At 30.1% G+C, this 53,833-nt stretch overlaps 2 protein-coding genes and 1 long non-coding RNA gene across 3 annotated transcripts; all 3 read left to right on the forward strand.

Annotated features, from left to right (window-relative positions):
• The first annotated feature begins 5,989 nt into the window (after positions 1-5,989).
• On the forward strand, positions 5,990-6,643 carry LOC119661911. Its single transcript, XM_038071425.1, has 2 exons — positions 5,990-6,099; positions 6,162-6,643. The coding sequence occupies exons 1-2, from the start codon at positions 6,097-6,099 to the stop codon at positions 6,558-6,560; spliced, it is 402 nt and encodes a 133-aa protein (XP_037927353.1). The 5' UTR covers positions 5,990-6,096; the 3' UTR covers positions 6,561-6,643.
• A 7,304-nt stretch (positions 6,644-13,947) lies between these two features.
• LOC119661912 lies at positions 13,948-14,554 on the forward strand. Its single transcript, XM_038071426.1, has 2 exons — positions 13,948-14,021; positions 14,073-14,554. Exons 1-2 carry the CDS (start codon positions 14,019-14,021, stop codon positions 14,442-14,444), a joined length of 375 nt encoding a protein of 124 aa, XP_037927354.1. The 5' UTR covers positions 13,948-14,018; the 3' UTR covers positions 14,445-14,554.
• A 7,196-nt stretch (positions 14,555-21,750) lies between these two features.
• Positions 21,751-51,543, forward strand: LOC119661913. Its single transcript, XR_005250634.1, has 5 exons — positions 21,751-21,915; positions 21,975-22,000; positions 22,085-22,213; positions 51,016-51,110; positions 51,176-51,543. It is a non-coding gene; the product is annotated as an uncharacterized LOC119661913 (long non-coding RNA).
• Positions 51,544-53,833: the final 2,290 nt, after the last annotated feature.

The following is a 53,833-nucleotide window of genomic DNA, read 5'->3' on the forward strand; positions in this document are numbered from 1 at the left end:
GGAGAGAGAGAGGAGAGAGAAAGAGGAGAGAGAGAGAAAGAGGAGAGAGAGAGAAAGAGGAGAGAGAGAGAAAGAGGAGAGAGAGAGAGAGAGAGAGAGGAGAGAGAGCAGAGAGCAAGAGGAGAGAAGAAGAGAGCAAGAGGGCAGAGGAGAGAGAGAAAGAGGAGAGAGAGAAAGAGGAGAGAGAGAGGAGAGAGAGAGGAGAGAGAGAAAGAGGAGAGAGAGAGGAGAGAGAGAAAGAGGAGAGAGAGAGGAGAGAGAGAAAGAGGAGGGAGAGAGGAGAGAGAAAGAGGAGAGAGAGAGAAAGAGGAGAGAGAGTAGAGAAAAAGAGGAGAGAGAGAGAAGAGAGAAAGAGGAGCAGAGAGCAAGAGGAGAGAAGAAGAGAGCAAGAGGGCAGGAGAGAAGAAGAGAGCAAGAGGGCAGAGAGAAGAGAGAAAGAGGAGAGAGAGTAGAGAAAAAGAGGAGAGAGAGAGAAGAGAGAAAGAGGAGAGAGAGAAGAGAGAAAGAGGAGAGAGAAGAGAGAAAGAGGAGAGAGAGAAGAGAGAAAGAGGAGAGAGAGAAGAGAGAAAGAGAAGAGAGAGAGAGAAAGAGGAGAGAGAGAGAAAGAGGAGAGAGAGAGAGAGAGAGAGAGGAGAGAGAGCAGAGAGCAAGAGGAGAGAAGAAGAGAGCAAGAGGGCAGAGGAGAGAGAGAAAGAGGAGAGAGAGAAAGAGGAGAGAGAGAGGAGAGAGAGAGGAGAGAGAGAAAGAGGAGAGAGAGAGGAGAGAGAGAAAGAGGAGAGAGAGAGGAGAGAGAGAAAGAGGAGGGAGAGAGGAGAGAGAAAGAGGAGAGAGAGAGAAAGAGGAGAGAGAGTAGAGAAAAAGAGGAGAGAGAGAGAAGAGAGAAAGAGGAGCAGAGAGCAAGAGGAGAGAAGAAGAGAGCAAGAGGGCAGGAGAGAAGAAGAGAGCAAGAGGGCAGAGAGAAGAGAGAAAGAGGAGAGAGAGTAGAGAAAAAGAGGAGAGAGAGAGAAGAGAGAAAGAGGAGAGAGAGAAGAGAGAAAGAGGAGAGAGAAGAGAGAAAGAGGAGAGAGAGAAGAGAGAAAGAGGAGAGAGAGAAGAGAGAAAGAGAAGAGAGAGAGAGAAAGAGGAGAGAGAGAGAAAGAGGAGAGAGAGAGAGAAAGAGCAGAGAGAAAAGAAAGATAAGTGAAAGTGAAAGAGAGAGAGTGAAAAAAATATTACAAAATAATAATAAATATTCTAAAATGTTACTAGATACTTTAATTCTACCCTTTATTTTATTATTTTTAACCCAATTTAAGTTTTGAGAAATATAGGTAATTTCATTTAAATTTGAAACCATGTTTAATATTAAATATATTTGCTTAAGTAAATGATATCAACGCATATATTCATAAATCAACTACAAATAACTCAAAATTGCTATAAATCAAAGATTTTAGCATAATATGTTCAAAATTTAGTTTCTCAAATGTTGTCAATCAATTTCATTGTCATTAAGTGCACAAATATGCAAAGGAACATTCTTGCATAAATGCACATTGGCTTGCATGTATAAATAAATCAAATACTTTACTTTCCTCCATTTGCAGCCAATTGTGAAATTACCTTAGACTCGGATTGGCAAAAAGGCTTTGCATTGAAAAGTTAAGCTAAAAACTAAAAGTCAAAAGTATGCTCTGCTCGGCTCTGCTCTGCTCTGCGCTGTTTGCCTTCCTTTTCCACAGATTTAAAGTAAACCTAACAAAATCTGTACATAAAATTTCGATGGAAAATATTTTGCCAAAAAGTCAACACCAGTAAAATTTATTGCCAATTCCACAGATTTACATGCCAAATGCCACAAGATGTACCGCTTTAGATAGCTCTAGCTGCGGCGTTAGCTTCTCGGCTTCACTTACAATCTCGGCTGTATAGTGTCTTTTTCAACTTCGAATGGTTCACAGGATTGCTCTATGCTCCTGTGATACGACATATGCCGTGTTGTAAATTTGTTTTGCTTAAATGAAATGAAATGCATCAGAGCGTAGAAATCTCTACTAACTTCAGTTGCTACACCAATATTGCAACAAATACAACAATAAGCAGATCAACAAATATGTATATAGCAGTAGTCAGCCCTCATCACCTCACCTACATCTATCTTACACATGCATCGCAAAAATGTTTTACGGTCTTTGCTGTTGCGATTTAACGTTTCGTATAAAATTGGAAATCAAATATGTCTAAAAGCAATACGTCAAAACCAACAAATCGTACTGCATGCAGCATGCAGCAAGCAGCATGTAACATACAGCATGCTGTATGCTGTATGAAACGTTTAGCATGCAGTTTGTGGTGTAAGGCATTCAGCAAATATGCAAGCATACAGTTTCGGTAAGAAGGCAACAATTTAAAACCAAAGATGTAAATGTATTGGTTGAATAAATAAAAACTTTTTTGGAAATGATTTGCTCTGAGTAAAATTATACAAAAATAATTCAGTAAAATGCTTTAAACATGTTGTGCAGCATGCGTGCATGCATGCCTCGCCTGCTGCCTCACCTGTGGCCTCACCTTCTGCTTCACCTGCTGCCTTTCATGCAATAATTTATTATAAATAAGCTTGAAGTGCAAACGTATTTCAATTTTTAAGCATGTCAAGTATGCATATTCGTGTGGATTTGGCTGTCTGTTCCGGTAGTCTGTTCGTCTACCCGTGGCTTTGACATACAGTAGTCATACAATATTCATTTGTCTGTCTATATGTCGGCTTGGTTGCTTGTTTGAATTGCTGATTGACAAAAACTGACAAAAACTGACAATACAAAATCAAAATGCAATCGTTGTAAATTTGATGAATTTCATGGGTATTTTATGAAATTTTTGTGAAAATTTTGTATATTTCTTCAATTTCACGAAATCCTTGATTTTGAGATTTTAATTGAACGATCAAATTTTTTTAAATTGTTATAATAATAAAGGTTTTTCGTGCTTTCTAAGTTTCCAATTTTATACAGTAAATGATAAATATAAAATAATAAAACTTAACTTTCACAAAAGTCAAGTACTGCTTTGGGACAGTTGGTTAAGGAGCGTTGACTCTGAGGTTCAAATTTGGAAGGGCACAAGTTCGAGTTTTGGTACTTGCAATATTAAAAAAAACACTATTTACGAATAATTAAATAAAAGAAATAATTCAAAGACCATTGATTTGGCAATACTCGTAGCTATTATGGTCAACCAAAAATTCAATTAATTAAAATAATATAAAATGAATTTTTGTTGTTGTAGTTGAAAAGTTTCTTTATAAAATAAATAATATAATATTTATTATTTATAAATTATATTATTTTTTTTATATTTCTGCATTTTTCATACTGATTTACTCCTTCAAGTTCTAATCTGTTTTTCAATTGTTAAACATATCTGCGTTGACACAACCGTGTTGTTGTTATTCTACCATTTTATATAAAAAATCACTTTGCTGGTTTTATTGATTATAAATAAATAAATTATTAACAATAACACAGAAACCCAGAAAACAGATGCATCTCAACCATTGATAGTACGCTTGTAACGTTTTTAGGTGTTATTCACCTTAACATTCACCTTAACGCATGATTCATATTACTTATAACTGACAGTTATTAAATATATAAACAAAAATTCTATTCTTTCTGTCTATATCATACTACATTTTGAATTCCATATAAATATATTCAGCTTCCATTAAAACCATTATGCCTTGAGGTTGTATAATGTCATTACTTGGTTTAGATATTAAGTGAACAAATGTGATATGGAAGTGAAAGTGAAAAACGGGAATTGGTGAAATGCGATCCTATCGCATGGATATAATGTAGTCAGCGATTAATCGTAAGAGACCTGCTTATCTTTCTTTGTCAGGAGAGGCGAACGATACTTCATGGTCTGTATACATGAAAGGCTACGAAGCATAGATCCGACCGTTCCTAGACTTTAGCAAATGCATATAATGTAATGCATTATATACCAGTTTTCATATTGTTAAATATTCAATAATTACATGGGTAATATGTCCTTCTATTTAATTGGGTTAAGAAACTATAATGAAATATAAAATAACACTTTGTAAAATCTAATTTTTCTCAAAATTTTGTAAAATTTTTTGTTCATTTTTCATATGTTCATGTCTTATTATCTGAGGATTATTTTTCATAAAATTTTTTTTTATCAATAAGAGAGAGTTGAGAGTTTTTTAACTGCCTTTTTTTTGACCCTGTTGGTTGACCCTGTATGAGTGTAAATATTAAAAATGGCATTTACTTACTTTGCTCACACATTTTCACGTCAGTCTCTCTCATAATAAAAATGGCTGCCTCGTACAATTTATCTTGTGTGATTGTGTCAAATAACACAGTATCATAAAGACTATGTACGGTACAGTTTTAAGTACCGTACATTATAAAGTATTATAGTGTACCGTAGATATGTATGCAAACCTTTATTAATTATTGAATAAGATCGTGTTTTTAAAAATAAGAAAACATAAGAATAACAAGACTTACTTAAAAATACAAGAAGAGATGATAAGAGAAAGTTAGGAAGAATAAAAAAGGAGAAAGAAAGAAACAGATGGTTGATGTTATGTTAATAAGTGATAAAATTGGAACAGAAGTTACAAGTGACCTTGTTTATATAACACAAGTTCATGTTGCATGTGAAGGCGTTTTTCATGCCTACAGAAATATATAAATAACTTTTTGATTTTGCTAATAATCTATAATATATCATGTAGTTCCGTCTTGTGAAAACAAAAAACGGTTAAATGCATATTAATCCATTTTGTTAAAAAAAATATTTAGTGATGACTTTGTACCGACCATCATTAAACGTGATATTTGGACTTTGTTCATTTTGGAATAACTACATTAGTGCTTCCACGAGTTTCTTTTTATTAAGTTTTATTTGTTTGTATGGGAAGCAAGTATTTAGTTCAAATCTTTGGACTCTGTAATATATAACATGTATGATTCTAATTTATAATTGAGAAACATATAGTACATATCTTACATTATGAAAATTAGATACTTTTCGTTTGCATATGTCCAATAAGTATTTTTTTCTAAGCATATAGGTCTCTAGTACTTTTTCGGAGTAAAATGGTTAGAGGTGACGTTTTCGCTGTGAACTCAAACTCTCTATATTAAAAACTTATTTTAATTTTACATGCATTTATATATTATATTTATTTCTTTCAAATTTTCCTTTAAATCTATTTTATTATATAGTAGAACTGTGGTTAAATATTAAAGTAGTAATTAATTAATAGTTATTTGGGCATGAACAATGCCACTGTGACACATTGTTGGACTATTATATTTCGTAAATAACTTGTTATTACGTATCACTAAATTAATATCATGCAATTTTTATATTGCACGCAAAACATAGAGTATCTTAAAGTCTATTCACACCGCACAAATTATTGTAAACTGGATTGTAATTTTTATCGTTCTGCTTGCCTCACTAAAAACCTTTTCACACAGCAAATCCTGATGTTATTTTAAATCTGCTTCTCGTATTACTTTTGTAGTTGTGCTCGTAAACGTTGTATCAATTGTACTATTGTGAATAATAAATTCAATTTCAACTCCACGCAATTATTTTAAATATGTTACGAGTGATCCAAAACAAAGAAACCCATGCTTTTAATACACCTTTCTCACCAAAACTAATGTACTATTGTATATAATACGATCACAATAGATAGTTCGATCACTATTTTACTATTGTGATTACAATCACAAACGGCCGAATACTCCATCAACAACAGACTTCCATCACTGTTTCAGCAACACTTCTTCTTCAATTGGACTTCAATTGACTTATCTATTGTCATAACATTTAAAACATACCTCTCATGTAAGAGATATATGATTTTTAATAAGCAGATTTTGTTGCGTACTATACATATACAGTTTATTTAAAAATTTATTTGTCATTTGCAGAATCAAAACAATTAATGTGAAGATGTGTTTCATATAGAAAACATCAAACTTTTTTTCACATTGCTTCAAATTGTTCGCTCGGGTTAAAAATAATTTTTATAAGAATATACAAATTGTTAATATTAGCAAAATGGTAAAATATGTTTAATTTATTATTCAACGAATATAAAATATTTCAATTTTTCATGTGTTCAGGATTTTATGGATTCAGAATCAGATATATCTTTTGAGTTTATTTCTGCCGCCACACCAACACTAACTTCTTATGATGCTGATGCATCCAATTCGAGCCTATCAATTATAAGTTATGGTTCCGATGATGTATTAGCAATTTCGGATGATATCTTCGATGGTCCAAATCAAAATTACACGTGGCGACAGCTATATTTAAGTTTTTCATTTAGAATGGATCCTGGAAGTGACGATCCCGATGAAAACAAAAACATTAATTCCACATTCAAATGGGTAAAAGTAATTATGTTGGCGTTTATCCTATATTGGGGATACAAAAAAGTTAAAAAAGGAAGTGTGTCATTCAAATGGGTGAATATATTTGGGTTTGTAAGTCGTTGTAAAAAACTAATAGGTTTATAAATACTTAAATACTTTTTTTGAACACCAACCAGAAAAGAACTAATAAATGTTTGTAGTTCAATAATAAAGATAAATCAATTACTGTTAAGTCAAAATAACTATTCTTTTATAATGATTATAAGTAACTTCTGTATATAAAATATGTCACATAAAATATATTTGAATTTCGTTCATTGTTGACTTTAATTTCGTATGCAGTGTTTTTTATTTATTTTGCAATGATTCCGCATATATTTAAAATCAGAAGATGCGATTGGTTCAAAACCTTTTGCTAAACCTCTATTGCAATTTGATAGATAGAAATCCTTAACGTTTAAAAACATGTTTTATATTTGGTATGGGATGAGTTTCATGTGTATAGTAAAGCGATTAAGAATATATAATTAAATATTTTTTTTCTAAAGAAATTTTAATTACGCTTTGAATTCTTTTTTAATATAATGTGCATTAAAAAATAGTTATTTTCCATTGGAGTATGGCAAACTTCAGTTTGCAATTTTCCTCAATTTTTATAAGTAACTTTAAAATACATATTTTATATATTGTCTTTGAAGAAATGGTTCTGAAGTCTATAGGAGATTATTTGGTAAACTAAAATATCGCATTTTGCCATGTTTTATATAATTAGAAATTGTGCGTTCCTTATCGCCAAGTAAGTGGTTGCTTCTTGCCTCCAACACCAACACAGTTGTATTGAATGTTATATTAATAACACATTCCTGTTTTATTGTGTTATCTTGCTCATGACATCTGTTTGCTTTCATATAGGTTGTGAGACTTGACGTTGAGAATGTGGACCCTCCTGTCTGGTCTGTAAGCAAACAATCAGACTGGAAAGTAGAGAATTGCTATATCTAAAACTAGAAGATATAAAAATATTTATTATGTTGAAGCTGTTTGAGCCAGTGCACTTTAGCACTTTTACTCTTTATTGACTCGAGGTATCTTCAAGACCCCTCTTTACAACAATTTTAAAATCTTTTAAAAAAAATGCTATATAGAATCTATGTTTACTGCAGATGAAGACACTGAGCTTAATGTCGAACACAGAATAAATTTTGTCTTCTTTCAGTATAGTCGCAACATTATGGGGAAAATAATAGTATACATCTCTGTACTATAAGTTGCCACCTATAAAGCAACTTTAGCGATTATGTGACGCCTTCAGACTTTCATCAATAGATGCGATCTTTATGCGAATATTTTGGCCTATTACTTTAACTAGTTCTGCAAGCCAGCTTAATGTTGTTACCGAAATTCGGTGAGCAAAATGAAATTGGATCTGTCATATCCAGAAAAAAAAAACTTGTTGACAACATAGTCAAATAGGCGATCTTCAGGTCGCAGCATTGACAGGCTACACAGCACTTGTTGTTGTTGTTGGGATTTATAAAGCAAATAACTTAAAAAGAATAACAAAAACATATAAATGGGTTAGAATGTCAAAAAGTAATGGCAGTAAAAGAAGGGCCGCCGGAAGCAGTATAGATTTGATCTAAAATGAACAAAAAATGTAACAAAAAATCGAGCAAAGTTGTTGATGAAGCCATGTGTTGACGAAGAGGTGTTGTTGGCGATCTATGTTTCATATAAGAATCAAAAAAAAACATATGTACATTTAACATATTTATTGAATACCGAATGATTAATGTATTTATGATTTGTTTGCTAGAATAATGACTACCAGCTGCTCTTTTATTAAAGTAATAAACAAAGTCATAATTTGATTGTAACGGAGATAAGAATTGCAATTTCAGTTGTATTCTTTTCAGTTAGTAGATGGTAGACTAGTCACCAATGACTACCATATATTCTTTATAAGCATATGTCTGGGAAAAAAATGGTTGGAATTGGTTGGAATGACGAAGCAGTAACTAAAGAGAAACTTGTTCCGAAAATAAATTGTTCTATACATAAAATTATAAAAATGTTCGAAAAATGTTAAAACGAATATATAGTATCGTATCTTAACAAATAGATAATGTTTTTTTATTTACTTTTATAAATTGTATATATCTATTTTCTTCTAATTTTTATTTATTTTATGAATGTGTAATTTCATATATTTCTTTGTATTTAAATGTTTTGATTTCTTTGTAGTTTATTTTTGTGTGAATAAACTGATTTCATTTAGTATTCTAAACTACATAACAAAAATGCTGAATTAATATCAATTTGAGTTTGTTTTTCCGTTCTTCTACTCCTATTAAAAAAAAAGTCTCAGAAAGCAAATGGAATATGCGAAAATATGTTGCAAGATGATGATATATTTTTTTCTTCGTTATCTACGGCTATGCGAAAGCGTGCATCCCAGCAGTATCAGTTTACCTTGGAGTTATGTGCACACTCCTAAGGTGCGAAGCTAGCAAATTCTTTTTCTCCTATTTCCACATTTATTTTTTCATGCTTCGCTGGCGTACTGAGCTTTGCGGTCTCCTCCACTTCCGTTTCCTTTGTGCAAATGTTTTGTCTTAGAACTTCTGTTATTTTATATGGAGAAATACGAAATGCGAACAATGTATCCAGAACTCCAAAGCAAAGAACTCCTCAACATGAGAAATTTGTTATTAAAGCTTATTGGTCTGTTGTGTTGTTTATGGTTTTGCACTTTCTGCTTCACCATTAAAAAAATCAAAACAAATGTTGCAAATTGAGCCATAGCACAACTTAAAGTAGCTTCTTTAGAAATAACAAGCTCCTAGTGAATGTGTGTGGTAAACTGAGATGTGAGAATTTCTTTTATGCGAGTTTTTTCCTGCTTCAGATTTGTATTCAAAGGATGAAATGCTCTTGCTTTCTTCTGATATTCCACTGCATTGCTTGATTTCAGTTTGTTATGTTTGTAGTATAAATTTCTATTCTAAGTTGGAATTTCTTAATTAAACAATAGAATTTCTAACAAATTGCTAATAGATACAGTGAACACATTAAGTTTATACTCGTATGTACGTTGGTATTGGCACAAATGGTTTCATATTCAGATACTTTCCATACTGAAACATAATAATACTTTAAATAACTTATTTGCAACTGAAACAATAGTGTATCTCAAACGACTACTATTACTATAGAATTTTGCAATAAATTGATTTAACAAAATATCGAAAATGTGAAAAATTATATTCTTTTGATGCAAACATAGGTGCAATTCCGTATATGTATATTTAGTTTTATATTTATATGTGTATATATATACATATATAGATATGCTTTGATAACAGCTGAATATAACGGGTCATTTAAAAAAATATGTACTTCTAATTGTTGCACGGTTAAGAAAGAATAGATTGGCAACTACGTAGCTTCTAAAATGTGATGTATTGACTGGCAGGCATTTTTCGAATATCTTTGTGCCAAGTATATATACATATACAGAATCCCACTTCTATATAAAAAATAATATCATGATAAAGCTTTACTCATAAACCATACTTGATTCGTTGGTTGCGGTGGCACGCCATTAGATAACTTCCATGTACCTCAATTAGAGATTTTTTGCCGTTTTGTTACCACACTGCTCACAAAAACCCTAGTAGAGAACAGTAAAGACTAAATCCATCCCGCCAAATTTTGATAATTTAATAGGTCTGATAAACTATGAGTATCAAAGTAGTATCTTTCTAAGAACCTATATCTTCTGACCGCTAAAGCCGGACATTCACAGAGAAAATGTATTATGGTTTTTTTTTTTCCTGCGGGTTCCCACAACTTCGACAGTGAGGATTACTAGGAATGCGCAGTTTCTCTGCTTGGGTTCCTATAAACCAATGACCAGAAAGAACTGCAGTAAGCCTCGCAGTGTTCACGCGGTCTCATAAACCATACATACTTTAAATATTTCAAGGTATTTGAATAAATCATTTTTGAGATGTACATATGTCATGGGATGACGTTAATTTTCCAAATTTAAGGCACTTTCAAACAAATGTGAAGATGATACACACTTGTAAATAATTATAAAATCTTTTTGTTTTATGTGAATGCATCTTATCAAGCAATGTAAAGTTGCCTTGAAATGCCCTGTATATTCGTGACGGTGCTGATATCTACGCTTCAGTAAACAGTAATTTAAATCTGATTGCATTCAAATTACTTGACTCATTTAAATTGTAGAGGCAAGCGTAGTGGTATCATCAACAGTAATGGCAACCTTTAATTATACATCCATAGTCCTTCTCCAATTGATATGGGCAAGCAAATCAGATCAAATCAAATCAAATCACAATGTGAAACATTGTAATATGAAATTAATTATTATAACAACAAAGAAACAACAACAACAACAACAACAAACACAACAATAAACCTATACAAATTGCTGTTGAATTGATTGATTTGAGCATAAATTTGAATGATTGATTTTAAGCACATAAGTACAGTACAAAAGGAGACTAATACGTAAATTTGTAGACAGTATCGAAGCAGATAACACTTTGAAAAGGATGAAAAATATTGTGAATTAAACTAGAATTATTCGAGAATATTGTGGTATTGCAAGGAGCTTAGTTTATTATGTGGAGAGGAAATTTTTGTCTCTATTGTCATAGTATATGATACCTGTATTATTATAGATATAATCTTATAATTAGAGAAATTATGTATACATGTATGATTATGAATTTTGTTTTAATTATAAATTTACTCGTCCTTATACGCAACTGAAAAGAAATATCCTTATTAAGAGCAATACTGATATAGTTGCAAATGGACACCTAAATCATTTAATTGACTCTTTTCGGATCCAAGTAAATTGCTTTGCTAAAAAGAACACATTTTCTGATTAAATACATAACGTCTAAATCAATGTTTCTTAGCCCAACACTTACTACGGACCATAAAAATATTCAATATTTTGCATGTATTTTGCAGGGGCTGGTAAACAATAGGTCTGTTCCACGAGTTACTCGTAGGAACTTTGAATAACACTGTGTATACACAAGCGCGTTCCATCAGCAAATTCCCGTGTATTTTCGTGTAAATTTTACTTGTGTTTTACTTGAGTTTTACTAGGAGTAGTTCGTGGAACAGATCTAATATCTTCGTAAACAATAATATCGGCCAAAATACAATAATTCATTGATTATAGGTGCTAATGGCGCAGGCCAGCGGTTGGGGAATACTGATCAAAATAACAAGTTATCTGTTTTTTAATTATGAAAAAATTAAATTGCAGGTAAACATTTTGTAATTTAGCTACTTATTATTTTATATTTAATGCTGAAGAAATATCGCAATAACGAATAAAGATTTTTTTTGTAGTCATATTGAGTGCATTACTTAGTACATTAGTTTATTTAATACATTTATAATATTTTAATTATTTGAAAAACATAAATATAATCTAATATTAAATGTATACTGTATGCCTTTATATTACCGGTTTTAAGAGTTCTTCTTTGTACCGAATTAAAAGTGTAAGAAATTCTACAAAATAAAATCTCATTTACGACACTTCAATGAGGAAACTTTGGTTATGAATTCTTAATTCCAATTCTTAAATACAACATTAAATGTGAATTTAACACTAAAGTCACATTTATAGCTAAATTCCTTATAGCAAAGATTTAAGAGGTACTTGATTTGAATGTGCATTGCAATACTGGCTCCAAATAACTAATACAAAAATGAATACTAAGTAATTAATACTAAGTACCGAAAATTCTGTACCGAATACTATGCAACAGCAAATAAGTAACCAATACGAAGTAACGAATATAAATATGGAAAAAGAAGAATGCACTACTATTACGAAAGTACTTACATGTAAAAAGTTTAATTTTATACACTTGTGACGTACCCACCTGTAGGTTGATACGGCAGAAATAATCTATAAAGTTCACGAATTTGTTTCGAACGATAGATAAGTGTAAATGTGCAAGCTTTTTGAGGCCCACAGCCGGCGAATAACTTGGTAACTTGGTAACTGAGTTCTCGTCCATGGAGTAAGTGAAACTATAAGACGATTTCAAAACAATGTTTGAAGACATTTTAATATAATTCAGCTTTTTCTCTGTCGATTAAGAACGTGGACAAAACAGAAGTCCATTCATTATTATCATAGCAATAAAACTAAATTTATTTTGAATTCTAAGAATCTATTCTTTTTTTACAGATATATATCTAAAGAAGAAAGAGGTATATTTTCACATACAGACAGGTAGCTATTAAGACTGTTTCAACTGCTTATATTATTTCTACAACGTTCGATGATACTTCAGCCTTATTTTTGCGTCGCTTCATAATGTGGACGGAACACGCATCCATTACTACCACGACATTGCAACATATCATTCAGATATAGCTGGTGACACTCCGTATCGCTTTGTTATCCATATATAACCTTTGTCAGTTGCAAATATGAATTGATTTATAACTATTTTTTTTGACCAAAAGACCAACAGCATTCAGTCTTATCTTATTTCTACATCCAGTTCAATGGCAACATAACTTACTCTAAATCTAGGTCCTTAGAGTTAATTCAGAGTAATACAATAACATAAAAGTTTCTAAAATAATTAATGTTTTTATTATAATAAAATCATTAAAATTTTGCTGGTACAATAAATTTTTTGACGATATGAAGCTTTGCCGAATTTAGATAGAGTTTGAGAAAAAGATATCACATGTCCACCTCTGTGAGAAATGGGATAGAATATTCCTGAGGCAAGTCATACCTGCACTAAAATTTAGTAAGTACTACCCAATACTATATGTATAAATGTATAAATGGTAGTCAATGAGTTTTACTTGCGGTACCCGACTCGAGGTCTAAATCTGGGACCACGGAAGTTAGGGTCTAAAGCTTACCGACAGAGATTGACTTAATTAGAGTACCATGATGGCTGTGGTTAAAACCCAAAGTTACGGGAGTAGAATGACTGCCTTTACTTTCATTCTGTATAGAGTAGCTTTTTGTAACCGGGTGCTGTGAGAGCAGAGATGTTATATGGGCCTCGCCTCGCATCAAGGAGAAAACTATATGCAAACGTAAATCCTCAACTATAACCGGTTTTAATTGAATTACAATTCCAGTGGGCCATTTATTGGCGCATTATACTGGTTCTTGGGTTAAGAGCAGCTTGATGTTCTAAAAACTCTTGATTTTGTGTCACTATCCAAGCACAGAGTTTAATAGTGTGCGTCATATTCTTATACTCCACAAAATTAAGTGGAATGTAAAATCAAAAATGTTTGCTAAATAATTGTGGAAGTTATGACTTGTCTTCCACATAGTCTGTATTAATAATCTTAAAGAATAAAAAAAAATTTTTTTTCAATTTTGATGTAAAATGGAATCAAGTTGGCTTATAAATTTGAAATTGAAAAAATATTTACTTATAGAAGTTAAAAATGAGAAATGCATTGTATTTATTTGTTTTGTAGTGAACGTTACAATTTTTGAACACAGAGAAAAAAAATTCTGACTTGTCTTCTGCGGTAGATATTCGATCATAAGTGATGGTAATATAAAATATAATATATATATATAATTTTAAATTACGTATGTCTTAGGATTCAAGTGAAGCATTCGGAGACTTGTTTGCTGAAAGAGATAACATAGCAAAAGCAGACCCTGCAGTTACTTTAATGTGTCGTCGTTATGAGCCAACGCCACAAATTGACGTTTCAGATGGCACATACGGGTTGTCTGGATTATTCACTTTACCGCAAAGCGCTAAGAAGGTACCACTTATTAAATCAGAGCGCAGTGATGGTCGTTTTAAGAAGGGAAAGAAAAAGTTGGAAACTGTGTTAAAGTATATGAAAACTATATTTCATATTACTTTCATCCCTGCACTCTTTTATTTGGCATACCGCCGGTCTAAATTGGATGGAAAAAGTATTAATTGGATAAATGCGCTTCCGTTTCTTCGTTTTAAGTAGTAGTTCCTAAACTACTCTTCAGTTACTGTTAATTATTTAGACTATAAATTTCAATGTTGGTTTTCGATTCAATGACACTTAATTCCCTCAAAATCAAAAAACTAAAAGAAACAAAAAATTTTTTTTAGTAATAAAGTTTGATTAGAAATTAAAAAGTATAATAATGAGTTTTTTGTTCAAAAATTATTTAATGCTTAACATAAATAGTAATTGCAAAATATATATATTTATGAATAAATATCTTCAAATGTACTTCTTAGTTCGCTGATTTTTTGGTTAAAAAATCTTATCTAAATTGAAATATTGATGTCAATATTGTATATTCTTAGAATATATCATCCATGCTTTGCTGGTTTTGATCGATTATAGTCCGCCCGTGCGAATTGTGGAGTAACATTAACATGCCTTTGTCAATATTACGTTCCTGAATATACTAGAAAAAATAATATAAAAGTATGCAATAAATAATGAATCTACTAAAGAATAGAATTGAAATCAAACAGTTAAAAAATACAAATATAATTAATAAAACTCAATTATTCTACAACTGGTTTATGACTTCGTTGTAATATAAACACAGCAAGTGAATTTGGGTCAGTTGGTTAAGGTGTGCTGACTCTGAGCTTCAAATTTGGCAGGACACGTGTTCGGTTCCTGGTACATGCAATATCAAAATCCTATTTACGAATAATTAAATACGAGAATTGTTTCCAAGACCACTGATGATGGGTATGTGGCAATACTCGAAACAGCTGTATGATCAGTCAAAAATTCAATTAATTAAAATAATATAAAACAGAAATTTTGTTGTTGTCGTTCATTACTTTTCGAAAACCTGTTTATTTATTTATTATATTATTTCTGGTTGTATTCGGGTGCAATTCGAATCAAATGAAAAGTATTAAAGATTAGTATAAACCTATAGATAAAACTGGGTTTAAGTTAGTGTTTATGTAGTTGAATTTCGTGCCCAAAAACTATAGCTTTATTTTAAGGTAGTTCGTGCGACATTCATTTTTTCATATATATTTGACAATTGATATTGGGAAATTTTTGTAAGATTCTGTGCTTTAAATCTTAAGTAAGTTTTTGTTATTTGATTCAAAATTTGTAATTGAATCAAATAGTCGATTTTTTAGGAGCAAATCCAAAAACAATCTATTTTTAAAAATACATGGACTCACTTCAGCAATGTGGTTTTAAATTAACTGTTACTCAAAATGGCCTATAGATCTTATAGGTGTGGTATATGAGTATGCTTAAAAGAAAAAACATCGATCCGCTCTGAATGTATATATATATTTAATGTTTATTAATATTAATTAAATAATTTTAAAGCAAAATTAAAATTGATAAAGATTTAGTAAAATTCAATAAAATACATAATGTTCAAATAAAATTATGAGTCATAATAGCAAATTTTTGAAAATTGAATTAAATACTTTATAATTGTTTACAAAATAATATAAAACTATTTTCATTAGAAATAATTTTAAGTACACATTTTAAAATACCATACTTTTAATGACAACATTTTTGAATGATTCTATCTACAATAAAATAATTAAAAATATTGATCATTGGAAAGAATGGGTTTCATTTTAGTACGGCTTCAGTATTAAATAAATTTCATTTAAATTAATTAAATGCAAAATATTGTGTTTGTTTAAATAATTGTAAATTTTAACGTTTGTATTGAAATTTTATAATAATTCCTTTTATTTACTTTTGTGGTTGATATTGAATAGAACGACAAACCTATTTTAAATTGTTATTTATATGACTTTTTTCCGAATGATTTTTGCACATTATTTTGAGCACAATATTTGCGGATGAATCAAAGGAATCAATTGTTTTCTGCGGTTTTTACATGAAATATGTTTGCCATAGTTTTTTTATTATATATAATGTTTATAAAAAAATATTCATTAAATATTTTTCTATAAATATTAAAATTAAATTTCTTCATAACAGCAACTGTTGTGTGTGGATTATTAATAAAAAAATTTGTGTATGCAAAATTATTGAATAAATTTTTTAACACAAAATAATTTATATGTGTCGTCTCAGTTTGTTGGTTTTTAATAATACAGTCAAACTTCTATAACTCGAATTTTCTACAACTCGAACTAAAAACAGTGCAGCATGGTTTTAGACAGCAAATCACATACAATTCTGCTTCCATAACTCGGACTTCTATAACTCGAATTTCTCTATAAATCGAATAAAAATATTGTCACGTACCAATAGGAATATGGGAAAGTGCATTCTATAAGTCGAATTTTTGTTTTAAGTATGGATGCATTTCGCTATTAGGGGAAATCCCTTTTTCAAACCAAGTGTTTAATTTTTTCTTCCTTATGTTGCTTCTTTATGCAAACGCCAGTCGCTTTTGATTATCAAAATACACAACACAGAGTAGTTTGTACAGAGTAGTACAGTTCAGTAAAAACTAAAGTGGGTCAAAAAAAAAGAAATGGCTGCTAAATTTGGTTTCCTGGCGAGTACATTTTCAACGATTTTAAAACATAAAGAATCTATTACTGCTTCATTAGAGTCTGGTACTTCTGCAGAAAAATAGTAAGAAAGTCAATATTTAAATATGTCGATCAAAAGATTCTCATATGCTCAAGGCAGTGGAGTTTGCGAAACGGTTTGGTGATGATAACTTTAAGGCAAGTACTGATTGTCTTGATTAATGAAAGCAAAGGTACTGAACAAACCATTTACTGATAAAAAAAATTAAAATCCTAAACCCTGATTTCTGAATATTTTACTTTACTTTAACTTCTGTGCTGTATTTTATTTCAATTAAATAAATAAATGTCTTACAAAGTAATTCTAGTTTCTTTAAAAAAAAAAAACAATAATACTTTCCCTAACTCGAAGTCTCCATAAGTCGAACCTTTTCTTTGTAAAATGGTACTCCGAGTTATGGAAGTTTCACTGTATTTTGTTTTTATATTATTTATATGACAATATAGAACTTAAGGTAAAATATTTCATTTTAATTTCTGTTAACTGCTTACATGGAAGTGTTTATTTGGCAACATGTTTTCTTATTTTTTATAGTTTTTTTTTTCATACTAGGGAGTATCATGCACGCTTTGCTCTTTATATAGAAAAACGTTATTTTTTTAGAGCAATGTATTTGTTATTAATATATATGTACATTTTAAATTTTTACAATACAAATGTTTCAAATTTAATTGAATAATTAATATATTCTGAATTAATATTTGTTCCTCATAAATATAGAATAACACCAGTATTCTATCTATGTTGAGCTATGTACTTAAGCACTTTTACTCTCTACTAATTGCGAGGCTTCTTCATAAACCCTCTCTACGCCTTGACTGGATTATTGTTTATCACTTCATCTGACTAAGCAGTAACTGACCTAAGATCTGCAAACCTCCCCGAGGAGCCTGTAACCATTCTAAGATTTGATGATAGTGCCCATGACCTATATCATTGCTTAATATGGCAAGTGATTGCATAAAGTGACAAAGCAATTGTGACATAATTTACTTACTTTTACTTACTTACTTACTTACTTAGTAGGCTATTGCTGACGTGGATCGTCCTTGGCCGCGTCGAGTAGCCTCCGCCAGTCAGCCCGATTAGTTGCTTTCTGACGCCAGTTGGTAGTACCGAGCGCCCCCAAATCTTTGGTTACCTTGTTCTTCACCGAAGATGCGGACGTCCTCTACCGCGTTTTTCACCTGCGGGTACCGAATCAAATACCTTATTAGCCGGAACACTTTCTTTAATTCTCACGACATGACCAAGCCAGCGTAGCCGCTGAATTTTTATGCGCTTAGCAATGTCAATATCGCGGTATAGTTCATACAGCTCATCGTTCTATCTATTTCGATACTTCTCGCCCATGTGTATGAGACCATAGATCTCCCGAAGAATTTTTCTCTCGTATGCTCCTAACGCCTTCTCATCGCTGTTGGTAATTGTACAAGCTTTTGCAACATACAGAAGGACAGGCGTGATAAGAGATTTGTAGAGCGTGATTTTGTTTGTCGAGAGAGGGCTTTATTTCTCAATTGCTTACTTAGCCCGAAGTAACATTTGTTGGCAAGAGTGATTCTTCGTTGAACCTCTAAGCTGACGTCATTTTTGGTGTTAAGGGAAATACAACACCATAATATGCTTATATTTATGAATAATATGCATTAAAAAAATGTATGAGTAATATGCATAAAATAATGCATTCTAACATATGTTAGGAGAGTGAGATAAATATTATATATAAATTTTATATACTGAATTCTATTTTTTATTAAAAATTGGGAGTAACCAGTGCATTGATTGGCTACTCATAAATAAATAAGAATTAAGTATTTAAATTTGCACATAAGAATAATTTTGTATTAATAGTGTAGAATTTTCTAAATAAAAACAGATTCTTTTGATCACTCAAATAAGTGTTTACAATCTTTTCATACTTATTGTTTAAATATTGTCCATTTTAAAAAAGGCAATTAATCCTATTATGTGACAAACCTGCCGTTTCATATAATATTACATGGCGATCCTGCCATGTTCCAGAATGTTGACATTACAAAATCCTGTAGGTCTTCGTAAATATTTTCAGTGCTATATCCTTTATTTATTTTTTGATCTGACCAATCTTGAGGTCACTGAGGATGTCATTTGTCCTAATGTACCATGGCACCTTCTCAGAGCCTGGCTAGTGTTTGAGGCCTTGCGTCAATACACGCTTCGAGTCAGGATATATGATTTTGTTATTACGGTTTTAGGAGTGCGACAAAATCCATTAGTCAACAAGACATACGAACTGATTTATTCCATTATATTCTCTGTTAATATTTTCTTATAGACTTTACAGATTTATATTTAAATTAACAAATAAATTGTTATTACGATCAATTTTCAATACGTTTTTTTAATTATTACTTAACTTTTTAATTATTTTAACACATAAAAATTAAAAATGTTTTTTAAACAAAAAATTACACTTATAAATTCGTGTTTTTCTTACAAAAAAATGTAAAAAATCTTAATGGGTTAATAAAACTGTTTGTTATTAATTAACTAATCCCATATAGGTTATTTCATCCTTAAGGGCAGGTTAGGTGGGATCATTTTATCTTTCTAATGTGTTCTCACAATATATGAAAATATGTTATAGTGATATATTTTACACAATATACAATCTTCTGACGCTTCTTATATATATAAACTATTTTCTTTATATTAAAAGTGCTATTGTAGAACATTATTGTGCTAATTATTGATGTTAATTGATATATGTTTAGTGATTTGAATAGATGTTTCGTTTGTCAAAATATATTGTATTTCTAAAATGTATCAATTAGTGTTTGGGAATGTTGCGGTAATCATTTAATACAGTACTGCAATTGGTTTAATATCATAAAGTAATTGGTAAGAGATATCCATATAAACTTATGCCTTTACCAATTAACTATAATTGTTGTGTGTATGTTAAAGTCCTTGTGTAGAGAGCAGATTACAAGAAATTTAAAAGTCCGAAAAATATTTTCCATTTAGACATAAGATTAGTTGATGTTATCTATTTATTTAAGTGGTTTTCTCCAGACTATATCTTAAGATTTACCAAAGTGATACAGACCAAAGAGATCATATCATAAGTAATCTCTACAGACAGTAACTTTATTTAGAAAAATTACTATATTTTGCTATGGTTCTATAAAATCATATGTGGTCTAGGCCAGCTAGCTCTACCTAAATATTAATTTAATTTAAATATATATTCCAATTTAATTTAACGCGGAAAAGATATTTGATTATAAGTCTTTAGAAACTTAAAGTAGAGAATAGTAAGTAATGGATACATGACATTAATAGACGCATTTTCGTGAGATATGAGATATAACTCATCATAGCTAAGACTAACATTTTCTTATTCTCCAATTAATTTGTTTATATTTTGAACTCTATGAAAAAAATATATTCATATTACTTGTCATCCATACAGCCTAATTGACATACATTGTGACCGAAAAGCTTCCGGAAATTTTAAATAAAACGCAAAATTCTTAATCTTCATCAATATTTATTTTATCTCCTTCAAAATATGCTCCATTAGAAGCGATACACAAATGCCAACGTTTCTTCCAATCATCAAAACATTTTTTTTATAGGCGCTTTCCGGTATGGCTTTGAGTTCCCTCTGCGAATTCTGTTTTACGTCTTCTATGGATTCAAAACGCGTTCCTCTGAGTGGTAATTTGAGGTTGGGAAACAGGAAAAAGTCACACGGTGCAAGATCAGGTGAATACGGTGGCTGTTCGATGGTATTTATTGAATGTTTGGCCTTAAAATCGTTGATAATGTTGAACAAATTGAGGTGAATCGGAACAAGCCGGGCGTTGACACGTCGCATACACAAATTGTCCACCAAAATCAAACGAGCCATCTCACGACCGATGCCTAGCTCTCGTGCTATCTCTCTAACACTCACATGAGGATTTTTGAACACGATTTCCTTTGCCTTTTCAATGTTTTCGTCGGTGGTAGAGGTCGAAGGTCGTCCAGAACGCGGCATGTCTTCGACGGTCGTACGACAGTCCTGAAAGGCTTTGTACCACTCATAAACTTGAGTTTTCGATAAAACTGATTCCCCATAAGCCTTTTGTAGCATTCGCAACGATTCTGCACACGAAATTTCGTTCGAAAAACAAAATTTGATGCAAACTCTTTGTTCAATATTTTTTTCCATTGTTTTTTTCGCAACGCACTACTGAGGTGAACTGGTTTCAACAGCTGCCGTAAACGAACTGTCCGACAGATCGCGCTCATTTTTGGCATAGTAATTAAGGACAGTGCTGGCAAACTACATAAACTTAAAATATCGAAAAATATACAGCGCGCGAATTTTAAATGAGAACCTCCGAAAACCTTTCGGTCACAATGTAGAGGTAGTGTATAATACTCATCTAAATCATTCTGTAAAAATTTATGATTCTGGGCAATCAAGCGTTTCCTTTGCCACTGCGCAACTTTCGCTTTTGGAAGAGACAGTTTTTTAGGGAAATACATTTTTGATAGTTTCTTGGTCTGTTAATCGGTAAGGACGAAAGATCAATTAAATTACCTAAATTCAACGGTATGGATTTAGTTTTTATCTTTTTAGGTTTGTTACGAGGAGTGTGGTAGGGAATGTTGCTATTTTTAGAATTAATATATTTAGATTTGTTTTTGTAAATGAGTTTTTTTAATAAATTTAATTATAAATTGTTAATTTTATATGTATTAACAATAACAATTTTATATATTTGTAGATTACACAAACTATATTAAACGTCATATGATTGCCACATATTGCTCGGACTCTTCCTTGAGTGGAAGATGTACTGCTAGCATATATACAAATTGCAGTGGATCAATTGTAAGCGGTGTTACAAAGGGTATGAATGATGTAACTGGACAATTTTCTTGTTAAACTTTGAAGGTACTCAAAGTATTTTGCTTTTTTTTTGTAAAAAAATTAATATATAATATTTCTTTTAGGATGTCCTTATTTCAGATTCTGAAATGTGTGTCTTACAAAACTAATTTCAAGATTTGCTTTTGTATATGTATTTTTCATGAATTTTATAATAAATAATTTTTTTTTATAGATTACACAAACTACATGTATTAACTACCATATGATTGGCAAAATATAACTGGTTTCTTCCTCAGTGAAAGAATTTCCGATAGCACATATACAAATAGTAGTGAAGAAATTGCAAATGGAGCGACAAAAGGTATGAGTGGTAAAAGTGGACAGTTTGCATATCAAATTGTGTATTTGAGATACAAATCTTGGTAAACATTTATTTACATTTTTGTTTTTTTTTATAACTACAATTTTATATGTTGGTATATTTTTTTATTTATTTATTTTGAATTTCATATATTAAATCTTTTCAATTTCTATGTCATATATGTTCTATGTTGACATACTTTTTTATTTAATTCGATTTAATTTGTGAAAGAATATTGAAGCAATCCTATACGATTTTATGATTGGGTTCCAAAATAAACTACTTAGTGATTTTTTTCTTTTTTTTTTCAAAAAATTGCAAACATTTATTTAATGTTACTCATACGCTGTGTAGATTTATACTTTTTTCTACCGCGAAGAAAAAGAATAATAGGAATAGAATAAGAATAGAATAAGAATAGTTAAACTTAGAAGTTTTTTTTTGGCTAAGGTTGTAAATAGTCATACATCTTGACTTTATCTGTAGGGTGATATTTCCTTTCCATATGTGGCCATGTGTACATTGCCTTATCAAGTGAACATTTACTGCAATTTTTATTCACTTTTTTTTATTTTATTATTTAATTCAATTGAGCCTAATTAAACATAAAATCTAATTGGAAATATTTTTACATTGGGAACCTAAAATAGTCCGTATTAATTCTTTTCTGTAATATTATAGTATAATGATTAGTACCATATGTAATTTAATTAGTTAAATCAGACGATTTGATTCTCTTAAGCCGTTGTATGAGGTCGTCTGTTTGAAGAAGTGATTATATTGCAGTGAATTTCAAGTCTTTTTTTATGTACTTCAGCCTGAAGCGTGGTTGTTTCAGCAACTGTCGGAACGTTCAAGTCACGACGAAAGTAGTAGTATGTTACGGACATACTATGGAGCTATGGTAATTGTTCTTAGGATGTTGTTTTGATATCGTTGGATTATCTGAGTTGAGCAGGTACTATGTCCAATTTGGGCTTGTATATTATTAGCTTGTTTTCGATTGATATAGCAGAATGTCATCGAAGTAGCTACTTAATTGAGTTGAACTGAAGATTTAGTTCTTGACATTTTTTTTTGACATGTTTACACCACCGAAGTCTCGCATCAAGTGCCATGCCCAAGTATTTAACTGTATTAGCTTATCTATTAGAGTTATCTATTGACAATTGATGACATTGTAGTGTATTTATGACCGATATTGGTGCATTGAACTATAGATTAAAATGTAATACAGAAAATATGTGATCCATGAAATTCACAGAGTATATGAATAATTTTCGTGGGCATGTATTAATTTGTTTTCCAGTGTTTTAAAGAGTTGTCGTTACTCTTACATTGGTCGCTGTATATTGTATTTCTTACAACCATAAAAAAGTAAGTAAAATGAAATCAAATTTTTGATATTAAAATTATATTTAAAATTTATTAGAAGAACCACTTGCTTTTTCCAATTGTTGGTTCCACCTTCATTTTATTGGTATTTCATCCTTCCGCTATTTTAGTTTTTGTATTCGAGTTTCGAGTTCATTGTTTGTTGGTCATTGTTTTTTCAGTAGCGTACGCTTTTAGTTTCAATAAATCGCATCTGTAGATAGATTGTAATTCCCCACACCCCTGTCTAAGGCTATTGTCAAGTCATTGACCGAATTAATTTTCAGTTTTAATAAAAATTTAAATATTGATGTTCTGAGTATAAAGTTCATGTTGTTTGTTTTAAAAGTTTTTTCCTTTTTATTTGATTTTTGTAATTAAAATTCGTTGTACTTATAACTGAAAGTTAAAAAAACCAGCAAAAAATCATTATTAAAATTTTATTTAAAAAAAAATTAAAATTAAGTGTAGTTTTTAGTTACATTTTAAAAGTTTAAAGAAATTTAAACAAATGCAAATTTTGAATACTCGTAGTTCTGAATTACCTATTATTATATTGATTACTTAATTGGAAAACATTTTAGAAATAAAGTTATTGCAAATTAAAAATCGGCTAGGAATTTCAAGAACTACTCGTTTTGCACTTTACTTTTTTAGTGAATATAGGGGTTTCATCTTTTTAGACACTAAAGATTAGACTAAAGACTTGGCTCTGTTTTAATTAAGTTGGTATTATTAATCTATTATTTGGTCGGTCGTGGTGTCTCACTAATGGCACAATCAAAATATTTCCTGAATATATGGACAAACAAACCATTGATATTAAGCGAAAACATTGCAGATAATGTTCTATTCTCTTGTTCAAGCTGAATAATATATATGTTCGGCAAAAATTTATTTAAATAAATATAAAACATAATGTAGTCAATTTCTCCATTTCTCTTCGATAAACCACTTGTTATGATGAATAGGTGCTTTTATAATTTCTACCATAAACTGCTTTCTATCATAATTAGAGATTTTTGTCATTGGACAGAATTTACTACTGCTGTGTCTATGAATACTGAACCAATTTAATTCCAGTGTGACAAAGCTTTTGTATGGTGACACTGCAATGATGCAGAAACGCCAAAAATCCATCAATAAACCCATCAAAACGGTAGTGAGTGTTAAGTACTTATGTTGTTATATCTGCTAAAACGGTGTGTTTGTGCGGTTCAATTGCACTTCGGATTCAAAGTGGATGGTAAAGCATTACTGTATTGGCCTATACTGTTCAGTGTGACAAGAAAATACCACAGTAGTTACAACGGAAAATATACAATAATACGATTAGACCAGTTTCATATGACAGAAATGCGTCAAAAGCGTAGAAAGTCAGTAAAGTGGTAGTAATAGACAAGATAAAAAACAACTTCATTCAAGGTGGCAGCAAGGTTAGTCCGATCGGTGCTAAACTGCAAGAAACCGTCTTTGCCATATGTGGCCATGTAATAAAAAAGACCAAAAAACAAAGCGGTGAGGCAAATGTAGTAGTGGAGGCTAGCAGTCCCGTACAGAAAAGTGTTTATTTTGTGGAGACTTGCAGTAATTGGAAAATTGTTTTTTATTTTGTTGAACATTCATGATGCATTAATAATGAATTTATATACATATATATATACATGTTTAAATATAGTGCTTCGATTTTTATTGGGGCCTTGCCGTACTAAAATCCTGGCTACATACATTCCATGCAGGCCAATGAAATCCTAGAAAAAAACTATTAAAAGTGACATGTGATATAGATTAGTCAATTTAAATGATAATTCGAAAGTAAAACGACTACATTTCATTAACATAAAAATATTACAATTCCTTAATATATATACCTCTGTAGTTTCAATGGTGAAATTTCATAAATTTGGCTCACTTACTCAGTCTTATTATTCACATTTAATCCATAGTGATAATCTACGAAAGCTAAAGAGATTAGCCTACATAATGATAAGTGCAGCGATGAGAACCATGCCGACAGCAGCCCTTGAGGTTGCATTGGGGCTCCAATGGAACCTCACAATATAAACTCTAATGGATTTTATATTCAAGTTCACTTAACAAAATACGTCCTTGAGATGAGAGGAAAAAAAGAAGGTTAAAAAACAGTATAAAATTAAATTGTATCACAACAGTACTTTCGTTACAAAGTTAACGAAAGTCATCATTGGGTTGCCTATTAATAAATAAAGGGGAGTACCACGTGTTATTTTAGTAAAATTAAATAAATTTTAAATTTGGATCAAATCGATGAAAACGTTCAACGTTGTAATTCTTCATGTAGCTTCTTTAAACTTAAAATTACTGAATGACTGGAAAAAGCAGATCATATTAGTTAGGATAATGTAATTGCCTGCAGACAAGCTAAAGATTTTATATCTTTCTCATAAAGTCCCTCACTGAGTTTCTCTATTATTATTATTATTATTAAGACATGTTCTTCATTATAAAAATTAAATTAAAAATTTAAAAATTAGAACCTAGTCTATTCACAAATAATATTTATAAACTTCTTCCATTCCTCTCTGTTTCTGGCAGTAAAACGTAACTGGTTAAAGGATTTGCTTGTTTCTGCTGCCACTGTTCTTCGCCAGGTGGTTTTGGGACGACCTCGTCTCCTTACTCCTTGCGGGTTCCATTCCATGACTGCGTGGGCAATTGCATCTGTCGGTTTTCTAAGTGTGTGGCCGAGCCAGCCATATTTGCGTCTCAAAATTTCTTTCTCTATTGGCTTTTGTTGGGTACGCTGCCATAGCACTTCGTTGGAGACTCTTGCAGGCCACCATATGTTCAGAATACGCCGCAGGCTTCTATTTACAAAGGATTGTATCTTCTGAGTCGAGGCCCTCGTAAGCGACCATGTTTCGCACCCATATAATAATGTCGATTTGACGCAGGCGTTGAATATTCTGGTTTTAGTTTCGACGCTTACATTGTTGGCTTTCCAGATTTTGTTAAGCGATGCGAAAGAGTTTCTCTATTGCGGAATCAAAAAGCATCTATCGAACCTAGGCATTACAAGAAACGATAGTTGCAGACTTTGTCAAGAAGAAGAGGAAACAACAAAACACGTTACTATGTCGTTGTGATAAACTCGCCTCACTCAGACTTCGATACTTATCAACTGCCCATCCACTTATAATGGAATTGGACAACATCTCTCCAAGGAATATAATGGCATGTTTAACAACTACGACCCTTTGGAACTAAAATTGGTTTGTCACAATAATTCTCAAAGGATACAGTAATGTGGTGATATAGTTCCCAACCCTTTTCTAAATTTAATCTAATCTAATCCACAATGGATTTTTTTAGTTGCTAAACATGAAGAAATGGCTTGAAGCAGAGAAATTTTTCTTTGGCGATGAAATATTTAAAGGAAATTACAATATTAGAAGAGGATCAAAAAGGGCAAAACGGTTGACTTTATGATTTACCCCAGTTTTTTGAATTTTGTAATTCCATTAGCTACAAAAGATAAAACTTTTAAAGTTATTTATAATGAAAAACTACAAAATATCAATTTGCAAAAATTTTTAAATTGAAAATGCATTTCTACTTTACAAAATCTTTCTATCACTAACGGCAAACGCCGTCGCAAATATTAAACGAAAAAAAGTATTAATAGAAAAGAGGAAAAACTGACACTAATGAGAAAATAATGTTTTCACTGATGAAAATAGTTCAAATCACTTTTAATCAATTAATAATAAAATTTGCTTCAATTTCCTATTGTAGTTTTTGCGCTTATTATTAATTTCTGCACAGTACGGGTATTATAGTATCGTAACAATTTCACTGCGCAGTGAAGCAACGATGGAGCGAGCCCTCCTTCATCGTATAATAAAAATAGGAAAAAAATGGTGCTGATAGAATTCACGCAGGATAATATAATCCTGCGAATATGTTTCGCGTTTTTCTTTGATATTTTGCACAATTCACACTTTTACGGCGCTGATAGTTTTGCGTAAGGAAAAGTTTGAGCACAAAAAAGGATTCCCGGAATTGTGTTAAGTAAACGTTGAATCAGCATTTTTTCTTCACTAAGTGAACTACGAAGTTTTTGCTTTGAGTTTGCTTTGTGCTGTTGCCAGCCATTTCGGAAAAAGACTTTCGACTTTGCACTTGTAACTTTGATTCAAAGCCGAAATGGAACATAATTGATTGATTTATGCGCCGAATATGGGAAATAAATGAACAAAGGGATTTTTCGATTTCAGCACAGAGATTTTTAAATCAAATCATGTCCTTAATGACTATTTGCATCCATTTTGTTGAAGATTTTTCATTTGTTGAAATGCATATCTGCACTTCTTTTCAACATTTATTGAATAGTTCTTATGTGTATATCTTTTTACCTGATTATTGATTACTCATTTGTGGTATGTAGATTATTGTTATTATTATTAAATACAGTCAAACTTCCATAACTCGAACTTCTATAATTCGAATTTTCTATAACTCGAACAGCGCTCCAAGGATTTAAAGAGCAAATTACATACAATTCTGCTTCCATAACTCGAATTTCTCTATAAATCGAATGAAAATATTGTCACGTACCAATAGGAATATGGGAAAGTGCATTCTATGGTATAAGTGGAATTTTTATTTTAAGTATGAATGCATTTTGCTATTAGGGAAAGTTCCTTTTTCCAAATCAAATGTTTAATTTTGTCTTTCTTATGTTCCTTTTTTGTGCAAATGACAGTCGCTGGCAGCGTGGTTTAAAGTGAATAAAATAACTTCCAATGCTACTCTTAACGATTATATTGAGCTTATATTATATTGAGCATTATAGCTCTGAATTAGTGGATCCGATGCTAAGCGTAAGGGAAAGTGATGATGAGGGTTCGGTGGATGAAATTGTTCATCAGCCTTCCAAGAATGAAATTCATTTAAAATTCTGAATTTTTGTTTACAAACGAATGATACTCTGATGATCACTATTAGTTTTGGTATAAATTGGAATCTCTTTTTACTGAAAAAAAGAAAAGGAAATTAAAATTACAAACCTTAATATCTAAATGTTTTACTTCACAATAACTTCTGTGCTGTATTTGATGTCAAATAAATAAATGAACATCTTAAAATCTAATTCTAGTTTCTTTCAAAAATAAAAAAAAAAAATAAAAAAATTCTCAAACTCAAAGTCTCCATAAGTGGAACATTTTCTTTGCAAAATTAGACTTCGAGTTATGGAAGTTTGACTGTATGAAGCTATGAATGCATCCCGACCTAAAAGATCTATTATGCGTCTGTAGTATGTAGATATATTAGTAATTTATTTTATTTTTTTTTTAAGGTTGTACTCACTTAACGAAAATATGTAAATGAAAAGTACGATTTTGAAGATCAGGTATTAAAGTTAATAACACAAGTTATAAATTAATAATGTATTCTTTCTTGGTCCAAAAATGAAGAACTCGTATGGGGGAAAGTGGTAGACGTATATGTTCAATATTCACCAAAGTACAGGATATAAAAGAAAATATTCCCAATATATCAAAAATAATTAATTCAAATGGATTGAAATAAATGGGTATTTATTTTTAGTCCAATAAATACTCATTAAGTTGATGCTTAACATTTTTGTATTTGAAAGCACTGAAAATTTATTCTTCAAAATTTATTAATTATATAGTCTATACGAGATTTGAGCAAAAACTAACAAATATAACTAATTTTTACTAAAAATATTTAATTAGAAATTAGAAACGAAGTGGTAATGATAAAAACAAATTTTCAAATATTGAAATTTTTTTAACCAAGTAAATTTTTGGGCTAACCATACAAATGTTCCGGATCACTAAAGGTCTTAGAAAAATCTACTGGTTTAATTGTCTGTATATAATTTAAAAATTTGCGTTTTTAAATTTTGATGTTTTAACAATTTTTGTTATTTATTCATAAACAGCCATTGCCATTGCTGTGCTATTAGTTAGAACTAACGCATAAACCACAGTTATATAAATTTACTTGATCATTATAAATTATTCGAAATGATTGTTTATAGCCAAAATGTCTCCATATTTACTTGAAATCGCTTGCATTCTGCAAACATATTTAAAGAGTTTTCCTTTGGAACCGGATTTTTATTCAACCTTTATTAAATAATAAAGATTCTTTTATCTTCTTTAAAATAGTCACAGTTTAATATCAAGCGCTTATATCATCGTAGTTTCTGTTTAGGATCTTCTTGACTTTGGTTAATAGAAAAAAGTTGCAGAGTGCCATGTCTGGAGGGTGATTGTCATATTACAAAGGTGTTATGTTTCACAATGAACTGTTCGATAACCAACACATTTTTAGAAACAACTTTTGCTCTCACTTGTATTGTGTCCAAAACATTTATGTTGCATGAGTCATATGAGTTGCATAAAATTCATATTTTCATATCAAAAACAGCTGTGATGTTAATTCATATATGAGCAAGCATAATCTGTTTAACGTGTTGGAAGGAACATACTATACGTTATTTTTAATGTCTTCAAGTATGTCGTACTTGTCAGCATTTGTATTAAGATCTTGCTTTATGTACACAAACTACACTTCATATGTGTATAATATTTAAAACATACCCTACTTGCAGTGCAACCATTACACATGACTCGATCAAGAATATGCAACGCGGGCTGTATTTCAAAATTCTCGTTACTTTTTGATGCCTCCAACCACTACAACTACTAATTCATTATTAAAGTAACATTAAAAATAACATAATGTGGTACTCTTTAATATAAATGGATTATTATCATGTTGTGTTATTATTCCTCTACATTTCTTCCAGTTTCAACATGTTAAGTTGTGCAGTCCTTACGAAGACATGGTATTATCATTTTTTAGGTACCTTAACGTGCGTATCCCTCTGTTAATTTTCAATTTTTTCATAGTCTTTGATGGCATAAATCAAATGCAATCTGCTGCAGTGGTTTCAAAAATTAGGTTACCATTCGTACATAGGCACCTTGTAGGAATAGCTGAAAAATTTTTATTTTGAATACGAAATAAAGTGCAGTTGTTCTAATGCCTACAGAATAGCAAAGGCACCCATAGTAAGCAAATGTTCATCGCCATCGATACAAAAAGTAAAAAATTTCATTGTTGCGCTCGATGAAGTGGAGGTAGGCTAGAGGAACACCATATTCCGCACAAGCAACGTTCATAACTTGTTTACATAGAATTTTGCTGGTCTGTGCTTGACTATAATTGCCAGGCTTAGGAACTGCAATCGTCGAACTAAGCAATTGCAAATTGGTGAAATTGTAATCTTCACTTTTACCAAACCAAACGGGAGCGAACCAAAAGAAGATTTGTGTGTGTTGCTGTGTCGTGTCGTGCTTTTCGATTGTAGATTAGGACACAAATGAATAAATGATATGTCCTTAAGCTTCAGAGTGAAAAATGTGCATTACATGAATTTTTTACTGAAACGATGAGATTTATTATAAAAAATTCTTGAATAATGTTAAAAGAAAAATTTGGTAAAAAAAAATTAAATTATAGTTATTATGAAAGCTTTTCTATGAAACTTTATATTGAAGTTTTAATTACTTAAACGTAGCTTACAATATAATTTCATAAATTTTTAAACCATTAAAGTTGAATTAAAAAAAATTTTTTTTAATATATTGACAATCTTTAAAACCAAGTTAAGACTTAACAAATATAAGAGCAAATACAGACACTGGAAATGAAGACCAGAAACATGATCTTATGTATATATATATATATAAAATTTACAGAATTTATGCTATAAATTAATGCTGTTCATATTCTTCGGATATTTTAAAAACCAAAGTTATCCGAGTATTCGATTAAGCGGATAGCAACGAAGTTTTCGGAGTTGAAAATAAAATCGGATTTTTTGTAAATCCGGAGCCTTCGACTATCTGGATTTACTATTTTTCTTCGCAGTGAAACTATTCGGAGAATTCGAATTATTTTGAATAATTTCTGTATTAGAAGAGAAAATAGATAATTAATTGTCCTTAACCAAAGCTTTGTCCGATTTCGTTATCATGTCGGGCACTATTCTTGAATAGCCGGGTTTATACAATTCCTTTTGAGTCGCTGGGTTCCAGTACTTTGGGTAAGATTGCTTGCAAGTGGGTTTTGGTGGTTCCTAAGTTTGATTTTGTACTTTTGTGTGTTGCTGACAATTACATCTGTGACTGAGTTAATTCGAAGATCTCTATGAATATTCGCGTTTTTTTGTATACCAGGGAGCACCGATTATTTGCCGGAGGATTTTTGATTGAGCTCTTTGGAGTTTTTCAATGTTTGATGGGTTTTATCATTGTATTGTAAAGTTTTATTTTATAGGTGAGATTAAGTTCAGAATTTTTGTTTATCGGCCAGTTTAGTTCTTGTTGTTTGAGTTTGAATTGGGTTACTTTGGTTTCTTTATGCTTTTTCCACGTAAGCCTTCGGTCGAGGTGCATTCCTAAGTATTTTATGTCATTACACTTGGATATTACTTTCTCATTAATACGAAGGGCAGGGCAGGGCAGGGCAGGTATCTCGTCGTAGAGTGAAGGTTAACTTTTATTCTCCAGAGATCGAGCCATTTTAGCAGTTTGTTGAGGTGATCTTTGTTGAGGTGTCAAAAAACCGATGCAAAATATTATTGAGAGAATAATTCAAAATAGAAAGGCGTGAGTTAATGCTGTCATGATACCGCGAAATTCTATCATTGTCATGAATATTTTTGATATTCATATGTGTACCAAAAATCGTATTTTCGCTTTTTTTGTTACAAAGTACAACAACAATTACTGCTACGGTTTTCAAAGGATGCCGAATAAAAAGCCATTGCTATATTTACCTTTCTGTTACGCTGGCAATTACCATTTACTTAAAGGCACCAAAGATATGTATGTGGAATGTGTTTGGGACGGTTCAATTTTGTGTTCAACTTACATGTTTTTAGTGAATTTCATCGAAAATCACTTGAAATGAAAATTGTAACCGCGATGCTGTGTAAGCTTAAAGGCGTGTATGTACACTTGAGTGGGTGTATTATTGTGCGGTTACTACTCGCGAGTATACTCGTACCTCGTGGATATGCATCCAGTGTAAATATTTGTAAATATATAAATTAAAGCATATGGCCACTTAACGTTTTGACATTTCGCTATTTTGAAGTACAAAGGTGTAATTTTCATAAATTTTTTTTTGGAGTTTTATATTTGTTTGTTTTTTGTTGCAATTTTTACGTTTTAATTACATTGCGGTTTTTGATAACGCAGATTAATTGCCCCATTTCATATGATTTCCCGCAATTGCATTGAATTCATTGCATTTATTGTATTTATGCATATACGAGTATAAAATTAGTAATTCGTTCCTTTTCAACTGTTTTTGGTTTGAATTTTTTTGTTGCGTATTGAGGCTGCAACGACCGCGAATGCCACAACTTCATTAATATAAAGTACCGCGTATTTTTTCCGTTCGATCTGTTCTTGTTCGATGAATTAAACAAAGCGTAAGGATACTTTATGAATACCACAGCATCATAACTTTTATACGGTTAATAAATAATTGAATGCAGAATTCTGTGTTTTATTATTTATGCAAGAAAAGCTTAAACGAGTTTCAAAAAAAAAGTGTATTTTGTTCTCAGAAAAGAATAAAATTAATTAAGTCATAAAAAATTCATGTATGTATTTACTTTGAGCCTGTTTCTGCAAATAATAAAATGTATTTGCTTAATTTTATTTTTTATATTAATTTTGCTGCAAATATGTTAACTGAAAATCAAATAAATTTCTGTGGTTTCACAATGACAAATTTTTTTACAATATAATTTATACTTCAAAATGATTTATTAAGGCTATAAATGAATATTAATTTATAGCTTAAATATTTAATATTGAGTTTAAATAAGTAATATACAGGGAGTTTATTGCTTAACGAAATCATTTCTAAAGACAATTTCTTAGTACAAGAAAGTATTATATCTTAGTATTATATCTATGATCTAAGTTAAAAAACTATGTTAAAAGAATTCTTATCATAAAAAAACTGTGATTCTGGTCATTACAATGTTGATATGCATATGTATATATAAATGTATATGTATTGTATGTCTATCTGTTGTTATTAGTTTCCAAGTAAAAGTCTACAAGTTTATACCTCGAGATCTCAAAAAGAAAGAAGCTATATTAGCATATAGCCTAGTGGAACAATGTCCATTAAAAATTAAGTTTACAAAAAATCCGTTGTCAAATCAGCGCGTTTGAGAAATCAAAATTATGCATTATATACTGAATGTACACAGTGTTTTATTAGTAATTAGAATAAATATAAAAATTTTTATTTATGTAAGAATCAGATATGTAATTTAAACAAAACTTTAACCGAGAATCATTACAGTAAAATTATCTTATCTACTTAATATATACACGTTTTTTAGCCTACTGAGTACTCTTAATTTCTTATTTGATATATTATTTTAATTAAATGCATTTTAAAATTTTGGCAATTTAAAATTGATTTTCTTAAAAAATTTTAAAAATTTTCTTAGTCTATGCCTAATATTGCCTTAACTTATCTTAAATATCCTAATATTTGGTAAAAAAAAATTTTCTATAATTTTTGTATAACTCTTATTTTAGAAATAGTATCTAGAAAAAAAATTTTCAATGCATATTTTCCTAATAAAAAATTTTAAATTTAGTATCATTTTGACTTTTTTTTTGAGAATCAATAAAAAGAAACCACCCGGGCGTATGAGTAACAATATTTAAAATTGAATAAGTCTTGTTTGTTTTACTTGGAGTTTTCATTACTTACAATTTTTTGTGATACAGTTTCCTTTAATACTCTGTATCTCACTTAATATGTTGACAACATATACCCTGTTATATATATAGTTTTTTATTTTGCTTCTAGGGAATAAAATATGTATGTAAAATTGTTAATAAGTTCGAATTTAATTTACATTTCGATAATTTGTTTCATTAAATTTATTTCAACAAATGAACTCGTATATGAAAAGTATTTTAACATAGAGGATTCATATATTACAGATAAGTTTTATATGTGTTCATGATACTTTTAATATTACGTGAAAGCTAATTTGTACTAATGATGCTATGGATCTTATTGAAGAGCTCAATTCTCTAAATAATATCAAAGGTTTTAGATAAGTCTCAGGTTAAAAAATATTGGAGTCTGTTATACCTGAGCGACTTTATATGCATTAAAATTGATAAATAATAAATAATGTAATAAATAATAGTCAAAGTTGTAATTTTTTTAAAATTATGTTTAACTGTCTTGGAGCACTAGCATTCATATAATAAATTCAAAAAACTATGTACTTAGTAATAGTACCGAAATGCCACTACAATATTTGGTTTATCTCTGATGTGTTTATTGGTGCTTGTTGTAAAGGAAGTACTTGATTATATTTGCAAAAATTTAAAAATACAAATAAAAAAATATTAAAAATTCGTTGGTGAAATTAAAATGAACATAGCACTTTCACATAGAGCAACAGTGCTAAGATAACCAAGAGCAGCAATAATGGCAATAACTGCAACGTCAGTACAAACTGTAGTAAAGCAACAGCAGCAGCAACAGCAGAAGTAGAAGCAGCAGCAACAATAGTAACAGCAACATCAACAGGAAAAAGTTGTTTTAAAAAAAGTTGTCATTATTTTGCTTCGCACTAATTAAAAGTTTCGCTTTGGCAAATACAATAAACCGACGATGTTGATGATGGCGACGACAACGACAACGACAACGACGATGGCGACAATACTAACAGCAAAAAGGATAACAATTGACGACAGCATCTATCCACGAAGTTAAAGTAACAGCAAAGTTTCCATTTTTCATTTTCTTTTTTCACTTTGTTGTTGTTGTTGGTGTTGTGTATATGCTTTTTTATTTATTTTGTTATTTATTTTTATTTTTTATTTATTTTTTATTTATTTTGTTATTTATTTTTCACTTAGCCACTCACTAAAAAATGGTTGAAAATATTTTTACTCTTATCGGGTGCAGTGTGGTAGGGAACTTCAGCAGAGCAGTGGATGCATAACGTTGCTAGCAGCATTTCCTTGGACTAACGTACTCAGAACGTAATTGTTTTTCCTCAATAAATAAAGTGCAATATAAAAAGGAAAAGCTTACAACTTCACCGATGCTGTCTCTGCCTTTATTATACATTTTAATTGACCTTTTTTCACTTTAATACTTAGGATGTTTCACACAAAGGACAATTCGTTCTTTTTTTCTTTCAAATGAAAAATGTCCAGTTGCACTAACTTCAAGATAAAACAAAAGATCAATACGTTATACCATAGTAGTGTTAAATTGTTTAATTATATTATATGCTGTTGTACTTTAATAATTATTGTGTTTATTTTATTTAATTAACACAAAATTAAGAAGAGCTAACGACACGTTAACACTTCTTAGAATTTATGGTAGGAAACAGACAACTCGGTACTCTTTCGTACACTTTTAAGATTACATTTCATCTACAGGATTTAGAAAGCAAGTTGGTTAAGTATGATAACAGCGAATATGCAACACAGCTAATATGCTGTTTGTGTGAAATCGTTGTTATAAAGTAATGACGTTATTTCTTTTTGCAGATCTTTTAACCATTCTTCTTTCTGATACAGTATATTCATTCTGTCATTCTTTTACAAGCGGAATGGTTTTTGACCTCGTCACCTCTGATTTTTATTAAATAAAAATATTTTTAAAGTTCTTAAAAAAATGTTTTACAATATGTTTGTAATATATAATTTAAATTATTTATACTATAAAAGAACTTATTAAATACATATAGTATACTTAATTAACTTCACATGTCCATCTATTTTCTTTTTCTTTTACATCCGTTTTGTTGGTATGCATAAAATATATTTGCTCGATTTTTAAGCTTTTTGTATAGCTTGGTATAGCTTGATATAATTTGGTATATTGCTTATTTCGCAGAAGTGGATCTTGAATATTAGTTATATTGACTATATATCACAATTCTCATATAAACTAAACAACTAAACAACTAAAATGAAATATACTACTGCATTGAAGCTAGTTCTTCGTAAGACTTTTTGTACTCTGTGCGTTGGCGACAACTACCGCATCCGAATTAACTACGAGCTGTACGAGCTTTATCAGAACATCGATATAATGAAATGAATTAACATCTCACGTCTTCGTTGGCTTGGTCATGTCGTTAGAGTGGATGATAATGCTTCAGCGAAAAACGTCTTTGAAGCAGAAGTTGAAAAAAAGAAGGTGTGAAGTTAGACCGTGTCTTTGGTGTAGTAGGAAGCATTAATTGCGCTAGATGTACGAGAGTGGAAAAGACGCACAGGTAGCAGAGACGCCAAGAAAGACATGCTATTATAGTTTAATTGTTCGTATATAATTTTTAGACTACAAGTTTCAGAAGCCAAGGTAGCAGAGGCGCCTAGAGTGATGTGTTGCGTCAGGCCGAAATCCGGTAACGGGTTATATAGTTTAATTGTTCGTATATAATTTTTAGACTATAAGTTTCAGAAAATTTTGCCTCGTCAACTTTGAACCATGGACTCGTGTGTTAACTCACAAAGTCAACGTACACTTGATTGATTTGCATTATTTATCTAATTTATTGTGCTATTAATTAGAACTAAAGCATAAACTACAAATTATTAAGCTTATTATAGTTTAGGTTTTGAATTTATAATATGACTTTAGTAAATTATATTGAGGACATTCCATTAAGCAACTCAAGACAATTTAAACCGACTGCTAATCCGGAGTAGAGCACATTTTTTCATTACTCATTTAATTAGCATTGAATGTTTTTTAGTTTATACTTAACTGTATAAATATATTATCACCTGAAAGTATGAATATTTTGTCAAATTGTTCCAAGTTCTACGCTAACTTGCCACTTAAGTGGATGAAGAAAGGAATTTGTATTGCAACTTAAAGGCTGCTTAAGTACATGTGTATGCATTTTTAAATGTATTTTACTAGTTTTTTCTGTGCATATAAATTGACTTATTTTGTGGCATCATTTGAAGCAGCTAAACCACGTCTTAATTGCGGTTCAGTAAATGTTTTAACTACACAGTCAATTCGATTCATAAATGCCATACACTTGCACATTTCCATACACTTAAGCACACACAAAGCAAACACAATCGACAACGGCATTGGCATCGACATCGGCATCGGCATCGGCTTCGGCGTCGGTTGAGATGTTGCATGCGCCATTGTTTAGCAAACGATGCTTCCGTCATGTTTCCTCATAAAACTTATGCTGCAGAACGGAAAGAATTGCTTAAACTTTTACAATATAAATTTCCTTCCAGCTAAATTTTCTTAAATATACAAAAGCGTGCGAAGAAGCTAAACCAGTTTTGCATGCGTCTTTTATTACCACTTCTTTTGCGTCTGCTCCTCTCTGCTTCTCTCTGTTTGTCCTCCTCATATTTTTATTACAATTTTTCTATTATTTTATTTTATTTTATTTTATTTTATTTTATTTCTTTTCGTGTTCATTCTGTTCATGCCAAGTTAGCCAATTCGACCAAACTTGCGGCAACTTTACACTGACAAGCAAGCATGTGTGACTGCTGTATTAGTGTGAGGGGCGGGCGGGCAGTGTGTGTGCGCTGCATGTTTTTGCCTTTGTACTTGTACATCGTATGCATATGAGTTTTCTAATGTAAAGTTGTTAACTTTGTGCGGTAGCGCACCAAGTAAAATGGCTTTCCGTGTAAGGCTGTCTGTGTGAGTGTAGATGTGAGAATGCCTTAAGAGTTTCACCGTCATTGTCACTCATGTACGCTATTGTGTCTTTGGTTTGAAGCAGTTTCGTTGCAGTTGACGTTGCCACACCAACGCCAACGCTGTCATTATTGCTAGCAATTCTGTTCTGTTTTAGTTTCTGCTACAGTGGGTCGGTCGGTCGGTGGCTTTGTGAGTCTGTTGCCGCAGCTAATACTGACGCTGCCGCTGCCACTACCGCTACCGCTACCGCTGTCGTTCATACAAGCTCCTCTACTGATTTTCTGTATTGTCGCAAGTCTTTGGTTTTATCATTTTCGTATTCATGACAAATCTATTGTTTGTCAAATTGGGTGATTCACATTAATTTTATAGTTACGAAATTATTACTTGCCGAAAAGTTCAAATTTTGTAAACAATGCTTTTGTCTAAATTGTGGTTATTTTGAAATTATGCTCAAGTGAAAATTGAGTTGCTGAGATTGTTTATCTTTCCATACTAATATAAGTAATATAAGTAAGTGCGAGTAGAGAATGTACTTGTATGTTATATGCTGTTGGTGTTGTTAAGAAAATTTTAGAAAATTGAAAAACTTATAAATTGCACTTTTAGCATACATAGTAAAAATTTTAATATCAATTTGTGTAGTTTAGTTAAAATTATTTACACTCACAATTAATAAAGTACTGCAGGTGGATTTTGGGAAAAACTTGAATAGATAATCATCTAAAATAAATTGTCAGTACCGAAGTATCTTTATAAGTTCTATACATGCGTATATACTTGTGCTAAAATTGTTGAAAGTTTAATAGAATTTATCTTTAAGTAATTTAAGTTTTCAACATGATAAAAAAAATATTTTCTGCACTTAGAAATAAAGTTTCAATTAAATTTTAAGTTTATTAGAATATCATTTACAAAACAAAATATTAGACTAGAAGCAAATTAATTGACTTATTTTAATCAAAAATAGTTTTGACAATAAAAATCAATATTATTTATTTAATCAATAAAATTAGGCAATAACAATATTACATTTATTCAGTCGTTCTGAAGTACGGTATAAAAACAACAAGTCTCTTGCTAAAGTCTCTTGTTAAAGACATATTGGCATCACTGGAACAATGATCTCAAATATATAATCTCAAATATATAATCTCAAATATATTTTCACAATTAATAAAACTTACATATGTAAGTAAAATTCAACACAAACTAAATTTTGCATAAATTTATATAAAGAAATTTTTCGTAGTGTGAACAGTAGTGAACTACAACAACAATAATTAATTTTATATTATTTTAATTAATTGAATTTTTGGCTGATCATGATCATGGCTGTTTTGAATATTGCCAAATACCCATCAGCAGTGGTCTTGGAAATAATTCTTGTATTTAATTATTCGTAAATAATTTTTTTGAGATATAAATTTATATATTTATTAAAAATTTAAATAAATAGCGTATTGAAAGTAATGTTTACATTGTAAGAAGTTTTCATATCTCCTTTTACAACAAATATAATTATAGTTAAAAATTATATTAGGATATAAAGTCATTAGCAACTAATAAGTTAAAAAATAAAATGTGCTTTTTAATAACTTTTTCTTCATGTATTTTCAAAAATTTCGTTTATGCACTATAAATAGAACTCTTATCTTTAATAAATGTGTGAGATACATATGTTTAATATGTAATATTAAATGTTTAATATAAATGTATATATTTTAAATAACATTTCTTTTTCATCATAATTTCATCATTAGTATTTCTAATTTCGTACTTCAAATTCTTCCAGATATTTGTAAAGCGATGAAGAAAAAGCATCGTCGACTAAGTTGTCGGTCTTAAACAGCTCGAGGAAATAAATTTTCTCGTACTTTAAATAAGTTTACAAAAATGTTGAATTCTACTTTTGGCGTTTAAATACAGCAATTGCAAAAATATGGTATTTTAATTATGGTATTTTGTATGGTATTCATTGCTCTCAATTATATTTACTATTAATATTATTAAGAATCTTAATCTTAAAATCTTAAATAAATATAATAATAATGAGAAATTATTATCTGATAATAAAACGTTGTTGTTGCTGTATACTAAAAAGCTTTTCCAAGCTCTGTAAATAGAAAAAGGTATTTTTTCTTCTTTTTGTATTTTAAACGTTATTAAATTAGCTATGGAATTAGTTATGAAATTAGATATGATGTTTGTAATATAATAAAAAAGGAGTTGCTGCACACATAACTTTAAGTGTTCTGTTTTAAGCAGCAAATAAATAACGCTCTATCAATGAGTTGTGGTGAACAACAACAAAAGTTATTGAAAAAAATAATATTTTTTTTTTAATACCAAAAGTCACGTACTTACCATATATACTAAAATTTGTATTTTTTTTCTATACAAATGAAAAGAAATGGAAAGAAATGCGAAATGGATAATAGTACTAGGCTTAAAGCCGGGTTTAAATATATCAAAGCGTTTATAGTCCATCAAAGGTATCAAAAAAACTTAATCAAGTTCCGTCCTTTTCTGTCATGGCTCAGTATGTACTATAGCTGAAACTTAAACTGCTTCCTCGGTGAAGGCGTTAAGAGTTAATTGTGTCCATTATATATATATATATATAAACATTTATTGAAGGATTTGAAGGTCATGCCTTAATCAGCATACAAAAATGTATAGATGGCATTATGAAGTCAAATGCTGTGTTGCATTTGTCTGTGCATTCGATACGTTTTAGTTTGACGTTAGCAAAATAAATTTAATTTGATTTTATTTTACAATTCTGTATACTTTTTAAATAGAATGTATGTTTAAATTGAGAAACCATATCTAATTAAAAAGTGTAAGTAAATACTAGGTAATTGATTTATCCTTAGTATTTATGTGAAAAACATTAAATTTGCAGTGATTCTAAGTTAAATTTATTTCTAATTTTCAAAGATTGTTCAATTTAAATGATGTGTTAAATACTTTTCTTACTTTTACTCTGTTAAATTTAAAGTATCGTTCCACTAACCGCATAGACTGTTGCCGCTACGCACATGACTTGCAGCCAATTTAGCGAATTTCCGTCATAGACAGCGCCAAATAAATTTGCGAAGACGCGACGTTTGTTTCCTGTGCTGTCTTCGCAGTTGTGAATAATGTTGCAATTTTATTGTATCGTTGTATCGTTGTATCGACAAAATTTTAACCAAAACAGTACAAGTTAGTAGCATTTAAGGTAAAATCGCGCTTCATGTGTTACAGAAATAAAGTCGAAAATGAAATAAAATATTTTACCCTAAGGTGTGCTAGTTTCCTGAATAGTGTTTTACTAGGAAAACAAGTCCAAAATCAATCCATACCACAACTTGCTAAAAATATTGCTCTAAGCTAAAATATTATGATAAATATTGTGTTATAATTTTAGTGTACAAGCGAACGTGCAACCATTGATGTATGATCGAACCCTAAGCTCTTTGGGGTTAATAGCATTAAAACTCATCACGGCACTGCGAATTGAAGGGTTAATGACACAACAATTTCACTGTAACATAACATATTGGAAAGTCAGTTAACGTATATGTGATTTTTATACCGTGCCATGGATCTTGCAATTTACTTAATAGCTAGCAATGAGCAATCAGCAATGAGCAATGAGCAATGAGTTATGCATATTATAACCTATGTATGACAAAGCAACATACCCAGTGCCACCCTACGGACTCATTCGGTACTAAATTGAAACATTATGTTTTACTATAACGTGCCTATAATGAGTTCATATGTGATTTGTTGTTTTTACTGCTGTCAATATTCCAGCGGAAAGGTAGTTACGAGTTTTATCATTAAAAAGAATGATTTCAGCTACAATTACCAATATTATTACATATTTAATGAATACGTCATTAATGGCAATTGCCAATCATTCCGAACTCACGTTTGTGTCGTACACGTATTTGATTGCTCATAGGAAATCATGCAGAAATTTTGCATCGTTTACTGCTGCTCCTGATGGTGGTCGGTATGAGATATACGGTGTAAGGTTTCGAGTAAATGTGATAATTGATAACGTGGATTATTTGGCTTATTGCTGAGAGTATGTGATGTAGTAACATCATAATTAACCATTAATGTTTAATGGGCCTATGTACAAGCTTACGTAAACAAACGTTATACCGGATTCCAGAAAATGAGGTATCTTTCCATATAGTCAGTCATGTTACATTTAATTGGCACACGTCAATGACAATCAATAAATACGTCAGTTTTGCAAGCCGATGGAAAAAACTTATAAAATTTATTTAACCCAATTTCAGTTTTATTTCCATTTAAAAAATATTTAATTCGTTATGTTAATGTGGTTTTTTTTCATTTTTTTTTTTGATATCGCTATTCCTTCATTTATAATTTTTACAATATTTAATTGCAAGCGATTTATTGAAGAATTTAATGCCTGGTTAACAGTTTTTATACGGTTCGTTTTGCTGTTAAGGTCAGCGAAATGATTGGTTGAAAACTGTTAAACTTTATATCTGCTAAAAAGTTTATAAAGTTACCAGACAAGCATTATTTGTAATTAAATAACCTCTAGCAGCAACCAGAAATGGAAAGGGTCATATGAGGTATAATATTGCTACATGACGTATCTGAGAAGTAGGCCGACCATCCGTGTATTAATTGCTATAGTTCAAGTTGTCAATAGATTATTTTGAACACATTTTTTATTTTTAATTTATCTGATATATATAAAAATCTGAATTTTTTTTGAAGTGTACTTAAATATTTCATTCATTTATCATTTGCGAAAAACAGCTATTGTTGACTTTCTTTTAAGTAATGTAAAGCTATATATGGTAGTTTAATAATCTTGTAAAGCTGACGAGTTCTTGCAGTAATATGACGTACAGTCTACTGAAAAGACATTTCCACCTCTATCGAAAAAACCATATGTTGTTTGCAAAATAATTAACCTTCAAGTCATGCGAGTATCTGTATGCAAATTGGTCGCATTTCATAATATTAAGGAAAAATCCTGCAAACTTATTGAGATGTCCCGTAAAGATATCAGTCTAAGGCTGGTTTTTTGATGGGTCACATTTGTTTATGGAACCATGCTGGAATATTAAATCTCCTGTTACTACATTCCTGTCATTCCTGTTGTGGAGTAGACCATTAAAGTGCGTCACATCAGCTTTGTTACTCTCCTGTGCATGCGAGGTAGCGATTGAATATGTTAGGCTCTTATTTTTATTTTTGAAAAGCTTGGCTACGGTTTTATGTTAGAAGGTTTTTAAATCTTTAAGTTCTTATACGGTAACACAATGAGCTAAAAGAATTCAGTAAATCCTTAAGATCGCCGGAATATCCTAAACTAAACTATCTTCAAACAATCACATTTAAATTTTAATTAAAATTTTATTTTGAATTCAAAATTTACAATGGTTTTAGTGATGCTACTATATATTTTCAAATCAATGGACTAAAATCATAATAGAATGTTCGTTCCTGAGATATAGCGAATTCTTGGACTGATCTAAAAGCTTTAGATTCTGGTTCACCTGTGTGTGAGGTTCTGCTTGTACTCATACATCCGAACTTTGTGAAATACGTATGTAGCTTACATTATGTTTTAGTTCAATCCTTTTTTTTTATTGAAATAATGTATGTTATTAATTCAAGGCGTCCTTTAATCTCTTCAATGTTTTGTTTTAACAAGCTTAATGTAGTTTTCAGCAAAGTAATATTATAGACTATCATTCCTTATAATAATTATCCTTAAAATTTTTTGCTGTTGCACTTTCGAAAACTTTAATTAGCCTGCATTTGAGATTTAGTTGATTTTCTTTCCTTAGCTTTTGAGTATTTTCATTTTATTTATTAAAATCTTACAAATATGCGCTTAATTAAACTCAGTAAACACAGGAAAGTTCAACACATTCCGACAGATGCAAAAGCATCTACAAACATTTAACGAAATTTCGTAAATATTTGTATCTTTTTGCATATAAACAGGATATGTACGTGTATATGTATGTGTATGTGTATGTGTATCTATGTCTGCTATTCAGGTTGTACGCTTATGGCTTTGTCTATTTGCTGTTTATTTTGGTATGTTTGCCTCTCGGCTTTCTGTGTTACAACAGCTGTGAAAAGTTAATTGTTGCGATCATCAGCATTGTGTGCAGATACTTGTAAATGCCTGTGTATTAGTGATTTACGAGTATAGACTGTTTGGCTTTCAGCTTTCGCAAATATAGACAAGTAAATATGTTTATGCTCAAATGAAAATGTGTCACATTTTCTCATTTTTAAGCTTTAATTTTCCATTTCCCCGTTTCCACTATCAATAAAATATTTTCTATACCAAAATGTAGGGTCAATAAACGTTCTAATATTTAAAATGGTTCTAAGGTCAACTATCGATTTTATTAAATGAAACAAATGCAAACAGCAAATTGTGGAAAGTTAAAATATACAAATATATCGTCATTTATCGTGTAGAAATGTATAATTAAAGTATAGCAAACAAATAGTTTTATATCTAAGCATAAAATTATTTATAAATATTTTTAGCGTTCAGATAATGCATTAAAAGTCATCGCATGTAGGTTGGTCATTAAAAATGTGGACGACAGTCTGTTCGAGGTGGCAACGTAGACATATTCTGATATAATGAATTATGAAAACAAGAGAAGTGACGTTAGAGGTTAATGCAACAAGCTAAAGCATAATTAAGGACATTAAGGAAGTCACTTAATGTACCTAGTCATTTTTTTAAATTCTAAAAATATAGGTAATATTGAATGTAATAAGAAATGTACAAATTTCCCTTTAAAGTTATTATTTAGATAAAGACAAATATTGTTACTCATACGCCCTGTTGGATTTTTTAAATAAGATTGTTTAGTCTATTGTTCAGCTAAGTTCGCCGTTCTAACAACTCGATATGTTAGATATGTTAGAAGCGTCTTTATTAAAATATAAAATATTGTAAAAGTACTTAAAAAACATATTTTACCAAACTGTTTTCTATTCTTTCAGAAATATTAATGGCAAGACATAATCATGAAAATCATTAAGGCAACTTTTAACTATAAATTATATAATAAATTTTCTTTGTTTAACGAGTTAGAGCATATATTCAATTTTAGAATATACAGTTAATACTTTTTAACTGTATAACTTAATATTTTTTATAAAGTTTGTATCACTTTTAATTGCCTGTGATAGTAGATTATTTTGTTACTTAAACAAAAACTGCATTAATTAATTTATACAGAATACAGAATTATTCTTTTTTGTTTGACTTTGGAACTTACTTTCTTTTTTTTGGCAATAATTTGGTTATAATATTTTAGTTTCTTTGAAGTCATTCTAATTCCCACATATTTAGTTACCCTTGTGCATCTTGTGCATATTTTTATTTTTGTTGTTCCTTTTTATCTAGTTATCAACACGAATTTTATTACATATAAACAACATGCTAATCATGTGGCTGTAGTGATCAGAATTTATGATTTGTGACACACCTTCATCTTTTCTACGAAGTACGGACCTGTCACATTTCCAGATAATATACCACATCGTACAGTTAGAGAGTAATCTGTTGTGGATAGAATAGTCTTTCGTTAATTATTTGTGGATTTTTATTATTCCAAACGCAACAGTTTTATTTGTCGACATATCTACTAAACTAAAAATGAGCCTCCTTACTGAATAACAATGGTGTCAATATATATGTCAGCCAATCAATTGCAGCGTTAGTGCATTTTTCAAGAAACTAAAATTTAAAATTTATCATTTTATTATACTTATTTAGAAATATATTGTATATACATGCATATAGATGCAGATAAATGAATAGCATGTATTTTATATAGTAAATATTAAGTAAAGCAAACTTCACGACTTAACTAAGGAAAAACTCTCGATAATTGTTTTCATATGAGATACTTACTTCTACTTGAATTATGTCTAATGTCATGTGTTTGATTTACATTTTATACTGCAGTGCCTCTTTAACTCTATTGTTCCTTTTTACCTATTTTGTGAAAGTCTATGTTTTTTTTTTTTAAATAACCATTGTAAATAAAAAAGTAAATGCATATATATTTTTAGCGCATTAGTTGCAATTTATCAAATCGGATACGTTCATTCACATAAGCGCTCGTAATTCACTTAAAATCTTTTTAGAATAGTGCATTTCAAATAGCGAATACGCAGTGTAATCCTCTTTCGCATACTTGAAACTTCAGAAACGATACACTGCAAATGCATGACTGTTTACAAAATTTCATTTCATTTCGTTTTATATTTGTATTTTATTCTAAAGTATTTTGTGTTTGTTTTCTTTTCAGTTTCTATTTTGTTGTTTCTTTGTTATTTTTTTCCAGATTTTAGTTTTATTTTTGTATAATTCTTCTCTTCTTGAATATGCTATGTGTCCCATGACAGTGAAAGCAATTCGAAGCACTTGTACGTATGCGAACGCCCAGACTAAGCCTCTTGTTACTCATCTGCCATCCCTGTGGATATGACGCCGTTTCACATTGTTAGTATTTGTGCCCGTTCTTCTCGAGCGAAGACCAACTATCCGCCACTCAAGCTGATATGATGCTACACTTTCACAACAATTGCTTAAGTTAAAAGTGTTTTCCTAACAATTCCCGTTTTTTAAGGCACAAATCCTCCAACTCAGACTCAGCCTCAGACTCAGACTCGATCTCAAATCCGCAGTTACGTTCACATTTACATTTGCCATTGCCAGTGCAATTGCCAGTGCTCTTATGTACTTATTTCTATTTGTATTTGTATTTGTAATTGTAATCGTAATGTCCTAACTCACTTGCATACATGCTTAAATGCAGTAGCGCGTCCTTTACGGTTTAGTATGGGAAAATGGATTTACTTGGTATTCTTTTTCATTTCTTGCGTTCCGTCTATCTACTCCTGTTGCTCGCAGCACAGAGTGCAGCACAATGCACAATAAAATGCAACATTACATCTGATCTAAAATAAATAGTTTCACGCTTATTTTCGTATTATTTGAAATTACAGTTTCGATGTTATTTGTTTTTTTTCCTTATTTTGAAACTTTTGAAATAGGAAATCAAACAAAAAAAACGGAAACACCCCTTAAAAACTAATATACTCAACGAATTTCTTTTTAAAATTAAGTAGTCAATATGAAAGCGAGACAAAAGTTAAAGAAGTTGGTGTTATAAAATTAGGTATTTTGTAAAAATACTCTTCAGATAAGTTTAATTTCTTTACATTCCTTTTTTCCTTTCAAGCATAAACCAATAATATTCTGTATTCCTTCCATAATCATTACAATGTGCGATTTGTTATCAGACTTATTAACATAATATTACTGAGGCTACTACAACCGGAATTGACATTTTACTTTATCGCTATAACTATAGTTCATCACTGTCAACCAGAATCTTGGATTGAAATATAATTCTAAGACGAGCCGCGGATTGGTCGTTGATAAACATATTACAAAATGTTATATATATTTTCTTTTCAAACTCGAATTTCCTTAAAGAAAGTACTCATATCGTTCCTTCTTCTTAGAATTTTCTTAATTCAAAAATTAAAATTGTATAAATGCTATGATAATTGATTGCTTGATAAAATAAAATAAGAGCTTTATAATTTTGATAATAAAAAACTTGAAAACTGATAACATTTTAGAATATGCATACAATAAATCCCCGAAAATCCATATTCATTAAAATTGAGTTCAATCTGAATTATTAACTCATTCGAATTGCAAAAGTCAAATATAGGAAAAGTTTTATATATGTTTATGTATTCATTTTAACAACAGTACTAAATAGAACTGAACAATAATCCAATGCTCATTAAATCAATACTGGACTTGAACCCATTTACCATAAAAAGAACCTTTTAGGAATGATTGGAGAAGATTTCCCCAACAATGTAAAAACTTCATTCTAGTAAACAGAGGAGAGAGATGTGAGTGAGGAGCTCACATCAATCCATAAATGACACATTTACATAATAAATAATAAGTATATAAGCAAATAGGAAACAGAGCAAATAGATATACATACGTAACATACTTATATTCATATGCACATAACCCATAAATATGTTTAGATTATTGAACAGACATATTCATAACATGTGATCCCGATTCACGCATCAGTAGACGATCCAAACTATATGGCTAAACTAGTTTTGTCTGGATTACGAAGGAATTTGAATTACCAGAGGTTTGATTAGTGATGATCTACTGTTTATGTAAAATAAACTGAAATTGTAACATTCTTAATAGATAGCATAAGCTCTCTCAAAACCTTTACATAGTCTCAGAAGAAACTCATACAAATATTGTACTATGATCTTTAAACATTACCTGCAAAATGTAGATCACAATGAAAATCAGCCTACCGTAGATAGTCTAAATTTGTCTGGTGAAGGTCGCTATAACAGTATGTACACTGATAACTATCAAAATTTCATAGAGAAAATAGTATAATCTTAATGCATTACTTTTATAAAAACTCATATAATGTTTATAAGAATCTGAAGAGTAGAGTATGTATTAGTATCATGATAAGCCGCACACATAGGTTAAATTCGGTTAGGTTAGGTTAATTGAGCTGGCCGTAAACCACATATAAATTAATACCTAGCGATAAAAATGGAGCAGGACCTTTGAGTATATTTGTTGAAGACAATATGTAGGATGTCGACGGTTTTCGCGAATTTAAAGAATGCTTAAAACTTTAGTTTTAAGACGTTCTACAAAGCACAAAATGTTGGAACTCCCAGTTAATTTAAGCATGTTCATGATGAAGCAGTACATAAAAAGGTTCCAAAATCTCCTTCGCTTTTTAAATGACCTATATTTGTCAGTACTAGTAAATCCTGTCTTGTAAGTGTATATTGCTAGTGGAATAAGCTAGGAATATAGCCGTCAATATTCAGGGAAAGAAAAAGATTTGAAAATATTAAAAATAAAGTTTAACGTCATTTAAAGAACATTTTAATATAGTAGATTATAGTGGATTATTCTTTTTTTAATTACTCGAGCATGAAATCCTTTTCATGAAGGGTGAACTTTAGTACCAAATGGAATAAAAAAGCCAATCTCAAAGTATTGAAGTCATATTTCATGGAAAATATGAAATTATTAAATATATAACAAAATATAAAATGTGTTTTATATACATATAAGAAAATAGTACAAATGTATATAGAAAATATAAATTCGCACATATTGAAGCACAGACGCATCCATTCGCGTTAACTCAAGTTGCAATGTTATATGATGATGATGAACAATACTACTAGTCATTTTTTTATTATAGATTTTCTATTTTTTGACAGCTTTTCTATCTTATGAGTTTTCTTTTTACGATATCTGTGAATATTTATAAAACCGTTGTAATGACAGATCTTACATGTTTACTAATACAATATAAAAACCTTTTCACACACATTTCTTTTGTTAAAATTTTATAAATAAGATGATGATATGCTGCACTTTCAATATTTCAATCTACATTTGTGCTATTGTAGTGTGACGACATTTAAGAACATGCGAACATGTAATATGTATGCACTCGCACAAATAAGTCTAAGAGCTCCAGTTAAAACTAGCGAAAGTTGCAAATTTTCCCACGTTTTGCTAAGCGAAGGGAATTTTGTATGCAAGTCTGTGGGAGTATTTTGGGGGCTTTAGAATTCCAACAGTCGGATGTTCTATTCCATTTCAATACGAAATTGATTACATTTGCCCTGTAAACATTTCATTTTGTGGTCAAATGCGGTTTCAGTTGATTGGTTGGGTTAGTTACACTTCACACCACCGGACCCATCAACCCATCCACCCATCAGCCCACCGAACGTCCGACCTTAACATTGCTATAAACAATTTTGAATTTTGTTCAAATTCTCATACGATTATTTGCATCTCAGACTTTGTTAGTTTGTTCAAATTTAATGGCAAGTGTTTTTAATTGAATTTTGTTGTTTGTGGTAAATAAAATAAAAAAATAATTTTGATAATGAAAATGAATAAAAATAGTATATTGAAATTCGATTGATTTTTGTAAATAAATATTTTCATATATTGAACCGATCATACTTACAACATATTCGCACGTGTAAAAAAAGTAACAATTATTTTAATACAAAGCATGTCATTAAAAAATTTTGTTCTTTGATAAGTAATATATGGTATTTAAATTGAAAACGGGATAATAGTGTAGAATGTGTTAAAAAGAAAAATTTAATTTTTAATCAATTTATTTATTGGCCTAAATATATAACTTTTTTAGATATCGCCACTTATCCATCATTAGTTGTCTTAGGACTACTATAGTAATTTATTTGAACATTTATAATTTTTGGATTGCAATTGAAACCAGTTTAATTTGAACTATTAAATCGAGTGTTAATATACAATTTTAGTGTATTCGTAACCAACAATAGCACTTAATAACGCATTAACAACAGCTATATAAATTTACTTAACTATTTATTATTAACTATGTAGTCATAATAAATTTAGATTCATATAATATACATATATTTCAAATATATTTTAAGTTAGCGATTAATATAATTTATTAAAATCCAAATTAAAATATTTTTTAATTTTTTTATGCTTTTAGTTTAACTTGAAAAACTGGTCGTTCTACAACTGTTCAACTGTGTCAACTTTTCTTTGGCTTGAACTCTTATTATGAATACCAAAATCCTTATATTGGTAAAAATATATTTTTTTTTCCAACGTAATTAATTAATAATTAATAAAATTTTTTTTTTCTGTAGTTGTGCATTCAACAAAATTGAAGATGATTTTTTAAAACAGTAGGACAACCTCGAGTAATGCTGCTTTTCAGATAAGAATCGGTTATAGCTGTAAAAGTTACTGAAACGACTTAATAAGTGTAATAAAATTATTTTGAAATATTGTACAGTCTCAGTGGCACCATAACTTTTCTTGAAGGAAGAAATCCAACAATTCTATTAATTTTGAATATTAAAGAATTTCCTAATGCTGTCAAAGTACTTTATTATGTTTTAAACATTTAGAGCTTGAACTTCTACGTTAAGTTATATTGAAACAGAAGTGAAGGTTAACTAAATTTATATTTACTCAAAAGCAACATAGAAATAGGAACTTTGAACAAATTGGAGTAAATTTCTCAGATCACAACTTATACTGAAGAAGCGAACTTTATTGCAAATAAATATGTGGAAATATGAAGAATCTGTATTTATGTGTATTTATTATAAAAAATCACCACGTCTATACTTGTCGCTGAGAAAGAGAGTTGGAATTTTGGAACTTGAAGCACCGCCAGCTTTACGCAAAAGACTGAAATGTTCAAAGAATAAAGCCTATTGAAAACATATTCACATATATAAAGCAAAACATTTCTTCAATTATAAAACTATTTGATTCGTTAATTCAAATTAAAGTAGTTAATTCTGTAAAGTAGATTTAATCAAAGCAATATAGCAATATAAGGAGTAACATATACACCTCTTATATCATAGATGTCTAGTTTTTAAGTTATGATTGTAAATGAAAATAGTTTTTAAATATTAAAATGCATGTAACACTTTTCACACATAGTAATAAGTTTCTAAAAATGCATTATTTAACAATAATTATATAAAAAAATAATAATAATAATAGTCAATAATTTAGCGATTTGAGTAATTTTAAAAATTTTTTGGAAAAGCATAAAAGCTTCTACTCTTGAAAAAATCATATATTTTCTATATAATCCTATATTCAGTTTTTTGAAAGCAAGTCGCAAGAATTTCATTCATTCTTAATATTGCGATCTACTTCACTATTCTTAACAAGGCTTATACTTTATAATTCATCTTTATAACTATCCGAACCGAACAATGAAATAGTTCCTTGTAAGGCTTAAAAAAACCACAGTAGCAACGTGAAATGTGCTTTGAACTATATGTATATTTTGTTTTTAATTATCTGATTTATTAACAAAAAATTTAATCTAATAGTATCGCAAAATTTAAATGTGGGTTTTTAAGAATCTACTGTTTAAAAACAAAAAAAATTATATATTAAGAAAAAATAGTATCAATAAACTTTTTTATGAATATGTAATTGAAAACAAAAGCTGCCTTTAGTAGTAGGACAAATATAATATAAGTTATAATATAATATACAATATGATTTATAATATAATTTATGATATAACTTCAATGAAATTAATGTAATTTACAAGTATTTAGCTTGTTCTAATATATATTTTCAATATATTAATATAATTAGTTATTAGAATATGTGAACATTTTTAAGTATATAAATTAAGCCTATTTATCTGTCTTCTATGTATTTTTATATATGTGCGAAATTTTAAATTTAAGAAACTAATTATTATAACTTATTATCTGTAATTAAATTAATTTTAAATTTAAATAAAAAAATTTTGTAATGACTAAAAATAAGAAATTAATGTTATATTAAAAAATATGTGTGAAGTGAAGACGTCATATTCTGTAATTCAATTCAAAATCGAGACAGACTGCCTATTTGAAATATTTACTAATGCGATTTCTCTTGCAATGTTGTAATAATAATAAACAAAAATAATATGGCAATAATATGAAATAATACAACTTTTGTTAATTTGTAAAAATTATATTTTTAAGTTTTAAGTTTTTATGAAATAGTAGAAATATCTGTCTTCAAATTTTATTGCCTCCACAAATTAGTAGACAAAACATAGACTATGTCGGGCAAGTGGGTGCATGTTGTAATAGCAGAAGATCTCAATAGGTTCCTTAATATATCATAAAATTTTTGTCAATGTAACAAATTGTAAGGACCTTGGTATTAAGACGATAGAAACATATGAGATGCGATTTAGGTGATAATAACCTAATGTTATCACTTCTTTGTTGTTGTACAATGGTCAGAAACAGACTAGGTGTTTGAGTATATATGAGTAATTGCTTATCAGAGTTTGTTAAACGTGGCGAATGGATTTTTCTTGCCTGTGAAAACGGGTGGTTCCATTACGTAGAAGTGATTATTCTTGGAATTAATCTTTATAGTTAATTACTGTATTTACCGTTTATCGCAATTGGAAAGAAATATCTTATTTTATATTTTAAATTTTGGTGTTGCACTAATACCCAAAGATACTTATCTAATCTTGATATATTTACTAGTACATATACTTGTTTTTGTCTGAATAAGGTCCTTTTTGATTGGATTTTTTGGTATTATTATTTTTTTTTGAGAAAAATAATTTTTATAACATTTATGCGTGTGGCGCAGAGCTAAATCTTGTTGGAATAGAACAACAAAATAGGATAGAGGGTCTTTACTTATAAGTCTATTACGTTTTAAAAAAATACGATTGATATTCTATTGTAAGTCATATGTTAGGCAATCGATTTATATACACGGAGTAAGACGATGTTTTTATTTTTTAGTAG

This window comes from Teleopsis dalmanni, chromosome X (genome assembly GCF_002237135.1).
Source record: "Teleopsis dalmanni isolate 2A chromosome X, ASM223713v2, whole genome shotgun sequence".
NCBI lineage: Eukaryota > Metazoa > Arthropoda > Insecta > Diptera > Diopsidae > Teleopsis > Teleopsis dalmanni.